Source organism: Nylanderia fulva, unplaced genomic scaffold, assembly GCF_048542155.1.
Source record: "Nylanderia fulva isolate GAGA-0341 unplaced genomic scaffold, ASM4854215v1 Scaffold11, whole genome shotgun sequence".
In the NCBI taxonomy this organism is placed as follows: domain Eukaryota; kingdom Metazoa; phylum Arthropoda; class Insecta; order Hymenoptera; family Formicidae; genus Nylanderia; species Nylanderia fulva.
In genome coordinates, this window is record NW_028189302.1 from 4089947 (window position 1) to 4162035 (window position 72089).

The 72089-nt window shown below is 40.1% G+C and overlaps 2 protein-coding genes across 2 annotated transcripts in view; one reads left to right on the forward strand and one right to left on the reverse strand.

Moving 5' to 3' along the window:
* Window positions 1-1506: 1506 nt before the first annotated feature.
* LOC114936974 (uncharacterized) lies at window positions 1507-48479 on the reverse strand. Its single transcript, XM_085487932.1, has 17 exons — window positions 48303-48479; window positions 46254-46368; window positions 33762-33791; window positions 31982-32084; window positions 30940-31174; window positions 21875-21998; window positions 9468-9587; window positions 7581-7750; window positions 7158-7354; window positions 6816-6848; window positions 6007-6125; window positions 5195-5381; window positions 4914-5111; window positions 2683-4719; window positions 2494-2597; window positions 2205-2407; window positions 1507-1524 (listed from the first exon to the last, which is right to left on the reverse strand). Exons 2-17 carry the CDS (start codon window positions 46273-46275, stop codon window positions 1507-1509), a joined length of 3900 nt encoding a protein of 1299 aa, XP_085344058.1. The 5' UTR covers window positions 46276-46368; window positions 48303-48479.
* A 7477-nt stretch (window positions 48480-55956) lies between these two features.
* The window catches only part of LOC114936823 (unconventional myosin-IXb), a 19449-nt gene continuing 3316 nt past the window's right edge, over window positions 55957-72089 (forward strand). The window contains 16 exon segments of the mRNA XM_029310141.2: window positions 55957-56834; window positions 57922-58879; window positions 58953-59254; window positions 59358-59975; window positions 60059-60357; window positions 60429-60688; window positions 60765-61072; window positions 61146-61483; window positions 61571-61631; window positions 62649-62987; window positions 63870-64787; window positions 64859-64942; window positions 65034-66432; window positions 66434-67280; window positions 67375-68385; window positions 68637-72089. The exon segment at window positions 68637-72089 is cut by the window's right edge and continues 3316 nt beyond it. Of these exon segments, the coding sequence (XP_029165974.2) occupies window positions 58962-59254; window positions 59358-59975; window positions 60059-60357; window positions 60429-60688; window positions 60765-61072; window positions 61146-61483; window positions 61571-61631; window positions 62649-62987; window positions 63870-64787; window positions 64859-64942; window positions 65034-66432; window positions 66434-67280; window positions 67375-68385; window positions 68637-68734 (6873 nt within the window). The 5' untranslated portion in view covers window positions 55957-56834; window positions 57922-58879; window positions 58953-58961 and the 3' untranslated portion in view covers window positions 68735-72089.

A 72089-nucleotide genomic window follows, 5' to 3' on the forward strand; every position in this document is an offset into this window, starting at 1 on the left:
GAGACGCGGTGGAATCCGAATATATAAAATGCAAAGTGAGCGCGGCCAGGGCTTAGAAACGTACATCTTTACGTAAATAATAAAAGACGCAGCAACCGGAGAAATCCGGCGGCTAGCCGACGATCACCACGATCAAGTATAAGAACGTGTCTACACGTAAAAGCCATTTTATCAGGAAGAACAAGAAGGGAGGAAAAATACCGGGGCGCAGGAAATCGACGTTCGAGCTCTTGTAAACCGCAAAAGCGGTTCCAAACAATAGAAAAATTTCTTCGTCGTCGAAATACCGTCCAAAACTCTAATGCGATCCGATCATTTTTCTTCTCGCGAGGAAAAAAGTAAGAGAGAGGATAGGAAAAAAGGAGCCACGTCGGGAATTATATCTTCGCGCAAAGTTCCCCATCGACAGGTTTTTGTCGCGAGACGATTTCTAAAAAGACGAAATGATTCGCGAATTATCTCGTGCAAATCGCACACTCGGGACAGACTCGCACTCGGTTTAGCACACTCCGGCAAATCGATCCTAATTGTTTCCCGGAGGACAATTATTCCGCCGAGGATAGTTCTTCCGGCGTGCAATCGGCAACGAGAAGAATAACGAGAGTGCGATGTGTATACGGGAACAAATGCGCGAGAACACGCAAGGGCGATAATTGATCCCCGCAAGAATAGTCCGGCGAATTCGGCTATTATTTCCTCGCGCGAGCGCGACAAAAATTCGCGAAACGAAATGCAGGTACCTCGATTCTTTTATCGCGCCTTTCTATTCTTTCCACGGAAAAGGCCGTATTTTTTTACGCGATATCGCGCAATGTAAATCTTTTTGAAAATCAACAGCCATTTGAACAGCTGTTGATTCCGAAAAATTACGGCAGAAAGCGATTTCCAAGCCGCGCGGAAGAGGAAAACAAACAATCACTTTGGCAACTGCCTGTTTCGACTCCGCGTCGGAAATTTACATTTTCCACTCCTCTTCGGGCCAAAGTTTCTCGACCATATATATCGACTGTCGTCGCAGTTCTCTCTCTCTTTCCCAGGAGTGTATCAGGTGCGTACTCCCCGGCCCTCTCCCTTTAGTTTGGACCGACAAGACTGCGTTAATGGAAGTTTCGTGTAAGCCAGACGATAATCTGGTACCGGGTCTGATACCGAGACAACGAGCGAGCCATACTTTTAAAGTGGCGATAATGAGCGCCGATAATTCGAGACACTTTATGTCGTCGAGTCTCATTCGTCTCTCACCTAAATCAATAGCGGTGTATGACGGTAATAACGTTTAACGGTCATCGATTAGCGCGATACGAAATGCCGGCGCACGCCGGAACTCAAGGAGAAAAAGTGAGAAAAATTCCATAATGCCTCGTAATACGCGTATGTCGTGACTCTTATACTTATCACCGTGTTGTTTCGAGTGGGATGAAGCGAACGTTTCGGCGAAACGATGCTATCGATATGTCACGCGAACATCCGATCATTTTACAATTTCGTTCTTCTCGGAAAGTAACGTCACGCTTCCTTATCCGCCTGCAAAATATTTGCGCAATTGTTTCCCAGGTGATATATATGCATGTGCAATATATACTGATGCATACGCAGTGTTTTATTCCTTGAATGGTCGCATTTTTCTGTCAATCGATACAAGACGAAACTCCCGCGTCTGCATTAATGATAACGTCGCCAGGGTTCTATCAATCATCATGACACATTGCCGCATCAGCGTATGCAAGATACACGAGCACAACTAATTTATGCAAATAGGATATGCCTGTACGGAGATAGAGTCGACGAGTTCGCGCTTCGCTTAATTTCAACATCGTCTCATTGAATGTATTCATCGATAGGGGATCAACGCACTGCCAGCGACCCTTCGACCTTGAACAATTAACATACAAACAAAGACCCGTAGCTCGTCTGTATGCGCATCGGTATAAATCGATACTGCGCGAAGGTAATGATTAACAAGGCCACTGTAGCTTTCGGGAAGGACTCTACCGCGGATGCGGGCCGCCGGCATTTTTTCAAAGGTCGTCGCTGCAGTCGATGACCGTCGTTCGTGATCGATTTAATCGTCATTGTTGTTTTCTTCGACATGGTAACGTTGGCAAACGCGAGAAATGAAAAGTGAATTCGTTGGTCCCATTTCTCGCTAATCGACAAAATAAATTTAAAGGAGCTCTCAATTTTAAGAAGCGCAAATTACGTACGTTTAGCTGCATGATGATCTGATTGTACGCCCAGTGCCATCGTTGTCTCGCCGTCATTTCTTTACGTTCTTTCAGCTGCGTGGGTACGGGTGCGACTCCGACCATCTCCAGAAGTTCCTCGTCTGGCGGCGGTTCCGGTGGACTTCTCGGTGGAGTGTCCATCTGAACGCTCTCGTCCAATGACGCCTGCTTAGTTATGCTCCCTGAAATTGAGTCGGCCGATTGATCGATCAGTAAATTGTCAAATAATCTGGTATTCTTTTATTTGGTTAATAATTAATGTTCTTACCACGCGGACTTTCAATATGCGACAAAGACGGGGTTCCTTTATATTGATCGACCAAAGAGCCCTCTCGAGAGTTACGAAGCAAGGCTTCCTCGCCTCGTTCGTACCTTTGGCAATAATGTAAATTAATTGCATATAATATACATAAAAATTAAAATATCAAAGATTATGAATTGTAATTTAATTTTATACCTATCAAGAGTCTCGTCCCGCATCTGATAGTCCCCGTTTATCGCGTTACTCAGAACGATATCGCTCTGATCTACCGATTCTTGATCCTTGAAGTGACCGCGTTGATAACTTTCAGCTCTGGAGATGGTTTGAAGTGGAGTAAAGTTCTGTCCGTAATTGTTTCCTCTCTGTTGATACGAATCGGTTCTGGTGAGAGGCGGCTTGAATCCTTCGGTAGTCGACGAGAAAGAATCTTTCCTGGGCAGTTGTGAATACGAGTCTCTACGACTATAATTATCCTCGGGATAATTGTCCGAAGCATAAGAGTCTCCCCTAGTGAGCTTCGGCTTCTGCGTCGCCGACTGAGAGTGTTGACTGAGCTGACTCTGATGCGACAGCTGCGAGTCTTTTCTCTGTGACTCCTTGGGAATAATTTCCGGATATTCCTCGTCCTCGATGATGTCCTCCTGATAGGAATCCGTTCTGGCCAACGGTCGTTTGCCGTTTACGAGATTCGTGGTGGTGTGGACCATCGCGGTGGTGGTTACGTGATTGGGAGTCACGTGATTCACCATCGTAGTCGCCTGGGATTGAGCGACATTCGGCGAGGAATCCACCAAAGTGACGGCTGCAGAAATTGAATCACCGGCCGTCGAGTACTCGTTGTATCCCTTCAATTGATTGCTGTTGACGGAACTCACAGCAGTTTCAAACGAATCCTTTAATTCGTCGTCCCTGGACTCGAGCGAATCCGTGTTCTGCTGAAGAAGCGGACTGGTTTCGCGCTTATTGCCGAGCTTCTTCCTCCTCGAGGCGTTCAATTCCTCATTCTCTTGATAAATGTATTCTGATTCGCTCGACGGATAACCATTTGCCCTTGTCTGACCGCGAGGCGTAGTCACGGAGAGCTCGGGTACTTCGCTCTGTCTTCTGTCCGTCGCCGTTGCCGGACTGTCTTTGTAACGCTGTTCCTCGAAGGATCCTTGATAAGAGTCCTGATACTCGTCGTAAACATCTTGATAATTTTCTTGATAAGGTTCCTGATAATTATTCTTGTACGTCGTAGGCACGTCTTCCTGTTTACTGTATGGCGTTTGATAATTTACAAAATTTTCCTGCGGCTGTTTTGTATAAGATTCTTGATAGTTCTCCTGCGATGTAACAGGCACTTGATTGTACGTCTCTTGATAAGTCTTTGGATAATCGGTCGACGTATTATTGATATTATATTGAAAATCATATTGCTGATCAGGCTGATACTGATTATATGTATTCGTGACGTTATTCTGATCGTAAACGCTCGACGGTACAGTGCTGACGCCATAGTCGTCGTATTGCTCTTGATAAACGTCCTGCTGTTTATAGTCCTCCTGATACTGAATGTTATTCTGATTAAAGCCCATCTCCTGATAATTGTCCTCGATTATCATACCGTCAGGCTTGTCGTACTGATTCTTCGTCTGATTTGTATACTGGTGATCGTTTGCCTGGCTGGCGATCGGATATGTCGTGTCTAGGTAGGATTCCTGCTGATACGTTTCGGTGTTCTGTTGCGTGTAAGGTTGCTGATACTCGTCCTTGTATGAATTCTGCTGCGGGTATGTAGTCTGCTGCCCGTAGCTGTTTTGTGTCGTTTGCTGCTCCGGATACGATTGGTCATATTGGCCGTCAACCTGCGTCGCGTAGCCGTACTGATTATCCTGATTCACCTCAGGATAGTGAGTCTTGTTAACGGCGTGCACCTGATCGACCTGGCCGGTCTGCTGCTGACTGTAAATGTTCTCCGTATACGTGTCCTGCGGTAGATTATCCTGACTACGGTAAGCGTAATTATAATCCTCGTTGTAGTCAGATTTGTAATAGCTTTCCTCGGAGGGCGTTCGGGTCTTTGGCAGTTGTCTGCTCGGCGTGGCCGGCAGAGAGGCGAGCTTACGGTTGACCACCACGTTGCTCGGCTTGGTCGGGGTCGGAGGTAGTTTCTTACCGGTGCCGCCCTCCTGCCGCGACATCGGACGCTGCTGCGGCTGCAAGACCTTCCGGCGACGAGTATTGTATCCACTTTACAAAAGAATATTCACACACATTAATATATACGTGCTGCCTGTTTAAAATCTTTCATTTTAAATTACATGTTTTCCAATATTTTATGTAATTATGACTTTAAACGCGCTTTAACACTCTAGATTTAAATAATAAGAATTATTCACAGAGAAAAAAATTAATAATTAAATATAATTTCCGGTATGACGTACTTATAGTCGAGTTCTTCCGATTCGTAGCTACGTTGTCTGGTAACAGTGGGCCTGTACTCTGGCCGATGTATACCGATGCTCGAAGCTGGCCTCTGCGGAAGCGTCTTCCTGTTTCGTTTATTTTCATAGTGCGTACTTGTTCCCGAGTACCGTTTCCCTCCGCTGTCCCATTGTCTGTCTTCGTCGTCCTGACCATATCTACGAAGAGAAATAAGTTAGTTTTCTCAACGACGATTTTAACGTTTCTGTCTACGGTATTTATTATTGTTCTGCTTACTTACCTCTCATCCTGATAGACATATTCCGTTATATTATCGTAGTACTCGTTATACCTAATATCCGTCTCGGATTCCGGATATGTAGCACTCATTTTACCCACTCTACCATCGCTGCTATATCCATCAGCGTAAAACGAGTGATCGTCATATAGAGTCATTTGTCTTTCCAGAGACGGTCTTCTATATGGAACTGTTTGGAAAATATAGATAGAAGTGTCAAACATATTGCTTTCCATCTCTAACATTATCTTATAGCGAATATTCGATAAAAGCGAATAAACTTCATAAGTAAATATGTAGATTTATTTAAAACATAAAATATTATTACACATAGCAATTGAATATAGTGAGGATTTATAAACGCATAAGGATAAGAGAGGGAAAAAATTAAATATAGAATTTTTTATTTCCATTTTATAACAAATATTTGCGATAAAACTAAGCGCATATTGAATAAAAATTTATAGATTTATTTAATACAATATTTTTTCATTAATAACACATACAGCAAAAAAATAACATGTGGAATTTGTAAACGTATAAGGATAAAAAAAGAGGAAAGATTAAATAAAGAAATTTTTATTTCTGATACTTTATAGCATATATACGATCAAACTAAACGCTTAATAATCAAATATGTGGATTTATTATATATAATATTTTTTTTATTATTACACATATAACGAAAGAAATTTTATAAACGCATAAGGATAAGAAGAAAGAGGAAAGAAAATAAAATAATTAAATAAAAGACAAGAAAAACACGAGAATTTTATTTGATAATCTGCAATGCGTTAATAATTAGAATTTAGTACCTTTTCCTCGTCTTTTTGTGGCAAATGTGTTGTTTGAGTAGTATTCAGTATCGCTATAAATTCTGTCGTCGACCCTCGTTCCGTGATAATCATAACCCTCGCTGTACCAGCCGTCTTGGCTGAAAGTAGAGATAACGATCAAAAAACGCTGATTACATCAAGAATGAGGGATTGAACTATGGATGAGATGATAAGGGACTTTAATCAATCTTCTTGAATGATCAGCTGTGACTATTAATTGTATCATGCAAATGCCTGTGAATTGATTAATGAATCATTTGAGCTTGCTAATTAATGTCTTCAATATAATTAAATTTTACTAATATTTACACACAATCTTCTCTTGGAAATTCACCAACATATTCGCGTTTTAAAATTTTATACTTTTAAATAAAAAATAAAGTCACGTGTAACTAAATTAAAGCCGTGTACAACTATTAATTAATTATAAAGGTGATTTTTATTTTTTGTAACATTTTATATTATATTTTTTAAAATGCATTATATAAATGCTTGAAAATAAGTACATGGTAATAGTAACCTACATTATAACGAGCGGTTCGCTGTAATCACTTTAGCGATCGATGTGTTTGCAATTGCATATGGTTAATTAAGCGCAATGCAATCGCATAAGCTAACCCAGCGTTACGATAATGCGCGAGATGGTGCTATGCGAGATCGTGATATGCTTAATAAGAACGAAACGTGATGAATGAAGTTGATAATCACGTATGCGTGAGCGTGTGCTATAAAAATAGTGTAGTCACTAAAATTCTCACGAAACCTCGCGGTCGCGCTCGCATTCGTACCTGTCATCGTAATCCCAAGTGTGCTTCCGTCGTCTGAATCAGGCAAGAAAATAATAAACGGTTTTCTTCCGTCATATTAATCTCTATAAACTTGTAAAAACTACTATGCGCAATTGTCACATAGACAACAAACTATATATATATATATATATTTTTTTATTTTATAAAATAGCGTCGCGTCGTGAATTAACGCATATACAAGAATCGCCAATGTGTGTTTAGCGTTATTGATTGATTACCTCGTTATTTGAATAGATGGTATAAATAAATCTATTAAATTGATTATAATTGAGTTATAAGAGTTGTGTGAAATTCCGCGATAATTCGACTTGTCGGTAATACCTGTATTCCTTGTAGTGCTTCGGTCTACTGTTGTAAAAGAGTGGCTCGGAAGACTCTGAAGGGTGCTGCTGGGACTGCAAGTACCTCTGCGGTAGACCATCCTCTGGATACGGCTCATCGTATCTCGGACTGTGGCCTGAACCTCCGTAACTTCCGTAATTGCTTGGCGCCAGTCTTCCTCCGACGGTGACTGGAACCTGGCGACGTTAGACTCTTAATTTATTCGTCCCGTAATTAGCGATAAGAGATTATAAGTGGATAGGAACAATTGATTATTCAAACGACAGATGGTCCAATCGTTTCGGACCTCTACCGTTCCGACGAAATAATAATCAAATGAATAAAATAGGTAATAATGTCAATTAATAGTATATTGTTTTTCCACGTATTAAGCTTTTCTGCGATTCCATCGTCGATCAATACCTGATGATCGTCTCTCTCGTAACTATTTTCTCTCGACGTCTCGAGGGACCTTTGAGGTGTAGCCAATTGGTTAGCCGCTGTACGAAATTGCGAGGCCGAGCTGTTCGCGCCCTGTCCACCTACTGGATAATTCAAGTCCGACGTGTAGTCGGAGTCCTCCGAGTATCCCGCTGAAAGATGGATTACAACGTATAGTCTGTATACTGTGGAAAATATTATCCAATATTATCCAGAAAAATTTAGGTAAGATTAGCAACGCTTAATAGTGCCCTGATAACTTCGCATTGAGGTACCGAAATGTCGCCTCGCTTCTGCAACATTGTACCGAAAATTATTAATTTTCCTACAGCTACATGATTAGGAAACAAAACGCATATAGGATAAATAAAAGAAGAAAATCATATTTTAAATAGAGAAAAAAGCAAATTATTTTACATATAATAATTCCCATAGCCTCATATAATTATATATATGTATATATCGAAATGCGAATCGACAATACACTTCGCAAAATTCAAGTTTACGTCGGTATCGTAACTTGACAGTCTCTTCTCTGAATAAAACGTGAAGCCAATTCCAACTTCGTCGTGATAGTTTCGCAACTTCCCGCAGACAGAATTGGTCGATATTGGTAGAATCCGGGAACTGAAGTGGTGCAATAGCAGGAAGCAAGATGAGTATAGTTAACAGCCATGCGACAAATTGATCTTTACGTAGGCATCGTCACGATTTCCTTCTAGGAGACTCGTGTGCGTTTTTTTTATTTTTTTTTTTTCAGAAAATTGGGACCGATAGGAATGCACATTACCGTACAAAAGGTATTGTGGAAACGTTTGCAAAAACATAGAACAAAAAAAATCGGCCAGACATCAACGAGCTACCGAGTACAGAGAAAGAGAGAGAAAGAAAGAGAAACAGAGAAAGAGATAAAGAAAAAGGAAGAGAGCTAATCTGTTTACATGCCTTCTCATAGCTGTTACTTGGGCTTGCTAGAAAGGGGTTGCTAGAGAGGGTGTAACAAGGGTGGTAAGTTACCGACGATATAACGTCGATGGCCGATAACACGTGTATGAAATGGCGTCCCTTATGCCTGTTTCTCTCCAGAGTACATCTCTCGCTACATATTCTCCGTGGATAAGAATGGCGTGTAGTCGCCGATCGTAGATAGGGACTAGCACGAAACCAAATTGATTTCTCGCATGAAAAAACAGGGGCGTAAAAGTTTTATGACTTACTCGGAAGTAGCGTTCGAGCGAACGACCTAGAAAGCCACGGTTTCTAAAAATACTGCAAGTATGTCAGACGTGTAGATGAAAGCGTTGTGTGACGTAGGCTGCAGTAAATTAACGCTCGCGATATAAATTTTACAGCGGTATCCGAGCACGACAATTCAATCTCTCTTCGCGAATACATCGCGTCTTCCCGGAGTTGAAATGAAATGCAAGTAGTAACGATCCGCGAACGGTTCGAATAAGTAGTAAGAGCGCATGATAGATCAGCCGCGGCGAGCCGGTATAAGAAGCGAAGAGAGATACGAGCTCGTGCGCGGATCTCCTTTTGAATAAAACTGAAATTGAAATAATCCAATATATATGCGCTTTTATTTTATAAAACTGAACTCTTGCGAAAGAGCGGGTCGATAAAATATCAAGATTTCTTCTGACTTTCTCGGGAGGGACGCGTACGTTCCATTTATTCGGACTCGTCGCGAACGAAATTTTCCCTCGGAGAGAAGAAAGACCAGATTCTCCGATATATCGCGAGCGAATGTGCCGGATAAGAGATGAAATCGATCGGGGGAGAGGAGGACGCGCGTTTCTCTCTCGCCGCAAAGAGCATTCGAATGAAATATCAGCCATCTAAACTGTAACTTGTGACGGTACTTACAGTGGCCTATATTGTACAATATCTGCCTTCGTGCCTGTTCGGCCCGCGCCTCCTGGTCCATCATGTTGTTCAGCATTTCCAGCTTCCTCTGCAGATCGGCCGCCTCCGTGTTCTCGGGGTCTTTCGAAAAGATAGATATCGATGGGGAAACAGTTAATCGCGAGTCTCGATAATCTGACGTCATTTTCAGTCGATCTGTCATCCTAAGTTTACTTAAATACGTACGTATTGTATTTTCTCGTGAAAAGAAAGATAAGTCAATTATTGAAAAAAAAAAATATATATAGATATATATATACACACACTGTCTACGATAATATCGTATCTACAATAATGTTCCACTAGTATATCTAACGAGCTCGCGACAAAGAGCATTTTAAGGATTTTACGTTACTTGGATGAAATATTGTTTAATCCTAATGTATAATATTGTACATTTCTCATCAACTGATGGAAGACAAAATATGTAAAACGCGTCTGTTTACCGTATACACGAATGTATATACATTGCTCGAAAATTACGCAAATCTCGATAAGTGGTCCAGAAAGGGCAACTACGCTAGATTACTCTGTCTAAATAATACAACTCTCAGTATTATTCCGTCTCTCTTTCTCTCTCTCTCTCTCTCTCTCTCTCTCTCTCCCCATCATAATTATATATTGAACTAATAAACTCCAAGGAGAGTTTGTAAACTTTATCAACCTACGACAACGCGACTCGCCGCTTCCAGAGAGTTTCAGGCCGATTTATTACGGGACTACCTATCTCATCCCAGTCAACAATTCTACTACTCTGACAATATTAGAAGATATTTCCCAGTGCAAGAGAAAGAGAAAGATAGAGATAGAGAGAGAGAGAGAAAAAGACGACCGTCTCGGCGTTTACTCCACGCGCAAAGTGGTGTGCATTAATTTCCCGTCATCCTCGCGCTTCTCATTCCGTCCTCAAGGAGAATCTGCCATTTAATTAACACTTTGATCGGCTACTTAGAAATGTGATATATACGTACGCAACGTCATCGGGAAAGTAACGTTATTATTCCACCCAGTTGGCGTCATTCCAAAATAGATCGCACTTATTATTTCATCCTCGTCTCCTATGCTTTTCTTTGTAATATTTAATTCTTGCAATTTCACTTGCAAATGTATATCTCTTAATTAGTACGGACAATTGTTTCGGGATTGCGAAATAATCGGTCGTCGCAAAATATACGCGACCTTGGCACGCGTATTTTGCATTTCGTTTCCGCGGTTATCACGAGACGTATATTGCATGTGTTTCGTGATGCATCTTCCGTGTCGTGCAATTTCCGTGGAATCTTGGGTAATTGTCAGCGAAACTTGTGGATCGTAAAGAACGTGTTCTCTCCGGTACCGGTTTCTCGTCGGTTACCTTTCCGGATGCAATTAAAAAAAGGGTCAAGCCCTGGAGGAGAGAGAGAGAGAGAGAGTCGTCTCGGGAGAGTACTACTTTTCTTTGAAAGCCGCTGCCGCGTTTCGGTCCTATCTCAATCTCGGCGGCGTATCTCTCCACTTTTCCTCCTCTCTGGTGACCCTCGTTACTCGTCCTCTGCGGTTCTTTCGTCCGTTCTGCCGCGCCGACTCTCTGTCGTCTCTCTTCGGTGAATACAACGAAAAAAAATGTGCGCATCCAGCTGTATGCGGAGTACCATAACGTGGCGAAAAAAAGCGCTCCCGCACTTTCGACTCGCCTTCCCGTTGTTGTTTCGTATTCCCGGCTGGACCGGACTGAAATAATAATGCAGTGTTGCAACTGCAGGCGCCGGTAATGGCGCGATAGTAACAGCTGGTCGTCCACATATTAACAAACTTTGACAACGCGCGGTGAAAACCAGAGAAAGTCTCATCTTCTCTATCTCTCGTATCTATCTTCTTTTTCTACTTCTGCTTCGATACTTTATCGGACATCGCTCACCTTCGATCGGCTAAATTAGGGATATTGACGTCGATACGATATCGCGATCGAGAATATAATTGGCGGGCAGTTTACGTCTCGATATAGTTCGACAATAACAGGAAGTTTCTATCTCTCCTACGTTTCCTTTTATTTCTGCACATTTTTCAACAATGCTATTTACGTTATCTGTAAAATATTCAATGTATGTACGTTATTATTTCGTTCATTTCAATTGCAAGAAATTTTGTCGAATTTCCTCAGGCGTTCTTAAGACTCTGTGTGGCACAATTATGGTAGGGCGACCTTCCAGAATCGAAGAGGAGACCGTATTTCTCGCGAGATTCTCAAAGAAACGAAATAAATTTCACACAATAGAGCGCCGAAACCGTAGTTCCCACCCTCTTCATGTACCTTCGCTGCTTGAAGAAATTATACCACGTTACCGCTGCTTCTCAAGCAGACTCTATTGATTCTTCCACGACTTAAGAGAATCGCTTCAGCTGACTTTAAATGGGCATCCGACGTCTCTCCTCGATGTAAACGATTGACAAGATTTTCTGCGTTTTGAGAAACACTCGAAATCTTTTTCTTTCACATTTTCATTATCATTTTGTCAAGACAAAATTTGCGTAATAGTACAGCGAATTTAATTTTAAACTTCAAAACAATTCGAAACAATTTTGGTAATTTTTTTCTTAGATATTATCACGCGTTAAACAATTAATAATTAATAGCTATCATTATATTATTTGCATTTTAATCCGTTTAATTGCATCGCGATCAATTAATTATCTTTATAAAAATGATCTATACAAATAAAAAAAAATGTAATATTATTTTTAGATTATTTTTATAAAAGCTGCAAATCGCTTAAAGCAGCACTAAAAGTGAATTTAAGTTTCAAACGGGTCACCTTATATACCGGCAAGCAATACAGGTAAAGATTTATTGGCAAGTTAAATCCCCGGAAGGTCGTCTCAGTTCTATTCATCACTCCTCGACGCTCTTATCTTTAACTCCGTATATCCGGTTTGCCTCTTCGTGCTCGGCCGCACACGTGGCTGAGCAAAAGCGTGCAATTAGTCCATTTTAAATAACAGGAGGCATATAAATAGAACATTTGTCGCGATTATTAGACAGATCGTCGACGTAACTATTAATGAACTAAAGTCGGAAAAGCATCAACGATATATATTGAATCGCATCGATCGTTACTCGGTTTTACACCGACAGTTCTGATCTTGAAACTTTAAGACGATATTTTTCAATAGTAAAAACTATTCGAGATACATAATTGTAGACAATAATGAAATTAATTGTTAATATCAATTTCAATGCATGAGAAAATATTTTGATGATATGTATATATAATAGGGGAAAGCCGAGTTTCGAATTCACGTATCAATATCAAGTCAATGATTCTCCATTTGACTGAGAAATGACCTATTTAATTACTCCCTTGCGCACACATACATATATAGAGTTGTATCCATTTCTCTCGTACATGTCGATCTTTATTTGCTTCCATTTCCCGAACGCGTAAACTTTTTCATAGGCAAGAAAGTCGAATATATATCGCGAACGAGATACGTGTTCCGCACATCGAACGTTAACAAGTGTTTTATGCCGTGTTATGCGCATCTCGAGCGATAAAAAAGATCCTTCTTCTCCCTGCAATACGTAATACTTTCGAGCAATGCATACACATCTCTTGTTTTATTTTTTCTTCAAAAATTAACGAGTATTTTAAAATTAAATTATTTCTAGTCATAGTAATTCCGCCGTAATTTAAATTGAAAACAAAATTGCAATAGCAATCTCGAGGAATCTATAAATTATTATCTTAGCACGTACACAATGAAAAAAAATTGAAAGAAAAATTGAACGATTCATCTCGACGCTCTATCGAGGTGTCGCTTTCGAAAAATACCGTCTTGATTGTGTGCGAGAGAATGATCGCGGAGGAAAAGAATAGGTACATACTTCACAATGCTTGCTCATGCTCGAGTAAGATTAAACTATAAGGGTTCTCTCCCGTCATCGTATTCGAATGAATTCGTACTTAACGATGGACAGTGTACTAACCACTAATATTGATATTGCTCCCCCATCGTGGTTTGTTTGTGATTCTGACGTTAACTTTGCTAATAATGCGACAGCACAATTCTCGTGTAACTAATTACAAAATACAGATATATATATATATATATATATATAGTTGTACGTAAAACAGAGATATAGGTAGAGAGACGGAAATAGCGGAAAAAGGGGAACAAGTGTCTACGGACAGTCGTTAATTACAGTGTCGCAGCCATAGCTTAATGTATCTGCAGGTACCCTCTCTTTCATGTATCGTTACTTGAAAGAACAACACACCGAACACAATAGAATATCTCTGCTCTCTTTTTCTTCATTTTTTCTTGATTTTTCATATCGAAATCCGCCCCCCAATTGTGCTATCGCCGCGCCACTGCGTGCACGTGCGATGGTGCTCCGGGGAGTAAATGTGTGCGCTCACAAAATAAAAGATGTACCTGAAGAGAGAAAGTCTCCTTTGTCTTCAGTCGATTCAAGTTAATATCGACCAATTGAACGAGTGCAATGCGCAAAAATGCAGCGCCCGTGAGAGTACAAGGCGCTCGAGTGCTTTTGAGGAATCGCTATATTATTTCATCGCGACGCAAAGCTTACTTTTCTCCGACAAGAATTGTTCAAAAAAAAAAAAATTAAGATACATAAACTAAATAATATAATTTGCATTTTATAGAATGGCCACCGATCTGTGTGTATGTAAAATTTTGTCTGGGGTGCAATAAATATCTCAAGTTCATGCCCTTTCCAATGAAATAATTACACAATTACGTAACTTTCTTCAGGTTCTCCACATTATAAACGAGTTACGTACTCGTATGCTGGAATAATATAGTTGGCCGTCATAATATTCATCAGTGCATATAATAAAGCTAATTAAAATGATATTAAACTGACGCAAAACAAGGAAACAGAAACCGGCAAATAACTGATTATATAATAAAAAGGGAATGACATTTCAATGAGCAAATATTTGAGGACATAATAATTCGTACAAATCGTTTTTCGAATTAAAACAGATATGAATGTTTATCAAATAAACGATAGCGATTAAAATGGTGAATAAAAATTCGTTATTGTTTGTGCGTGCGTACATACTCTGCGCGAGGGATTGCTTTCCGTATTTTTTACTCGTTCCTCTTTGTTAATGCTAGTAATTTTTTTCACTACGTGCGTCACTCAAAAAAAAAAAAAAAGAAACATGGTGCTCGTTTCAAAGGCACGCAATGTTCGGCGAACTGCTTCACCAACATCGGTCCAGATAATAATAACAACTCATTGGAAACTATGAAGCATATTTCGCATGGGAAATATTTTATTATCTCTCATTTGCAACAATATTGCTGCATCTAGTGCCGTGTACTTTTGTTCTCCGATAAAATAGAATAACAATAGCGCGCCGGACGAGGGCAATCAAAGAGAATACGTGAAAGCAGAAACATCGAACATCCTATCTCTTTTCGCTAAAATCACACATGACAGAATCACACGCAGTGATCTGGTGGTGAAGGTGGCAAAGGAGAGAGGGAGATCACATTCGGGGCGGTGATGCTGTGCTTGTTTTACGGTGTCGCGTTTGCGAGACGACGACGTTCGAGACGAGTGATATATATCGAGCGATAAACCCACGTATTCGCGCGACGCGAAAAAGTAGTAATCGACGTACGGCCAAAAAAAAAAAAAGGAAAAAGAATATAACGAAATTACACGTCGCATTGACCGATGAAAAGCTCCACGTCATCGGCGACTTTCGCGAATGAAAAGTTTCAATAGGTTCCCCGTAATACGGCCGCGATGTCGTAATTACAGTCAGCTAATCGGGTATGAAATCGTATCAAAGTCCACCGTTAACGACTGGAACAACTTCTCTGTGGTCGCGTGACTACCATCCACTCTCTCACGCACGTAGTAACATACATAAAGCTCAAAAGCAATTGCGCACACTTAAGTTAATGAAACGAGATGAGGGGGAGCGTTTGTTGGCTGCGATGGGAGACAAAAGATATCCGGCGACGATGTACACGGATAAAACTGAATGGCCCTCGTAAAGTCATCTTTCGGCGCGCGACGACAAAGTTCTATTTCCCGAGCTTCCGTAATTATTACAAACGCACCTCGTTATCCGGCGAGAACGGTCAATTGGCGCGCGTTAAAAGCGACGCGTGAAGAGAGATAAGCCGAGAGACTCGAGGGATGAGAAGGGAGCTTTCTGGTGCAGTGACTGACGAGCAACAAGGAGTTTGTTAACGCTAATTGCGTACAGATAAAGTAGATATTCTCTGTCGCGGATCGTGGACGCGCGTATTGACACTTCGAGGTTCAAAATAATTATTCAATTAATCTCGGAAAATAACGAATAAAAAGCACGGTCGATAGTGATATATGACAATTCGGATCTTTATATTCTCGTGATTTTAAAAAAGATTATCTTTAGAAAGGCATAATAAATCTCGATTATGGAAAATCCTTTGAGATAGTACAGATATTAATCATGACTTTAATAAAGAGTAAAATTTGATAGCGCGAAAAAAATGTACAAGACGCACATGCACGATCGGCGAGAATATCACACAAAAATTCACATGGCACTCGGATGCAGATCGGTCGGTGGAGTCGAGACGATAAAGCGAAAATAGAGATCTCGCGATCAACGACGATCCCATGATCAGGATCTCTTAACGAGGGTACCTGAGCCACACATGGGCCGGGCTGCTCGCAACTGCATTGCTGTTTTGCTCGTTAGCAGGGCTTTCCATCCAGTTCGTTGTACGCGCTTTCCTGATTGGTTAGACACTGATCAGATGGAAGGTTGTGGATGTGCATGATACGAGTGGCGATCATGTCCATCGTTTTGCGCTCTTCAGCACGTGTCATCTCGCGCGATTGCGATTTCCAAAAGTGATACACAAACCTCTTCACTATGCAATTATAATCTTTGCCATTTGAAGAGCAAAATAACACGGTATATAATTGTGTGTGAAATGTCTTTCCTCTCGTTTTAAAAGCTAAAATGTTTGACCTTTGTTATATAAAATAACCTGTTAAATAATCTTGTTAATGTGTAATTATTATAAAAAGATATCTTTTTTAAGCTTTCTTTTATCTGTAGCTTCTTCATTAATCTAGTCTTTTTTTAGTGAAAATTTAATCGAGCACGTTTTTCATATTTAAACAAGATAATAAATTATATATTTTTAAAATCCATTTAAAATTAAGAAGGAAATGAATATAATCTTTCTCTGTTTTTTTAATGAAATATCAGAAGCTGATCAAAGAATCCGTATAGATGAAAGAAAGTGCAGAAATCTTAGAACATCGTATGTATTCGAAAGAAATGTTATAAAGTAATCAGAGAGGAGGAAAAGTCACATCACAAAAAGATACAAAAGATTTCGATAGCGCGCAAGACTAATATTTTCCTTTCGTACCTTTTTCTTCTAGAAAATTATAGCAATAGATATGACAATTTTCTTCCAGTCGGCGAAAGCTCGTAAATAAGTATGTTCGAAAATTAGGAGAATTTATCTAACGGCACTACTTGCTACTTTTTCGCCAATTTTTCATAAGACGAAGTAGAGGAAGGTTGAGAGAAATTATACTGCGAAAAAGTCGCACACGCGCCATTACGTAAGTACGACACATTAATTTCGCGCGGACGTCGTTAGCAACTATCTGCAAATTTCCAAGAAATCATATTATCAACTTTCGACATTTTAAGTTCCTCGGAATTGTAGTTTACAAGAAAGTTCGCGGGAATTATATTATCGGCTAATATAAACACTTGGACACTTGAAACAGCAGCCTATTTCTCGAATAAACTTTAATTATCCTCTTCCGTTTCGCGTCTCTTTACGAGAGTCTTCTCGATTCTTTCTTAAACGCAGCCTCTCTTCCTTCACGTCGCATTCTTCCGTTTTACATAAGGTAGAAGCACGTCTCTTTCTCTCTTTCTCTCGGAGAAAAAGTCAATAACAAAAGGTATTACCTGGCGGGCGGGAAATGTACATTGTGCGAGGCAAAAATCCATTAAACGGTGCGGAGAGGGTGAATCGAAAAACCGGAAGCAGCGGCGGCGGGAAAACGCGGACGGGAAAGGAAATAGCGTGAGAGAAAGAAAGAAAAGGAGCTAGAGAAAGAGAGAGAGCTTAGCGGATCCACACGATGTTAGCCGCACGTATACATATACTACAATAAGGGTTTATTAAAAGCGGCCTCGTTTTTCCTCATTTCGCAACACGGTCAAGCATCGCGTGGTGAAAAATAATTTGCACCTTTAGTGGAACGCAGAATATTCGTATGTCGTCGGTCGGTATTAAAAAAAAAAAAAAGAAAAAATATTCGCGCACCCTCGATCTCTGCTCGCGATAATATTACGCGACGCAATAATCTTTCAAGCGCTCGAAATAAATTACTGAAAATTTGCATACGAATTAAGACGCGCGCGATCTTATATACCTTTGTTCACGGAATTTATTCGCGGACCGTACAAGAACGTCGAGTGCTTTCGTGTGTTCGTAAATCCATTTGCGGATTCGGGAAGGCAATCGAGGGGAATTGCACCGTACGATTAGCCCCTTTTCGAAGTCCTTCTCGTTGCGAAAGGTCGATAGCGTATCGATCCCACGAGCGTGTCGACGACCGGGCACTAGGTGAAAGCACGTCAATCCTGGTTAAAGGGCCGGATTACATGGACCCTCGCGGTCCCTCGTAAACAGCGCGGAAAATGGAATGTTCCACGTGTATTCCATATGTATGAATGCGGATAAAGTTGTATTTGTTGTCGTTTACGTATTTATCAAAAACTCCATCAATTGCGCGTCGATATATCCGGCGATTGTCAAGGGACCTCGGCCTAAGCTCGAAACGAGCAACGAATCGTCCACGAGATCGCGAGAAATCAACAAGCGCGAATGTAAACAACTCGACACGTGTACTTATATGTGATATTAAAATTTTAGCTACTCGTTCCCCTGTTTTCCTCTCGCGTGCGTCCCCCGAGAGATCTTAAGGGAATATCATATTGAGAAATACGATCGCGATGGTTTTAAATTCAGCTGGCTGGGAAAACGGCGGAGAAAAGCACTCGTAACTTTGCAAGAGACTTCGTAGTTCCTTTCATTTGTTCGAAAATCCCTCGGTATCTTCTCAAGAGTGCCATATGCCGCGTTTCCTCGTTACCTTTTATTGCGCAAAATTTCAGACATCGAAATAATTCGAGAGGGCACGTGGCTGCGTAAAGAAACATGACGAAGTCGAAAATGTACGGGCGCCGAGCCAGCAACCGGTATTCGACAAATTCACAGACGTATTCAATTAAAAGTTCTTCCCTCTCGTCGCTCTCGCTCAAACGAGGCAAAGCCGTGAACAGCTCTGGCCGATGATAACTTCGCGCCATTCTTTTTCTCGTTTCTACTCATTGCGATCTCTTCGAACGATATGAAGAAAATCACCTGGCAATTTTCACTATTTTATTATCGTCCTCTTATTAACCTGGCACTCTCATTATCTATATACGAGAAATCAAATTGAATGTATTATGTGAAATAAATTATATTACCGCGAGGAAGACAAGCGAGAAATTAATTTAGCAATAATAAAAAAAAATTAATAAAATTGCCTCATGGGCTTACTTTGACGTTGCCTCCTTCTTCTCTCTTGTGGATCGTTTTGTTACACCTTTATAGCACTCGCGTAATTCACGCACTCGTAAAAATACAATTTTAATCGCGATTGCGCGCAGTAATCAGCAAAGTACGACCACGACATTGTGCGACATTTTGCGCATCATTTTGGACTTTCGACGTTAATCGCGTGCTTTATTATATCGCGACAGGATATTACGCTATTACGGATATTAAGGATTAGTTACGACGCGATGGACCATCCGTGTGATACATTTCGAGTCATATATCTTTCAAATAACTTTCGCAAAATCAATGTATTATTCTTACTTTAAATGAGTATATAAATCACGCGAAATTAATGTCTGCTTTTCAATAAATAGCAATAGCTTATACGAATTACATTAAGTGTCAATTGTAAGAGAGAATAATCGCGTTGGATACCTTTTAATACCTTTCGCAATCTCCTCTAGAGAACATAGAGACGAATGCTTTGTGTAAATTATATAATAGTAGTTTTAGAAGGATATAGAAATTCATTACTCATTCGGCGATTAATGTAGCTATAATTCTGGCCATGTGCTTCAACAAATATCATTTCGACAAATAGTAATTGCTACATCATTATTCGCTAATTGCAGGGAATTTTAAGATAATAAATATCTTCCTTAACGCTTATTGAATTCCAATGTATCACACATTACACTTCACATTTTATGTCCATTTATTAATGTAAATTGCCCATTATTTATCATGGCATGCGATTAACGTTGATAATATGGTGCTTAAAATATCGCGCAATTGTCATATTTTATTGCTGATTAATGATATCCGCGTGATCATAATTAATTGTATTTTCACAAGTGAGTGCATGAATTATGTAAATGTCATAGAGCAGTGAAAAAATAAACGAGAAAGGAGATCCGGAAATATCTAACAACGACGGAGCACCTGTGTGATAAGCAATTTCTAAATTGTTTAATTTCTTGTTTTATTATTTATAAAAGATTACCGTTTTCTTTTTTCATATCCGCAATAAAAAAATCTATATTACATACATAATATTTACACACCATATATTCCAGATTTTATTTTAAAATACAATACAATAAAGTTTGATTTAACACGATCTTTTTTAAAGAGGATTTTTTTATATTTTTAAACACATTTTTTCATTTTTTAAAGGAATTTTAATTATTAGCGGCGATAATTAATTTTTTTTCATAATTTTGTGGTCGCCGTTTAAGGAGTATAATACGTTTTTTCCAATTATATTTTTTATTATACATATAGGGGACATACAGGGGACGATTATTATTATTTGCTTACATTTCTAAGTATAGTCTTTCAATAAAATGTATGCGTAATGTGATACTTTAAACTTTAAAGTATTAATGTAACATTTAAACAACTGAAAGTGATGAAAAAAGTGTCGGCAGGAGTCGACTTGTCTATAAGATCTAATAGTCTATTAGATTTAATCGTTCGATGATTCCGCGTGAACTCCACGTGGTCTCCACGTGATTTTTAAATCAGAAAAGTCAATATGCCATACGGATCACAATACATGACTTTTATTGAACTATGAGAATAAAACAATTATAATTATTTGCGAGCGATAACTTCACGCGGATTAATTAATATGTTAAGAAATCTCCTGCCTACTCCTTGTCATCTCTATTTTTTTTCTTAAAAAATAGCAATATATATATATCAATAAATCTTAAACGCAAAGTTGAATTATTTTATCCTTTCCAAAAGAGGCTATGTCAAATCGAATTTATTGTGCTGCTGCCTTTTTTATAAAAAAATATTAATAAAATAGTCCTCCGTTCAATAATATATGTATATTATGTGTATGTATTTTATGTTTTATATTATATTATATATGTAATATATAATGTGAAATATGTATTACAAAATAAAATAGTTTATATTTTTCTCGCAAATTATGTGACATTTTATTTGCAATTTGACAACAAATTAGCAATAAATTAAAAACTTGGATATACATTAAATTTGATTTCTCGTAATAAATATGCTAGATTAACTGAGATTTCATTTATTGATTACAAGTGAATCAATCGGGCAATTTCGCGCACAATACTCCAAGTTTCGTTTCACGCATTCAATTTCTTTGGTAACGTTACTTATCTCTTAGCGTTGGCCCACATTCTTTTCGAATCAACCTCCGTCTACTTCTTTCGCGAAACGCTCACGTCCATTTTCGATTACGTCGTTCGGAATTCGTCGATCTCGCAATTGGAAGATCTAAAAGCGAGTCGAGCTTTCCTGCTTTTGTTCTCCGCAAGTATATACTTTTGGCAAATCGCATCGCGTTTAATGAATATCACGCGGTAAAGAGCGAACCGCCGCTATTTGCGACAGTATTTCACTTAATCATGGCGCAATCAGAACGCAGTCATGCTGGCGTTCGAGGGACGATTAGGAGCGAATGAGCGAATAACAGATCAGAGATGCGATCGCGCGAATCGATGTCAAAATTGATAAATTACGGCGTCAATAAACTGCGCGTGAATATTTTCACGCAGGAAGTCAGAAACCGTCGCAACCCGGATCTTCTATTCGCTTAACAGAGTAACACCGATAAACTGTATACGCCAAACGTATTCCCATATATCGTATATACACATATATATATATATTTACATACATATACTAGTGTGTATGAATATATATATACATACGATCACATACGTCAGACATGCGATTTCATCATCTACTATATAATCTACCGGAATTGTGTCGTCACTTACCGTACGGCAGCTCTAGTCGGCAGTCGATTAGAAGCGAATGGCCCGTCGGTTTTTTCGTGCCGATGATATCATTCCCTCTCTGCTCCAGCTCCAAACCCAAACTGACCCACTGTCCCGTGGTCTCCTGAAATGGGAAAAATCGGCTTGAAAAAAAACAACAAAGATGTACTCTTGGGAAATGTCTAAATATTCCCTACCCAGATAGTCACAGTAATTATTATGACATCATTTTGACATCAAAATGATGTCATAATAATTACTGTGGCTATCTGGGTAGATTTAGCTCGGCGGTTACCGCGTTGTAATTCCTCGTTACCGCCGTCGACTATTAAAATCGTTACGGACGACACTCACGTATCTACCCGCTCGCAAAAACTGCCACCGGTATTCCTCAACGTTCGTGCATAAAATAATGAATTAATTAATACCGGCCATTATTCACTCTACCTTCAACAGTACGTTGCCGACGGCGCGGGAAATAATTCACTCGAGACAATCTCCCTCTCGTATTCCGGTCCCGTCCGAGCGCAACCCCTGAGAGCAGGTGCAATTATTAGATGTGAGAGAGCCGTTGTGTAATTTATGTAACCGGAATAACTTCGTTCGATGCCATATTCTTTGCGCGACGCGTGGAATTAATCTGTACGCGGATGCGGTATTACGCCATTGCGGATATGATGTACTTTATGGACGTGCACATGCAGTTTATATGCACCGCCAGCATCTGGCACGGGTCGTCGTTAGAAGAGGGAAAGGGCGAGGAATATTCGGCCCTTCGATTTTTCCATTTCGCCCCGCTTTTCAAAGTGCGGAGAAAATCGAGCGTAAATTGGACCGAACGCGGTGAATCTGGAAAAATTTTGACAAAGCGCAAAGACCAATAAACGACGAACGGAACCGCGACTATGTACCAAGTTCGTCGATATGTACCGCATTATTTCGCATAGCACGTAAAAATAAAAACGTGAACGTAAAACAAAACGTAACTTCGAGCTTCGATGGTTTAGCGGCTTAAAAGCTTTATAATCCTTGAGCTCAAACAAATCACGTCCGATCGGAGCCTTTGTTCGTATCAATTTGAGATTTTCCATGATTCGTTCTCCTAAAAATACAAACTTTTCCACCGAACGTGAGAAATAATAACAATATTCAAATATCATTTTCGCTATCAGAGATAAAAAAAAGATTAACTTGCGGTTGTAAAATATCTTTAACAAATCGATTACAGAGAGATTATACATAATCTAAACTGGGAAAAAAAACGGAACAATCGGCTTATCTCTCTCTCTCTCTCTCTCGCTCTCTGCATTTTCTCAGCGATAATTTAAAATCCGGGAAACTTTAACTTTGCAAATACATCCACGTGCCGCGTTTCGACATCGACAAAGACGAGGAAAACACCGAGATTTTGTAGTATGTCTGCCGGCGAAAAAGTATTTCTCGAAAACAAGATACAAATCCCGCGGCGGCGCTCTGTCTCGAATGGATCTGTTTGTCTCGAAAAACTCACTCGACTCGAGAATTATAGCCGAGAAGAAATTGTGGCCAAATTTTCGATGCGTGAAGAAAACATTTAAAATAACGATATTGTACTCTCGGGATTGCCAAATTACGTCAGCCGTATATTATATCCATCAATTGCCATGTTAAGTTTATTTTCTCTCGAAAGAACGTCATATTATTCGATACAGCATCAATTTTGTAATAGATGTCGACGGGGCAATGTCATTGGGGGCAACAATAGAAATGATTAACGAGGTATCCTCGTGTAACGAGTTGTAATTGTGATCATTTCTATCTTTTCTCGTGGCATGGAAAAAACCGGCAATACGATATTTTTACAATCGATACGTAAATGAGGGTAAGGGATGGAAATTGCGAAAGATTATTCCGATACCGACACGTGATCTCGACAAAACGCGATACTAAGATATAATTCGGTTATTATTAGGGTTAACTTGCATTTTGCTACTGGAAATCGATAGGCCATTTAAAGATCAAAGCGGGCCATGCATTGTCCGATGTATGTACATCTGAAATTCGCCTGTATTCGTTACATATAAAGAGAAAATATGAGAGATCAGGGTATAAATTTATATTTACCTGACACGAATCTCTCTTTTTCGAGAAATCGTTCCCGTTTCACGTAAATGTCACGAGCGTATTGTACATTTTTCGCATACATTTCTTCACGCGAGTTCAGAAATTTTAATGGAAAGAGCAGAGAGAGAAAGAGAGCTGGCAGAAAAAAGAGATACATTTTTTATTATCTCGGGAAAAGTTATAATTTCCTAGGTCGGGTGCAAAAGAGAGTATCGCAACCGACTTGGCTGCTAAAATAAGAAGGATCCACCCGTTCTCAGGTACTGTGCGGTCGTTCGTTCCAGTTAATTTCACCCTATTACGGTGCTACTGGGGGAAGAGTCGAATTAGGTTAGCAGTGACGGGAAGTGGTGTGACGCACCAGTATCGCTCCTACCTTTTCGATTTCAATCTGTTTCCTCGCAACCTGGCCCAATTAGCATTGCCTATCACATGAGAAGGGATAAAAAAGCGAATGCGAGAGGAAGATATGCGCTCGTCTTTCTATAGCGAGGGAATAGACGCGTCATCGATTGGTCTCGATCACTTACGAGAAGCCAATATGCACTTTCAGCGAGCACCGATATGATTTTCCAATGATGTTATTTCGGGAGAAAACGAGTTTTCACGCAATTTACCGACTTTCACAAGCGCTTGTCATCCTTGCCGACAAAAGAAGCCGCCCTTTTCGCTCGCGTACCAATAGGATGAGCAAGATTTCTTTTTCATTTTTTTCCCACACACGAGGGGAAAATATGTCAGAGTAACGAGGGATGATTGTAAAACCGCGTATGTGGTCGCCTGGTTTCACTCCATATTCCAGAGACCGTCGTCATATATTTCACCGTCCCACGCCAAAATTATTATTTTGCCAGGAAATTGTCACGCGGCACCATTTATTTTCCCCACGTGATAAATAGTTGGAGGGACGCGTCGTTAGGCCGACTTTCTGTACGGATATAAGCGACACCGATGTAGCTACCTAATGTGGCCGACACGATTGCTAATAGTCCCGTGTGTCCACTTCTTCTTCCGTTTCTCACCTCCTCGTTTCTTTAATCTAACGGCAATAAAAAGAGAATCGCCGACGCGACGACAATGTCATCGGGAAAGACGATGATCGTAGCGATTGCGGGATGACGTCCGTGTAATTAAGCGTCCGACGACACAATGGCTCTCTACCGTAGTCGGCAGAAATATTCACTGCCCGTAGAAAATGTCACACCTGCGGAAGGCAGCGCGGAATTCAGCGGCTTCCGATTTGGCCGGAGATGACGGATGCCAAAGAATGGATTAATCACGACGTTTGGAGAAGGAGAATTACCGCGCGAGAATAACCTGGTTTTCGAGTCCTTTCGTTGCTTGTAATCTGGAAAATGCGATTACACTCGCCTTGGAAAATTTCGAAATTTTAAAAACTCGAAAACCGAACGATTTTATTTGAAGAAAATTTAGATATTAATAAATAAATTAGCAAGAGAGAAGAAAAGTTGAGATTGTGTAGGTCGTTCGATCAAATGGAATACAAAATGTATAATTGCGAATCTGACAGATCGACCGATTGAACAAGACATATATGTTCATTACACGAACATATCCCAGTAACCGTCTGATGTTTGCTTTTGCTTAGAGATGCATTTGCTATGCACGGTCGATGAATCTGTCTTAATGTTTACCGTGACGGCTATATTTACTGATAAGTATTATTTCATTCGCATTGATACGAGATTAAATCGTTGACGGACGAATGCTAATGCTTAAATGAATTGAAACAGCTTATTATTGGATAATATTAATCGGCTGTTTCGCTAAGCGAATTTAAAAGACTTTAAGAAATTGTCAAAAAGATTTAGGTGTACATAAAAGTAATAATCGACGGTATATTGTCTCGCGAGTAATAAAATAATAATTTCTGAACAATTGGCTTGCGACGATAAATCCACTTGATGTCGCGCCGTCGATGCGAAATTATTCCGCGCAACAGGAGGGATAAATTCGAGCAATTTATTTCTGTCGCTTTATATAACGTCACAATATTTACATGACCAGGGGCGATTCGACAATTATATCGATGAACGTTCATTCGATAATTCCCGGCCCACATAGCGTGTCCCACGCAACGACGAAGTCGATATTGTATCATATTTCAATTCTCTTTTTCACGCTCGAGAGCAGACAAGGGACATTCATGCGTGCATGCGTTTCGATAAAAGTTCAGCTCGACCTGACGGCTTAATTTCTCCGTCCTCGACACATAGAATCGCCGCTCGTCAATTCCTCGAGTCAACAAAGGTCGGCTGCAGTCAGAGCCACCGTTCCCTCCTTGGTCGAAAGCAAACAGGTAATTCGACCCCATTCACTCGGACGACGATCCCCACCGAAATGCCCTCTAACTCGTGAGATATCCGCCGATTCTGGTCTGTAACACGCGCGCCGGGGATGCTCGACCACGTGTCTACGATCGCGACGTGATGGGCTTGGGGTGAGACGATATTCCGGCAGAGAAGAAGGAGAGGGTAAAAGCCTAGAGAGACGGTTCTCGCGCGCGATCGATCGACAATCCCTTCCCGCATCCACGACGTTCCTTTCCCCTCCTTCAAGCTGCTTCCTAAAGGTACGGATCGTCCATCAGTCTGAAATTCTCCGTGGATCACCAAGATGATCCCGGAATCCGTTTTCCATCAACTGGTTTTCGGGGCGCCATATCGTAGTGATATCCACCGCACCGCTGTTACTTTTCTCACGTTACGCGACAGAGTTGGTCGCGCAGGTCACTTTGCTCCCGCCTCTTTCCCGCCGCTATTAAGTAAATTGACGGTGGTCTCTCGTTCTTATTTTTCCGGGTTATAGCGGAAAATGTCAGGGAGCCACTTAAACGGGCCGTCGATTGATTTTTCCGGCGACCGTTAAAGCTGAGGTAGAAAAGATTCTAGGTTGCGTTGCGAGTCGTTAATGAAAATGCAAATCACGAAAAATAAATCGTCCGTGACGAAAGGCCCGGTTGAATGAGGGAATCCATCTCTCTTCAGAGATAAAATCGAATAAAAGCAAAAGGTTTCGCGAGCGACGCGCTATTAATCAACGTCTCGCGGATTAAAGCCGAGCCGCGGAGACGAGACGAGAGCTCGCGAGTGCTAAATCAGGTACCAAAATTCAGCTACGTCGTTACGGGGTAACACGCCGACGTGATACCTTCCGGACGCGAGTATCTCCGTGAAAGGCGAAATTTCACCCTCTACGCCGTAATAAGGGATGACTCCGACAACGACGAGATACGAAGAGGTACACGAAAGCGCGCGTTGATGGACTCGCTGTCAAGTGGCTGTGTCAGTGACACGCACACTTGACACTGTCAACTTGACCTGTCAACGGACAATAAGACATCATCGGATTCTAACGGATTCTAATTATACATATCTGTGTGTGTTTCAATAATATAGCGCAGGCTGTAATTATTAAATACGACCGGCGGTTGCCATTTCTATACTACTTATCAAATCGTATATAGAGCCTCGCGTGCCGTTTTATGAATATTTGAAGCCGCAGCTATGACCCAAATTGTCCTTCTCGCTACATGGAAAAGCAATCTATGACTTCTCGCGTCGGTACTCCGAGGCTCGTTTATCTCATTCCGCTGTCCATTTTCTCGCATTCCTATATCATCTCTCTGATTAGCCATCCCTCATCCGTTCTCGACCGAGTCTGTATCGCTTTTCGCAGCCGTGTTGACTCTCCGTCGCGCGTGCTTTCTTCGTCCCGTTTACACACGTGTGCGCATCATGCACTTATACCTACCTATCTCTTTTTCTCCCTTCCGCATCGGCGCTTTATCTTTGCTGAATGTCAGCGCTGCTGGAGCGCGAGGTTCGTCGATCGCCCGTCCAGAAACGTGGAAGGAGGATTTATAGCGTGATTTGTAGCTTCTCTCCCATTGTTGCCACAATCGTGCCGTTTAAAACGGAAAACCGAGTGAAAGAACTTTGTGAGAACGTCTTGACGTCGCCTCTTTCTCTCTCCCTCGTAGCTGAATAAAAGACGTCGCTTTTGTATTCGCGCACTCGCGGATCATAGATCACACGGTCATCAGCTTCTGATCTTGCACCGAGGAGGTAATGTAATATTTCACAGACTCACACGAGGAAGCAAGAAACGTAATGGATACGAGGTGTTATAAGGTGTATAAAATTGCCGTGCAAATACCAGTGCTTCACGGATGTGAATGGGGGATCGTTAGCGCGAGTCGAGAGGTCTCTTTTCCTCGGAGGATACGGAGGACGTCGTCGTGTCAGATTTCTTTCGAGCGAGGGAAAAAGAAATTCAGCGAGAATCAGCTCAAGTTTTCATCAGGGTCGTTGCCTCTTCCAAAAGCTCGCTTACATGTGTGCACGCAGCATAATGTCGTCGTAAACCTACGGCCGACTATTCGCGCCCACTCGGCGATTCGGTTTCCCCGGACGTTTCATTGAGCGCCGCGATTTGGCCGCCCGCCAAGTGACGTCACGAGCGAAAGAGGACCCGGGTATTGCCGATAGTGATGGCGATGTCGTGACTTGAAAACGACGGGGGGATGATAGGGGACGATGCCGCGGCTGTAATTTCGAGCTCTCGCGCGAACGAGAAAGGATTCGTACGAATGCAATTTTAAATCTTTAAATAAGAGAGAGACTATAAGAGTCGATCTCTCTTTGAACGATAATCTAAAGCTATCTTTTGGAGATAAAATTTTCTTATCTCTCTCTCTCTCTCTCTCTCTCTCTGTCTGCATTTTTTCCTACTAAATTCTTGATTTGTTAAAGAGAAAAGCACTTGAACATTGCGCCACCATAATTTGCCCGACCAGTTCGGAGAAAAAGTTTACAACCGTTTTCGCGAAAGAGACGCACTTGAAAAGTGACGCTAGTAGTAGTCGAGTGTACGTAAAAGCAGACTTCTCATACGCGACCGAATTGTGCCGTCCAAGATAATGCTACTCTCTAATTTAATTTGTCCGACTCTTCGTCGAAAGATGCTGCAGGTGCATTTCGTGCAGAAAAAGCAAACAAGTCTCTCTCTGACTTTAATTTTTTTTTCGATTCACGTGCACCCTTATTTTTTGACATACATATATCCTTCCACAAATTATCCCTATCGATAAATTAAAAATATAATTACGTTGAGAATACTCTGATTTTGTAAAAACAATGTACAGAAAACGCATATTTTATTTGAAAAGTTTACCATACAAGAAAGTTTTTATCCGATTTATGATAATGAGATCGATAATGAGATCGTACTGCCACAAGAAGAAGAATAACGAGAAATTGACTTGAAAGCAGTCGGGCGGTTGTCCGGGAATTTGAATAACAACCAAGAAGAAGGAACAAAAGAAACGGAGAATTGCTTCTTCGTTTCCGGGTCGCGCATGAATGACTTCTATCTAGTCGTTTAAAAGAATGACTGTGAACGCTCCAAAGAGTTATTATTCTCGCCAGGGAAAGGGTGATTTCATCGAACGAGTAAGAATATCTCTCGTTTCTTTATTCCGGCCTTAAAAGTCGGCAAAGCATTCGCACGATTTAATTAACGAAAATTCACTTTTATCGCCATACATATAAGTTCAGTCGAGCGCGTAAATTTCACAAACGAATAAGGCAACGGGATAACGGGAGGAAGATCGCAGGAAAAAATCTCGGTTCGAGAACCTCAAAAGACATATTGTATAGGGGTGAAAAGGGGATGGACCTTAATCTCATTCGAGTCCCTCTCGCGCAAACATTCATCCTAGCGAAGAGGATCCATCCAAGCGCATCAATTTGCTGGTAAAAGTAAAATGTAATTTGTGTTAGACGAACTAGCATTTCAAAGTTCTCATGGATCGCGTTTCGAGATCCCGAGAGCGTGCGCCCGATGAAAGCGGCGATAAGAGAAATTAGGTCCTTCGTGGCTGCTATTAATACATAATTATGCACGCTAATTATGAACGCATCATAAATGTACCTCCGAAAGAGAGAGAGAGAGAGAGAGAGAGAGAGAGAGAGAGAGAGAGAGATATGGGGATGAGAGACAGAGAGAAAAGGAGACACGGAGAGAGAGAATAAAGTAAAATCGCCATCTCTGCTCTCGCAACCGCTCGCTCACGTCAGCAACGTAAATTACAGGCTATTGTTAATCACCATATTGGTGGAACACGGTGTTTACTCCAAATTCGCGCGTGATTGCGTCCGGCGAAAACACGCGACGAATTAAACGATGTCAGTATCGATGGAAAATGGTCAACGTTGCGTCACTTTCGCAAATTCAATTTGTACGCGCGCGACATAATACAGGGTTGAATTGCCCTCGCGATCGGTCACGCATCGAACGTGACGTCGATTGATTGCGTTCTCTTCGTTTTGCGGTCCTCTTTTTCCTCTCGTTCGCTTTTAGATTTATAGCGCGTCGCAAGAAAGACGAGAGGGATAAAAAATCGCCCGAGATTTAGCAACGATAATAGAGGGCCATGATGACGGACATTAGCCGAAGAATGATGTGTGACGGAGGATCGACGGTTATTCCATCGAGAATCGACGGATAATCCTTAAACGCGCTAGATAGTAATTGATTTCGGTCCGCCATTCGACTCGGACAAACACTCGTCGAATTTCATTTCACGTGCGAAGCCAAAAAGAGGACCGCTGACGAGAGAGCACCCGAAGAAAGAGTGAGTGGATTTCTGCGAAAGACCGTTACGTGCGAAGAGTACTTGAAAATTGTTCGTTATTTGGCGCATGTGACGACGTTCTTTTAAAAATGTTTTTATATCTACGACGAACGAATCGAGATGAGTCTCATCCCGTATATCGAGTTTTATTACGAATCGTAAAAGGAATACTTGTTGCTGCCGCTTATGACGCGCAGAGTAACACAGCAATTATTATAGCATTTTAATTTCAATTATACATATGGTATTGTGTGTACTATATATTTTAGTAGTGTATAAAACGTATGTATGAGGGTTGGTGTACCGTGTCAGTGATGATGTCTGGCTGTGTGTTGCTGTTGGTGTCAGGCATATCGGACGGTGTGTTTCGTTCAAATTGTTGTACTTCTGTGTGACTTAAGTTGCACTGATTTCTCGTTACCTCGTTCATGTAGGACACCTCTGACAGTGGGATATAGTAGTAGCCCAGAAAACGGTCCCACAAGAATCCCTTACACCATACTTCCACGACGAGCCCAGCATTCATGTCATTCGTTTCGCTGCGTAACAAACAAGTTCCATTAATTTCGACGAGGTCACAAAGAGAATTATTACGCTGTAAAATAAACAGCTATGCTTTTTGTATAGCCTTTATATAGTGTAGATTAAATTCCGTTCGAAATTTAACAACCGAGAATTTGCTGGCGTCAAATGCCGAAAATCGTTCGAGCGAGCCAAGATCAAGAACAATATATCTTTACGTAAAATGGTAAAACGGTCGGCATTGAACAGGCGAGACAATCTCTTTTAACCCGCGAGTCAATTTTACGTCACTTTAAAAATCTTTTTTTCTTCCTTCTCTTCTAACCATTTAATAACTCCGTTCGAAAAGAAAAATCAAGAACCATAATGGACCGAAGATCTCATCTCAAACAAGGAAAGACTTTGTCAAACTGAAGGTTAATAATGCCGTATTACGAAAAGGAAGCACGTTTCTTCCTACGTAATTTTCATCGGAAATTTTTATCCGACTATCGGGCTTTGCTCGAAAAACTCGCGACCGGTCGGCGAGATTGATTTCGTCCGCGTCGAGTTAGAGTTCCTATTAAATAAGACCGTAATTAGTCTCAGATTCCGTTAGATGCGCACAAATTACCGGCTGTCCTAGATATTTTAGTACCGGCGCGCACGCGATAGTTTGCGATGTTTCCGAAGAATGCAACGTCATATAGTAACCGTATGAGAATTTTTAAATTGAAACACACATTTAACTTGATAAAGTGTGTTTCACGAGTTCCCTTCTCTCGTGCTTTACATTTTTGGTGTTTAAACGAACATTCAGATGTGATTAATAATCGGTAACTTACAAAAGGAAATCTTGTTCCCAGCATGGATTGGCCCCTTTCACAGTGACTGTCGTTGACTTTACATTTTGTAGCTTCAAAGTTACGTAGGAGTTGAACTGCTCCGCTGGAATTTGGAATCAATAATATATGTTTCGGCCAACTAGTTTAAAATACAACGCAAATTTTGCTACTCACACAACATACGAGCGAAATATATGATTATATTCATTCATTATGCGAGAACAATTAAAATGTCATAAAAATGTCACAGTTAAGTTGCATTTTTTATCACTTATATAACGGAATTACGTTTTAATCAAATTTTTATTGCAATTTTAATCCTTTCGAGATCGTTTTGTTCGTGATTTAAGAGCAATGTTTGCGTCTTCACGGGGTTTATGTGTCCGAGAACGAAGGGACGGGGAAGAACTGTACTATTAAGTTGAAATAAGTTCCGCCCACTGCATCTACTGTGCATGCTCTCAGCTGCACGCCTTCGATAAGTCGCGCAAAAAGAAGCGAGGAGCGAGAGGTTTTACGATCCGCGACACAATGTTTCGAGCACGGTAGTGCGTCACCCTCGACATTTTACTTTACGAGCCACGAAATTGTGTCCGAACGACCGGCGAAATATGTTCAAGGGTCGCGTTCCACGCCTGCCTTCGGGGTGGCATTCTATCTCCACACGCTCCGAGCTCAACCCGGAGAACTCGACTATTAATAAAAAATTAGACGCGACGTAAATAGAGCTCAGCGAGCCGTGAAAATAACAGGGCAGCCTCTCTTGACCTGAGAAATTACCAGATATGGAACAAATCGAATCGTCGCACATGCATGACTAAAATAAGAGTTTTTCGGCGATATATATCCGTTCTATCGTTTATAGAAACAGAGAGACGCTAAGGACTGCTAATGCAAAAAAAATCCTACGATCAGCTTCGATGAAGCCAAGTTTGTCCGCGATAAGGAGAGTTGTTGTTCGTAATATGAATGCACGATCGGCGCATTGAATAAATAAATTTATAAAACTACACGCTTTTAAAACGTTCGCGATGCAAGTGTGGACGTTATCGTTGCCTCAATCTTGCAACATTGCGTGGAATAATGGTCTTTATGTGTCCATCCCGTACAATGGCATACACGTGACGCGCGTGGTTGGATATTAAAAAGTACAATGTAAACGCAAAAGCGCGGAGGCTGTCAAGGTTACGCGCTCGTCATCGTAGACAATATTAAATAATATTGCGGCATTAATCGACTACGCGTATAAAGTAAATTAAATAGATTTATGATACAATTTAAAATCACCCTTTATAGTCGACTATTATATAATATCGTTAATTTATTTTTTTCTCTACTGAAATAATTTATAAAAATAGTAAGAAAGAGGGAGACACGTACAAAGTTTTTATTATCTTAGATTTATATATAGGAGATAAATTTTTCGAAAAAGAGATCTTTTATATCTTGGTGCGGAAAAATTATTTCGGTATAAGCAAAATGTCACGACATTCTGCTTGAGGTATCACATAATTTGAAACTTGGAACTATTCCAATCGCACGGGGCGCAATAAATTGTTCGCGGATTTTAGAAGCGAAGCGTGAGTAAGAGCTTTGATTTCGCGGCTCGTCTCAGTTCCAATTTGGAATACGCGATTACGCGCGCGATAAAATATTTCGCTCGTACGTATGAGTGTGAGAGTAAGAGTCGGGAAAACAAATCGACTGAACAGATGAGTCCTGAAGTTTTCCACCTTCGTAAGACGTAATATTCCTCATTTTTTGGTCACATAATGCGAACCATCCTCGCAGATGAACCGCGCCTTCTTCACTGCAACAGAGAGAACAAAGGAGGGATTACAGATTATAAGTTTTGAAACAAAAATTACGGACAACAATATATAAGTACATTTGCAATCGCTTTCAAGCAACCTGAGCTTAATCTTAAAATCATGAAACACTTAATAAGAAATCTGTAAAACACTTGATGGTAAAATGCTGTAATCAGCAAAGGTTTATTGCTAATTAGCTCGTTCCCGCGAGCTGTTTACAACACTTGTGTATCGACGACAACATTATACCTATTTATCGGCACTTTAGCGCGAATTATCAGGCTATGTAATTACACTTGGGTCGTACTCTCCCGATTACGTTTAATAAAATTCAAATGTACATATAAAGATCGAAATGTGAAATCATTCGCAGGAATAATTATATCTTTGATGCACATCGCGCGCGTATCAAACTTTCGAATTGAAGTTTCACAGGGAAGACAATTTAACTCGCGAATGGTGAAGGTATATACAATGTACCTTCGTCTCGCGTGTAGTATATGTATTATCCGCTCCGTGCATTCTCTATCGACTTTTTTGTCAATTATTTATAAACGTCACATCCTGCAAACACATTACGGATTTACATAACGCGAATACGTAAAACGAGTTCGAGTATCACGGTCGGAAAGAGTTTGACAGTTCCCGGTTTTTAATAAAAAACCGTTTAACGGATAGGTCAACGGAGGAACCTTGTCTATAAGAACGTACGTACGCGAATGCGCTATAGGTGCAAGTGGAGCGCAGCTCCGTCGTTATATCAACGATTTGAAGCAATGACCTGTGCTAATAAATGCCAGGTAGTCTGTACCAGAGAGCCTGCGCGAGTAACTGCCCTTAGGATTAATCCTGGCGCTGCCAGGAGAGACGGCAGCTTCCACAGTTCAATGCAATGATGTTAAAACGGGTCAGCCGTGTATCCGCAGGTCACAGTTCATAGAAAGCTTTTTCTCCGCTCCGAACGAGCGAGATATTTTCCCCGCTCGACACAGACGCGCCTTTCTATTTTGTGCGCGCTTACATCGCGCGCGATTAATTAAGAGAGAAAGAGAGAGAGAGAGAGTCTGCGGCTGCAGGAATATTCTCGTCGCCGAGATATAAAATTGTCAGCCGCAGGAATGAATTAACGCTGATGTCACGCAAACAGGAGGGAACCCTACGGTCGACCTATAACGCCGAGAGTAGTGAATCGACTATTACATCCGCTTCTGTTAACCGAGAGGTCGAGTGCGGTTGCCTTACACGTTGGCAATCTCTCTCTTTCTCCGCTGCTTTCTAAATAAACTCCTTGACGAATTAATTGCTCTTTCTCACTTACTTAAAAATATTAATTGGACTCGTACACGACCCGCTTATTTACTTGCGTTCACACCTTGGCAGCCGGCCAGTCGATTGAAATCCGATATGCGGTGTGAAAACTCCCCGTGGGGTGGGAAAACGCCGATATTAAATCGACTTTAAGGACGTTTCAATAAAGCGCGAATGGCGGCGTACACGCGTACACTATATATCGAGCACACCATATCGATACTTGATAATTGCATTAATTTCGACGATACGCAAGCGTGTTTCCAACACTCGGATGTCTACGACATTCCTACAAACTGTCACGCTATTAACGATGCAAGAGCCGGCGGCGTACATATAGAGAAAATGTGCATCGGTTTAAAGTAAGACAAAGCGTCGTATCAAAGTTATATTGCGCGAAATTGATACCTCGGGGCGCCGATGATATATACGTATAGCGGTAGATATACGAGGATCCTGTGTGTGTGTGTGTGTGTGTGTGTGTGTATGTATGCAAGCGCGCGTAGGCAGATGCACGGCGAAAGAAAAGTGAAACACAATGACGTCAGCTTTAACGCTTCAGTTGCGATCTTTTACCTTCGAACAACTCGAGACAATGGACGTCCGGCATATGAATACCGTGCCAAGACCGTGGTATCGTTGTGTCACACACGTACTCTCATGAAACTCACCCTCTTCTGGCTCTCTACTCTCCCTACGTGTATATATACGTACACAAACGCGTCTTTGTGTGGCGCGTACACGTGCGGAGGACAGGCGCGCGTATATAAGTGTGACACGACGCTTACTTTTCATCCTACGGCAGTTTCCTTCGGTGACGACGACGTCGCTGCGCCGTGAAAACGGATGCAGAACGATCGGCGACAGACTTCACAGGGGCAGGGAGGATAAACGGGGTGGAAAAACCGGGTACCCGCGCTTACGTTATATGTGTTGCGCTCTGTTATTTATAGGGAGGTATTAAAGACAATATTTACGCGGCACACGCGTAAATGCGATATGTTATCGCGCCTTATCAAGGTGTATATCGCGTAGATATATACTCTGAGAGATGATGACCAGTGTATATTTTTCTCTGCTAAAGCCAATCCCTTATATAAATGAGTCTGCCGACGACCCTTCGGTCAATTCTTATATATCACGACTCTCTCTTTATCCCCGTTTTATATGACATACTTAGCCGTGGCGTGTGTGGAAAAAAAATATATTCTTAAAATATTTTTCTTATCCGAAAATATTTTCAAGATATTTCTTAGGAAATATTCGCTCTTGAAACACGCTCTCTCTCTCTTTCTCTTCCTCGAAGCAATATTCTATCGCTTCGTGGGAAATTCTCGCTCCTTTGGGGAAGATTGGTTTTACTTCTTTATCGATTATTATTTCGTTATAAATTATTAGATTGATTTAAATGGATTTATAAGCGTTACGTAAGCAAATTGAAAGAATGCTATCAAAGTTTGATAGATTTTTTACCGTGTCTGTGCTCCTGTATTATGCTCGTACTCATCTAACTAGGTATCTCGCATCCTTCATGTGCGTTTGCGCAAAGTGCAATCGATGTAACGGGTATATAATGGGTCGCGATTGTGCCTCAAAATATATGCACCTACGCTTAGTTATGTCTTCAATTAATCATTTTCTTTTTGCGACACGTCGTAATGGGTTCGCTTCTGAATGTATAATTAAAGATCGCAGGAAGCGCAAAAAACTTTTAGATACGAACGGAGTAGAACGGTGCTGTAAAGTCGATTAAACCCTGCAAGTCTCCATCCAGATTGAAGGTAAGTGCGCAGCTGGCGCAAATGCAAGGGCTCTTAACGAAGCAAATAGAAAGGTGTTTTGAAATTCTACAAAATAGCTTAGCGCAGACAGGTAGTCTAATAAACTTCATCGGATTATTTGAAGTAGGATTTTGAAAAAAAAAATATATATATTTTTCACTATTTTGTACTCCCTTGTATATATAGTAAATCAAAACGTTCGTACATTTATGCATGAAATATCGTATGCGTCATCATATATCGTCAACATATGAATCACCGCGCCAATTCCGCGTCGCGGTCCACGAATTATCGATTATACATTTTCGATAAAAGTCAGAGGCGCGAGAGATACATATATAGGAATGAGACTTTATCGAGTATTTTAAGAGGAAGAAAGAATGATCATCACCATAAATCAGATTCGAAAGCGTTCCCGATGTTTCCGGACGTCATCCGAATACGCGAAAGTGATAAGATAAACCATGCACGTGATTATCACGCGACATACGGATTATTCTAGAATCTCCCACTGTCGCGAACATATGGCACACGTTTTTGCAAATGCGATGAATTGCGGAGAAGACTATCGCTAGCACGATTCAATCTCAACTATGTAAAGTCATTTAACCTTTAGTTCCGCAAACACATAAATGCCAGAACGAAATACTCCTTTTCTCTCTTCGTTGAAAAGATAAAAGTTTTAAATTAACTCGTAGAAGTTAATGCTGAACGTTTCGTCAGCACTTTTGGGGAACAAAGATAACGTAAAAGGATAGTTTCTAAATAAAATATCGTTGTTTCCGCAAACTGCAATATAATGCAAATCTGAAAAACGATTTTCGTTTCTAAAACTACGAAATACTATACGATTTCCTTCAAAGTCGATCAAACTCGTACTTAAAAATGCATTTGAATTCTTCAAATGCATTTTTAAAAGATCGAAAAGTAATCAAATGACACAATCGATAAAATTATAAATAAGTTTATGAATATAAAAGTCTACTTTCTAATATAGTAATGTGCAGGAAATTAAAACCAACATCGACTAAATACGTATTTATCTCATCTCATAAATATTTTATATTATCTTGCGCGCATGAATGTGAACTTCCTAGATGCTATAATATAATGAGTGAATTCAAAGTTGTTCAAGCATTAAATAAGCACTGCATTTTTAAAAACTTATTACGCGCCTTTATGGATTAATTAATGTAAGTTTATTCCACCGCGAATCTACAAAAAAGATAAGAATATAATAAATGCTCCAATATTTATGCTAAAGGAAATGTGTGCGATGTTATCGGGATGATGTAACATTTTTTTTCTCTATACCCTAGAGTCTTGAGAATTACGAGCGACGTAGCCGCTTGAGATGTAATTAACAGATTACTCGTTGGCGGACTTCAAACTAACGTAAATCTCCTACCGATAAATCTGAGGCTTCTGTCAGATTACTATTTCGCTAAGTCGGCGTGTACATAGAACACTACATCTCTCTCTCTCTCTCTCTCTCTCTCTCTCTCTCTCTCTCTCGGATTTAATATATTTACCGTGGAACTCTACACATCGGAATAATTTATAGATGGTTCGCGTAAAGAAGAGAATTCACTCAACAACTTTGCGCATCTTCATTACTTGTAACGAGAAATACCTATATCTAATTGCTCAGCGGCCGAAAAATTCCACTATTTCTATCTTCTATATACCAAGAATCCGAACAATTCAATAATTCGCGTTCGATAATTCGACTATATTCCCGCAGTTTATAATCTCCAAGAACAGATGATCCGCGTTAATGATTTATTCCGCGTGGCGCATTAACCCTGCGGAGCAGGGGCCGATGTACATCAGAGCTTTGGCGAAGTTTGGCCTCGCGTCCGATAATTCCTTCGATAATATTGTTTTCGCGCATAATTAACTCTGTGGGCAGCGCGCGTGGCGTATCGATATATGCGCTTCTCTCTGCGTTGAGGGTCCTCTCTGTCACGAAATTTTCGTCAGACGAAGAGCCATTCCCAGTAATATATCGATAGCCGACACGTTGACGGGAGATGCGACCGCATGCACGAAAATGCGCACCACACCAGGACGAAAGTTATTGCAGGAGATGAGACGAGGAGATGGGGATCTTCTCTGGCCTGGTCTGACGTCAGGGAACGAGAGACGGTGGCCTCGCCACACCATCCACCGGGACGAATTATTAATAATACCCGAGCTGTGTGAATTGCATTCGCGCGGAAGCGACAGGCGGAAAGTTTCTGTCGCTGACCGGATCGTGACATTTATACGACGCCGCGGTATTAAGGCAGCCTGTGTAGTATTATGTACCAAATACGCAACTATATCTACTACGATCTGTTTACTACCGCGATTCTCGTCGGTATCAATAAAATCGGCTTAGCGGCGGAGTTTCCTATCGACGGTCCGTCGATACGACGCATCGCGCCCGGATTTTCCGACGGTCTTTTATCGGAAAATAAAGGGAAAAAAAAAATAGAGGGGAGGCGAATCGGGAAAACTGCGTGTCCTGCAACTCGAACTCTGCTCGATAGTCCGGGCTATTGCATTTTTCCCCACCCTCGCGAGGTTCAAGGACCCCTATTTATTATGACGAAGCCAGTATCCCTTAGATAGCTTCGCGAACTCCCGATGGAAACTCCGGGGTATTGGATTCCGATCTCCTCTACACGTAAAATGTACTAGTTATACGACGACGAACGATAGAAAATGGAGATGGATTGCGTCGAGTAAAATCGAGTGAATTCACATGTGATGATTAATGAGCTGTGTATAAGAATTTGATCAGAGTTACTGGATCATTTTCAAAAGACGAGATTTTTCAATTAATATGAAAGCTCTTACATAATTATATTTTAAACAATAATATGATAATAATTGATAATTTTCTTTCAAAAATTATTTGCAAAAATTGCAATGTGATTATTTTGCCTTGCATAAAAATGCATTCGCAGTAATGATATTTTCTCGTATAATAATGATATATATACCTATAATAATACTTTGAGTGTTTTGAAAATAGTATATGCAATATATAACGTTAATGTAACACGAATTCAGTTAGTAACTCGTAAATACCATCGACACCATTATCCCGTAGCGTAAATTCTTCGGTTAAGTCCTGCATCATCGAGTTTCGAAGTTTTCCGTACTAGCCATCGCTCTTACTCGTAGCAATAAACGTTCGTTTGAAACATCTACTCTTGCGATCAATTCTGGTATATCGGCGTCGTATACAAAGTGCCCGGCAGCTATCTGCAGGGAGCCGATCAAAGCGTTCCAAAAGTTCATTCCGGCCGAGTCCACACCGTCCTTCGAACGAAAAGCATATCGGAATATTCGTCGTCGAAAATATGGAAAGTCGTCGCAAGCTCGTTATTGCAACCTTTGTAATGCCCCCTTAAAAGTTTATCGCACCTTCTTTCGCCCTTCGCTCAACACGAAGAACAAGTTGCAGCGAGTGCGAACTTAAAAGCTCGAAGGGCTCAGTTATTACATGGAGGAAAGGGATCTTCGAGAGCATCGTCCGAGAATGTTGGTCATCGGAGCGAGGAGTGGCAAAGAGTACATACAAGCCGGTCCGATAACCCTTTAGCACATCGCAAAATTTTTCGTTCGATAAACGAAAGCCTCCATCGGCTCGGAAAAGTGGCTCTCGTTCATCGAGGTACGAGAAACGGGAGCAAAAAGTAGCTCGTCATTTTTCATCGCCTATAGTCGATGTGGTTTCACACAGAATGTGGCATTTATACGACAAAAATTTCCACTTGATCAGAAATTTACAAAAAATTTACAACGAGCTCGTTACTTCTCCTCCGTCTGGAAAAATAGCTATACTAAAGGAAAAAAAATGAAACAAATGTTCTGTTTGATCGAAAAGCGACTAACTCTTAGAAAGAGAAATTAATGGCTTATTCGTGTAAATATAAATTCGGTTAATTGCTCCAAGTTTCGATAGATCGTTAACGTTACAGCGTGCAAAGTGACTTTGCTTTCGGTGTTCGCAGTCTTCTGAGCGATGGCCAAGTTTCAACGGTTACTGTACTTCGTTCTACTTAAAATACCGACACAATAAAGGGAAACTTTTGCCCCAAGCAAGTTACATTTCTTACGCCGTGTATCCTATTTTCCTCGTATAAGAATGCTTAGAAACTGAATTCCCAACACCGCCTTCTTACAGTCTATATTTATAGAATCACATTACATATATAATTCATAAAAGCTCCTTGATGCTTGAATGATGGTCGTTCTTTTCTTTACTTTAAAAGTATCTATCTATACAGAAAAAGATGTATGGCTGTTGTTGCTATATATGCAAACATTCGTCTTACATGGTGTATGAACGGAAATAAGTAAAATATTTTAGGAGATGCTGATCTCTCCGAGGAAAAGCTCGGAGAATCTCGTTTCCGAATGTGGATAAGATCAACCCTTCGTTTACGAATGGCGACGGGGATGGTTTCCGTGTCTGATGGCGTTTCCTCCTTCTCTTCTTCTCGGGAAAACTACACGGACACCTATATACGAGGAACAGATGCGCACGTGTGTGCGGCTTAAAGTGTGTTAGACTACCGCAAAATCATCCCCCGAAAATTCTCATTCAAGTAGATCGAAGAGGCGAGGCGATGCAACGTAACGCGGATAGTTTTTTCTTTTTCACCATTTTCGAAATCAGTATTCCACGGAAATTTTTCTCCGATAAAAATTTTCACCCTGCGCGAACACACAACTGTCTGCTATACAAATATACAAGGTATATTTATTATTATTATCACGTATATATGTTTTTCAATTTCCTACTTAAATATATAATTTATATAAGACTCAGAAAAGAGCTATTTATGGAACTAGAATGCGATAAAAATAGATAATCTTGGGTAAAAAAAAATTCCTACGTCATTCTTGGAGGATATTAAGGAAACGTTATTCTAAGGAAAATCATGCTCCGTTCTCAATTGTCACATAATGATAAAATGGATTTTCCATTATTGTCGTATTTCGTAAATCGAAATAATCGCAGTTGTGGAAATATCAATGTTATACGAAATATTGTCGAGGAAAAAAACTTTGTGCGCGAGAAGCGATACGTGCCGAAGCGTGATTTCTTTCGGATCTTCTATATTTCTGTAGGAAGAAATTCCCGTTTCTTCAAACAGCAGCGCGATTTTGCAACAGAGACAACGCGCGAAAATAAATGTCCGCACGGTCGTTAACGCGGACGGAACGGATTGCCATCGTTATTGCGAGCGTTTCATCTCCATTAACGATGACACATTTCCGGCGTCATGACGATGAAAGCGCGAATATATGTATGTAGCCCTACCCGAGCGGAGCGAGAGAATGAGCGAACGACAAGAGAACGATAGAAAGAAAGTAGGTCTCTGTCAGAAACGTCCGCCATTGAAAGTGTTATATTTTCGCTGACGGGGAGAATATTAGGAAGAAATTTACAATGACAATGCCATGCGCACGTGTGAGAGAATCATCTCACTAAAGAAAATCCTCTCAAATTTCGAATAAATTTTTTACAATGCACGCGCGCGACATCTCGAATTATTCTTGTTATCGCAGACAAATGCGTCCGAGCTTTTCTTCTTTTTGTTTCTCTTCTTCTCTTCAGACCACGAGGGACGCAGAAGCGAGCCGTAATATTTCGAGCGGCAAGCTTTTTAAAAAAATCAAGAAGATACATGCGAAAAAATGGGAACTGATTGCTGGCGGTAGTGCAAAGATAATCATAAGTATAAAGAGAGTCTGAGTGGATTGAGCTTGAGGAGTGAAAGAGTTTCCTTTTCATGTAATGGCACTCCTCAATCACTTCTTACTCCTTACAGACTTCTACTTGCTTTTACGCTATCGCTTCTTGCCTCATGCTATATCATTGTAGTTTTTACGAGGACGCTTCTTCTCTTACGTGTATTATAAAAGTGTTTCCGGAATTTTTCTTTTCCAAAAGAGAATTTACATTCCTATCAATCAACATATTTACATGGTTGAAGTGCGCACATATATATATATATATAGTATGTACGTCTCTTTTAAATTATTATGCAAATATTTGAGAAATGTCTACACACGTGTATCTCAGACGTTTACATTTATCCTCGAGGTAATTTCGGGAGGCGAAAAGAATCGTTTTAATCAAACTACCGTACATGTAAGGATCTAAATCTAAAATTAAGGAGAGAGATCAATCTCAACCGTATATGCAAAAGCGTAAAGTTCGCTTTAATCAGAGCCACGGCTCGGCTCGAATCGCCGATTCGTGGCTTCCGCGTGCTAATTGCCGCCTTCTTCTTAACGATACGTCGCTCCGAGTACTTTGTAATTCTCTCTCTCTCTCTCTCTACGTCCCACGAATGTAGAAGCACGAAGAAACTAACGAATATCAACTCGCCGGAGTAACAACAGCTTTTCCCAGGCTTAACACAAGTTCCTCGACTCGCAGACAGGGGAAAATTCAAGTTGGCTCAACCGGATAGTATATAATGCGGAAGATTTACATAGGTCGTACCACCTGGTAGATACATCGCTGCTCGTCGTTTACCCGGCGAGCAGGGCGAGAGAGAGAGAGAGAGAGCGAGAGAGAAGGGTGAATCGCGCACGGTGGTTTTGCGATAGCGGCTCGCCGCGGAAGACGAAGACAGAGGACGAAAGAGGCGGTGGTGGAGAAGAGGACGGAACGGCAAAAAAGCCGCGCTAGGAGGGCGAATGGCGGGCGGCGAGTGGGGTCGAACCGAGCGGTGGCTGAAGGAGGGAATGACCCCGCGTGCACCGGGGTCAACCGTTGCACTGCGCTCTCCGTGTCTCATAGTCATGGACGATCCTCGCGTTTGCGGAGCTCGCTTTGATATACGGGGCCAGGCAACGCCGTGTATACATGTACACGAACGGCCTAGAAGGAATCCACCACCTGAATCTACCCAGAGTCGGATATTGCCTCTGTCTGTTACCCTCTACTCCATATAGTCGCGTGTACGCGCAAGTACGTATGCGCACGAGTCGACGACTTGCTGATGATATTTATGAACACACGCGGGATGAACTTGCTGATGGAGAGATAGCGAGATACGCCGGCGACCGACATTATTTCTCGTTATTGTCAGCTGATATATTTTTAGGTTGCTCCTTCCTCTCTCTCTCTCTCTAACTGGTTTTCTCGTCTAGACGATGTCGACTATTTCTCCCGTATATACTTTGTTTATGTACGAAGTGTGTGAGAAGAAGAAGGAACTCGAGAGTGTATCTTTTCATCGAGATTTCATGCGTGAACAAGTGTGTGAGAGCTTGCGGAATGTAATATCAGAAAAGATAGCTATCACGACGTCGTTTCGTATGTCATGTTTTAGATCTGCCGGAAATATATGTATATCGAGCGGGAGAGCATCTGAGAGCTTATCGCGCGACGTTATAATAAAGTATCGATTTACACGTATCGACATTCCTTAAAACCGACAACATATTACTATTATTAATATTTAGACAAGAAAATGCAACAAATATTTTGACATTTGTTAACGCTCTTAAACGTTAATATCTTTAGAAATTGCAAATCGTCAAGATATATACCGAAAAATTATAATTAAAAAAATAGATAAAAATAATTCTAACATTTAATTGTGTTTCTAAAGAACGCGAGAACGAGAGAAATAAAATGTGCGAAATTTCCACGTACATCTTCCGGTTCTTTCGCGTGCGCTGAATTACGTCACAATGTCAAGTCAGATCTCAGTATCGCGCGGGCGGCTACTCACGGAACAGTGAGCATTCGCATCCGAGAATCGCTTTATGCGCGATCATATTTCTTGGTCAGCCGCATCTTATATTTTTCGTTTAGAACAGCAGATATATCCAAAGAGATATTAAGTCATGACGGATATAACCGTCCTGCATCCATCACAAAATCAAGTTACAGTTACGAGAATATACTATCGCAACATTTCGATATCGATTCCAGGTACGTCCGCATTTAGCAGTTGTGTGTGTGTGTGTGTGTGTCCGCGAAACGCAAGACGCTGTATAAATCACGTTTCTAAGTCGATAATCGAGCGAGACGCACACGAGACAATGAGAACGAGAGATATGCGATAAGTATGTAAAAGCAGTCGATCGATTTGCAGTGTAGTCGCGTTGTCGTGTTGTTAGATTATAATCCAGCAGCAGCTGCTACTGCGATGCATTGTAATTTCTCTAAGGTATAGCTGAAAATTGAGTGCATCGCCGTCTCGTCCGGTGATGGTGCAGCAGCGGTGGGAAATGTAAATGAGAATTTTTTTTCTGATACTTAATGCCCGTCACACGGCGGCACGCCACCGCAGACCGCCTATCCAATTAACGCAATTAGCGATTTCATTAGCACTAATTACATCACGCGTCTAGTATCTCGTCTCCTCCCTTTCTAACGCGTCTATTCTCAGTGGGATGCAACAATGATTGATACCACGCGCGAAACTTGCCGGAGTTTCTATACCTTCCTCTTTTTTTTTTTTTGCTCGCGGCATGCAAATCCGGAATAGGCTTGGAAATCCTCTTTGAACTTTTCCAACACAAAAAGAAAGTTTTTATCTCTACGCCGAAAACCTCGTAAAGAAGTCGGAACGGTTTTGAGTCAGCCGCTGTGTTTTCTTTTTTGTACGAGAATTTAATAACCCTTATATCGCTCATTTTACTGCTTCAAAATATGAGATATTCTTAATTTTACAAATTTCACACGCTGTTACTCTTAATCGCAGTCTGCATTCTCAAGAGTCTTTGGCACTTATTTAATTTTTTTTAACAATTAAATATTACTCTTTTAATAGTCGTGTAAGAATGAAGAAAATTAATTTTCAAAAGAATAGAAGTATTTCCGAGTCGGAAATATCTTTGTATTTTCAATCTCAGTTTTCAATCTAATATCTATACTTTAATATTTTAAATTGTCGCTTTCTTTTGAAACTATGCACATTTAATTTAAGTTTTGTCGAAAGCTTCTTTTAAACTTCTAAATATAGGAAACGTTGTTTATATATATAGCTTATTTGAGATACAAAATAAAAATTTAATTCTTATATATGAATATAAAACCTATTCTCTTTAAAAGTCATTAAAAATTGAGAGTAAAAATAATAGATACAAATTCGACTTTGATTTGTACTAATAATTGATAAATCTAAAACTATAATAATAATCTTTAAAGGACCTAAATTTAAAAGGCTTAAAATAAGAAAAGATTAAAATGATTTAACGAGGCTCAGGTTGTTTCGTTTCAATTATAGATCGAGTGGTAAATATCTCATTCGCCAATTTCGATAATTATATATGTCGGATTGCTTCATGGAAAGTTTGCTAAATCGCACAATCAGAGAATAACAATACAAGAAAGGCACTCACCCGTTACGCTGAGCAGCGACATGGTCGGAGGATCCTCAGTTAGTCGGCTGAATTTCTCGAGTTGTCCTTAATCGGCCGAACGGTGCACTAGACGAAGAGATCCGTACGAGAGCTGCTGCACAATGAAAAAAACGCCGGTTCGTAGACTTGTACACTTTTTTTTTTTTTTCGTATACGATATGCAGGCTAATACGCGCCGCATATATTCCTAATATACTAATAATCCTCTTTTTTCTTTCCCCCTCTTGCTTTTTTCTCCCTTTTTTGATCTCCCATGTTTCTCTGCTTCCGCTCACTGTGCGCCTCTATCACGTACGATATACGAACGCGGGATACGTGTGTGCATGCATATACATATATATGTATAATGTATGTGTATGTATATATATATATATATATATATATATATATATATAATACGCGCGTGTCAAGTGGTCGCGATGTACGCGCTGGTTACACACGAATTGAAAGCTCGCGGTAAGCTCGACACGGCGTTTTTTCCGCTATTTTTCTTCTCTCCTCCTATTTCTGTGTAAACTTCTCGTTGTACACAAAACAATTGTAAAATTTTGTTTACAGTCTGTGACACTCACAGGTAGTTAACCGCTCGACGATCATGACGAAGTGTTCGTCCGCGTACCTTATCGCGCTTACACGGCTTATCTGGATCGACGGGCGACCTGGCTCCTTCTCCTCCGCGTTTCTCTCCTATAACCCCGGTTCACCCCCTTCCCGCCCACTCCCACTGTGTGTACACTGGCCGATGACCGTACGTGACACGAGTTCCTACGTGCTCGTTTGTAACACTGTTTTCTCTCTCTGTATACCGGCGCGATGACGATCGATCGGACGCGGAGATATAGAGAATGACTCGAATACACGTAATATATTAGCCCCGATTGACTTCGCTATCGGTTCGAGTCGCGAAAGGATTTCTCACAGATTATCGTTCGCCGCGTGAATCATCATAATTATCATCGTGCGTATCGTCGAGTACTCGGCGAGTAGTAGTAGCGAGGCACTTGGTCACGCGCAACAACGCAGTCCATCCTGGCGATTGAGAAGTAGGCGATCGTCACTGTTGTTCGCCGATGCCTCGCTATCGTTCGCTATGTTCAGCCGCGCTTTCGGAGTTCCCGCTCGTACCAGATTCTCGTCCTCGTCGTCGACGAGGTAATAATGGTAACAATAGTAGTAGTAGTACGGCAGCGCCAACGCGATTGCTCTGCAGCTGCTGCTGATCCGGTCGTCGGTGCTGTTGCTGTCGTTCCCGTGATGACGTACCGCGCGACGGCCGCGATCCCGAGACAACATCGCCGAGAGAGCGACCCAGGTCTCCGTCGATCGTCGCCGTTGTCCGTCAACCTTGTGGTAAATTCGGCCGAGGGTCGCCCACCGTGCCGCCGCCGCCGTCACCGAGCTTCTCGTTATTATCATAGTAGCGAGGGCTGCAGGGGATGTGCCGTCGCGCGTCTCTCGTGCTTGTCAGGGGAACGTGCACCACCAACGACGCCAGGCACGTCGTCGCCGTCGCTCCGAGGCGCGACCGGTCACGCGCATTTCACCACGGTACCGCGGAGGAACGCCAGGCCGAAAGACAGAGAGAGGACGAAGAGAGTGGAATGACAGAAGGGCGCGAGAACGAAGAGGAAAGAGAAAACGGGGGATGAAAGCGCGCTTCGGGACGAATTTCGAGCGAAAGATTATGGGTAAAGAGAGAAAGAGAGAGAGAGAGAGAGAAAGGAAAGGGAGGAGAAGGGGGATGAAAGGGGCGAAGATCTTGGAAGAAGCACGCGGCACCGCGTAAGAACTCTCGGAGTGATTATTACCCGTACCCCGAACTCACAGAATAGTATCCGTATACCGTTTCCTCTCTCCTTCTCTCCTTCCTTCCCTCTCTCTCTTTCTTTCTCTAGTTCCGGGCACCGCTCGCTCTTCACACCGCTTCCGCGTCGATCGCGGCCGCGTATATAACCCGCACTTCTTCTTCGTTATAGAGGGACAGTAACGTGCGACATAGCGTTACCGGAAGCAGGAACCGTGTCTCACCCGCGTAACGGAAGCGCGGTACCGCGGTCGCGTGCGATCCGCCGCTCGATCTGCCGTAGCCGCGGCGTTAATCTGCTGAAACGTTGTTGCGAACGTACGCGGACTGCTCGACATCGAGCACTGTGCGAACGGAGACGCCTCCGACACGCCGCCGCCATCTTGCTACGTCAAGGGGATGATATAGCGCCGGCGCCGGCAACGGGGATGATAAAAGCCGGCGAGACCCGAGCGAAGTCGGAACCGCCCGACTATTGTTCCGGCGAGACCGCCGGAGACGACCTACCCCCTTTACTTCGCGGCCGCGAGCCACGAATGCCGCGCCGCGCCGGTTGGATTCTCTCTTTGCCTTTGCTTTTGCCACCTATCTTTCTCGACGACCGGGAGTGCAACGTCTTCGAAAATCGTTGCAGACCGCATGCGGATCCCGCGAAAATTCGGATTGCTTTCGCGCGTCAAAAATATTCTATTTCGTTCGAGTGCTTTTTTTTATAACGTCGAACAATTACGCCTCTATGCAACTTGAATGATCCTAATTAAAGATATTATTCGAATTCTTCACTTGAGTTTCCGGAGCGAATGCATGTCGCGGGACTCGTTTTCACACGATTGCAAGCGAGAAAGAGAAAGAGGAGATTAATCTCATTGTAGATGCCTAAGCCTGATAACTGCCTACACCGCCATTCGTGATTACTTTACGAGGCGATGGCAATCTCCCTCTCTTTCTCTTTCTTTTTTTCTCTCCCTCTCTCTCTCTAGTTATTTCGAATAAATGCTATCATGAGTCGCTATCATGAAATAGCTATATAAAAAGCTAGTGAAATTGTAGCATGCCGCCGGCACGATTCAATTTATATGCTCGAATGAACGAAAAGTTGCTGTCGATTCCGCGTATAATACGTAATGCAAATACATGTGGAAAATAAAATTTTATTCTCCAAATAACACGCGAAATATAAATAGAATTTATCGCGCAAACGTCTGAGCTTTCCCGATATTGCCAATTCGAGGTACTCCGAGCATTGGCATTACGGTTGGAAAATCGGTTCTCATTAGGATGCATGTGCAAACTGTTTCCTCGTTAGCGTGATAAAGGGTAGTAAATGCGGGGTTGAACGAGCCGAGGGACACGCAACGTCTGGTATTCAGAGTCTCTGTAAACTTCGCAGTGGAATAATAAGGTTACACCAATCGGCCGAACGGTCGAGATAAGGAATTCTGCACGTTGTCAAATAAAGATATTTAATTTGTTCTTTAATTAATTTCGCCAACTTTATTCCCTTTTACGTCTGTGTGACAGATTCGTGAAACTTCTTCGGAGAACTTTGCTATGTAAGCTCGACAACTTTACGCGGATAATGCGCTGCGCGGCAAGTAGTTATGTCGCGCTTTACGCCGAGCCTTAACAAGTAGTAAATCCCGTTCGCGCGAGACGCATGAGCAGCGAGTCGCGTCGCTGACTCGTACTACTGAGAGAGCAATCGGAACTCGCGCCCTACACGATGTACGTAAATGTCACGTCACGTACAAAATAAGAAACATGTGTGCTTTGCATATACAGTCAGTTTATACATTTAAGAATTAAAAAAGTCCGATCAAGATTATTAAAAAAAAAATAAAAATCACGAAATTAATTAAACATCGAATTTAATATTGTTAAATTTTATTCATATTAAAAGAATAGTTAAAGAATAATACTATAAAAAATATATAAAAAATGAAAAATCTTCATATACAATATTAAAAAGGTGATTATGTAAATTTTTTTCATTTTTTAATTTTTTAAAGATGTTATTGAATTAGAAAAGAACATCTCATTTCTTCAAAAGTATTAAAAAAAATCTGATGTTATATAATTGCAATATAAACAAGTAGTACATCTCGTACGCGCGAGACGCATCGTTGACTCGTACTACTGAAACAGCGGTCGGAACTCTCGTTCTGCGATGTAACGAAAAAACATTTGATTTCTTCAAAGGTATTTAAAAAATCTGGTGTTATGTAATTGCAATGTAAACAAGTAGTAAATCTCGTACGCGCGAGACGCATCGTTGACTCGTACTACTGAAACAGCGGTCGGAACTCGCGTTCTGCGATGTAACGAAATAACATTTGATTTCTTCAAAGGTATTTAAAAAATCTGGTGTTATGTAATTGCAATGTAAACAAGTAGTAAATCTCGTACGCGCGAGACGCATCGTTGACTCGTACTACTGAAACAGCGGTCGAAACTCGCGCTCTGCGATGTGCGTAAATGTCGCATCATACAAAATAAGAAACACATGCTTTGCATCTAAAGTTTGTACATTTAAGAATTGAAAAAGTCTGACCGAGATAACGAGATTATTAAAAAAGAATAGAAATTAGGAAATATTAAGAAAAGAAGTATATAAAAAATATATATATATAATTGAAAATCTTCATAATATTAAAAAGACGGTTATGTATATTTTTAATTTTTTCATTTTTTAGAGATATTATTGAATTGGAAAGAACATTTGATTTCTTCAAAGGTATTTAAAAAATCTGGTGTTATATAATTGCAATGTAAACAAGTAGTAAATCTTGTACGCGCGAGACGCATCGTTGACTCGTACTACTGAAACAGCGGTCGGAACTCGCGCTTTGCGATGTGCGTAAATGTCGCATCATACAAAATAAGAAACACGTGCTTTGCATCTAAAGTTTGTACATTTAAGAATTGAAAAAATCCGACCGAGATAACGAGATTATTAAAAAAGAATAGAAATTACGAAATATTAAGAAAATAAATATATAAAAAATATATATATAAAATTGAAAATCTTCATAATATTAAAAAGGCGGTCATATATGTGTTTAATTTTTTCACTTTTTAGAGATTATTAAATTGGAAAAAACAATTGATTTCTTCAAAGGTATTTAAAAAATCTGGTGTTATATAATTGCAATGTAAACAAGTAGTAAATCTTGTACGCGCGAGACGCATCGTTGACTCGTACTACTGAAACAGCGGTCGGAACTCGCGCTTTGCGATGTGCGTAAATGTCGCATCATACAAAATAAGAAACACGTGCTTTGCATCTAAAGTTTGTACATTTAAGAATTGTAAAAGTCCAACCGAGATAACGAGATTATTAAAAAAGAATAGAAATTACGAAATATTAAGAAAAGAAATATATAAAAAGTATACATATAAAATGGAAAATCTTCATAATATTAAAAAGGCGGTCATATATGTGTTTAATTTTTTCACTTTTTAGAGATATTATTAAATTGGAAAAAACAATTGATTTCTTCAAAGGTATTTAAAAAATCTGATGTTATATAATTACAATATAAACATGTAGTAAATCCCGTTTACGGGGGACGCGTGAGCAGCGAGTCGCGTCGTTGACTCGTACTACTGAAATATCAAAACTCGCGTTCTGCGATGTTCGTATGTGCATAAATGTCGTATCACGTACAGAATAAGAAATACGTGCTTTGCATATAAAGTTCATATATTTAAGAATTGAAAAAGTCCGATCGAGATAATGAGATTATTAAAAAAAAATAGAAATTACAAAATTAATTAAAGATCGAAGTCAATGTCATTATATTTTATTTATATTAAAAGAATAATATTAAGAAAAAATATATATATAAATGTGTGATCATTTACATTTTATCTTTTAATTTTTCAGAGACGTTATTGAATTAGAAACAAATATCTGATTTTTACAAGAGTATTAAAAAAATATGATATACATATAAATATTTTGCACCATAATTCAAGTTATGCAAGCAATAAAAAGAAAAAAGAAGTAGATTGTTTCATTCAGAATTATTTTCTTTGCGTGTATGTGCAAAATTATTTCCGTGTAATTAGGTATAAAGTACGACTTCGACGCGTAAATTATGGAGCAATAAACTGGGACTTAATATCATCAGCAATCGATTATATATTCACATGTGTTGACAACAGATTCTAAATACGGAAAACTTCGTGTAGCACGATATCTACGTTGTTTATTTCGATCTAATCGCTCTGTCGAAACGACATTAGTTATGTAGAGCGATTTCATTGGACCAGATTATAAATAGTTTTTCATGTGCTCCATATTTATCAATAAGAGATGCATCCACGCACGATAGCGGAGCAATATTCTTTTCAGACATCAAGGTATGCGTTACTGTCATACATTGATAAAACTTTTTATTCCGCGAGAGAATACAAACAATAGTTGTTATGTCACAAATAACAAGAGCCGGAAAAAGCGTTTTAAAAATATCGTTGTCATTCGTTTCATTTTGTTTTCACAATGCATTTTACCGATTCCAATATCTTATACGACTATAATTACATGCAGACATGTAATAATATCAATAATGATTAACCACACGTGGACAGAGATTATAGTCTTCTCCGTATAATTCTGATATTATGTATTAAAATTGACATTGCGATTTTCTACTTCCTACTTTTCTTCATCGCGTAAGAGCTATTTTCGAGAAATACTATTGTTACTAAGATTATTCGCTTCTTTCATCGTCTGTGCTCGTTATCCTTTTCTTGGTATAATATTGTAATATTGTACACTTGATAATATTAGCCATAAACCGCAATTGCCGACGTACAACTCGAGATTGAATTGCGAGTCTGTTAAATAGCAGCAATTCTGCCTTCATTACGTTGATGATCAATACAATTGGTATAGTACAGGAAATCGCGAAAGGGAAGAACAGCGTTACACGTAAAGAAGGATAAAGCTGAACTATTCATAGTAAAAAAAAAGAAAGAAAGAGAAAAAGCACAGAGGATCCGCTTTGGAAGCATTTTAACTTGGGGATTACGGACTGGCGCGCTTCAAATATTGTCGACTCGCGATTCCGGTCGTGAAAGAGAATGACGGAAGAAGGAAAGGCATGGTGAATAAGAGAGAAGTCAGAGTAGAGACTCGAGACTGCGTACAATGCATAAAACTAAACGTGTAGAGCGTGAATGTGTGATATTCGCGATATGTATGCACCAGTAGTCACAACTCAGCACATATATATACGAAACATTTATCAGACGGTTGTATACGTGGCATTTACTAGCTCATGCGTTTTCCCAATATCGTAGAAGCTGACTATTTTGCGAAATCGATACAATTATTTTGCGATAATATGGGATCCGATTTACGTCACGAGTTATATGTCCGAGGTGGCATGCTGTTACTGAATTAATGGTTAATTGAAAGTCTTACGAAAGACTTACAAAAGAGCTTTCCAATTATCTTCCCAAAGATGTTTGAGATACGTCAAAGTGTGTTTCATGCAAAATCAAACTGTCTTTTATATATTAATGGATTGCATATATAAGCTCGTAACTCAAAATGAAATTTACGAGAGCATGTATAACCACTAGCAATTTATTTTTCGAGCATTTATATTCAAATTGATATAAATCTATATCGAAAATAAAAAATATAAGACAATTTAATTTATATTTATTATAGAAAAATAATGTTAGTCATTGAAGATTTGGAAAAAAACACATTTTATTCCTTTAAACGTTCTCTCAATATTTATAAAGAAAATACGATTTTATATTTTCCTCTCTCAATTTTCTATAAATATATCAGTTAACTTGGGACAAGAAATTCGTATCACATCTAAATGTGTTCTCTTGTCAGATTCAAAATCCATACAAAAAGTTTTAACGAAATATAACGAAAAATATTTCTAACGAGAGGGAGAGGAAAGAAAGAGGAAAAAAAGAGAGAGGAAAAGAGATGAGGAGAGAGAGACGTTTTTGTGATTGATATTGACATTTTCTACGGAAAACATTTAAATAATGTAACAATACACTTTTTATGCAAACGATTGATCGCTGCAAAATGTGTCAGTGGTTGTATTGATCAGCCACGCTGACGCTACTTCCGTTAATGCAGTCACCGAGAGAGAATATCGATACCCCGAAATTCTCCGTGCTACACATGGACCATTAATACTAGACGTATAGCATTCCATTACTATATTCCGAGATGCCTATCCCGTAGATGAAGGCAATCGTGACGTTATGACATCTATTCGTCATCGATCACTGGTAAATTACCTGTCACGCACTGTCGAATCAGATTTTATCTAATAAACAAGTCGAAAAAATTTGAAAAAAATTCTAGAAAGATTAGAGAAAACGACATCTCATATCATACGCGCGCGTATTCATAAAATAAATAAATAATTTACACGAGAAGAGAATATAATATTGATACGTCTGCCCTTGTATGAGTATTAATAAATATTAATGCGTTCATGTTATTGCAAATTTGAAACATTCATAAATTTTACACCGTTCTATTATATTTCATATAGTTTTGTCATAATAATTGACTATCAACGATATATATTTTATATAAATATATATATTCACTTAAAAAAATTTTATCTTGATTAAAACTTTCAACGAAATTATTATTTTGTTAATTGAACATATTAGTATTTAAGTCAAATATACGTTTTGTTAGATTTAATGTTATATTTAATTTAAATATTTTTATATTTTATATTTTATATTTTTATATTAAATATATTTATTCAATTAATAAAATAATATTTAGCTAAAAGGTTTATAATCAAGTTAACAAATTGTTTTTCAGTATACATGTATATATATTTTTTTTCAAAAAATCATTCCTCCTATTTCCTCTATTAAATCCCTTCGTTAAATTAGCGACTGCACTTAATTGCGACACATGTTAAAGATAACAGGACGCATTTATATTAACGAGATAAATTCAGCGGGTATTCGCGCTCAGGATTGCGCGTGATATAATATGTATATATATATATATATATATATATATTCTCTTTTGTCGATATTTCTCCTCACCTATAGTTGACCGGCTATCGTGGGCCGATTGCTTTTTAAAAAATGCACGAGCCCGCCCGAACGGTTCAATGCCGTAAACGGGCCAAATGGAAAATAACGCGGACGAACCGCCGCCATGATCATCGCGAATGCTCTCGACGAAGTTAATTTCTCAGATTGCGAAGGCGCTTGCCCGAGCATTATCGAATATCTATTTTCGTAAAAGCTATCCAACTACGCCAGTTAAAAAGCGTGCGAACGTCTTTTTCCAGGAAGCTGCGATATCTTAGAGACAGATCCCTTTTGATATATTTCGCGGATGGAGAAATGTAATAATGAAAAATCGATTCGACGAAGAGTGAAATTTAAAATTTGACCCGCTTATTTTCTCCTGCATTTCTCGTACACATTTCATATTCGATAATGCCCGATATATATGTATCGATGCAGCGTCATGTTTCTCGCGTCTGTCGCTCGCATTACTATTAAATATGATAATTATTCCACTCACATTTTGGTCCCGCTTCCCTCGCATCTTCGAGCCGTGACTTTCGCGCGTCGACTTATGAACACCATAGACTATAAGACAGATCGCGCCCTCTGTCAGAGTTCGCCCTCGAGCTCCGTCGGTAACTCCAATGCTGTCGCGCGCCTGCGCACAGAGGACGTTGGCGTCATGGATACTTTCGAGTCGATAACGACGTCATGACGTCGCGAGCGTCCGAGCGATTCGGTGCGCTACGTCAATTATGTCAGTATAGCGATCGCATGAATAATTTTGATGCTCGCGTATACATGTACATAAATTGTTGACGACGCGAGAAATAAAAAATCACGAGTACATCGGTACCAGTCCGTGGACAAAGGCTTCGTCGTGTCAGCGACAGACGGCTCCAAAAGCATTCGTCGTCCGAATGGCAGAGGCGCCGCGGCGACTGATCACGTCGTCGCGCTTCTCGCGACCAATCGGCGCGCGCCGGCGCGTACCACGTGACCGAAAAAATCGAAATGGCGGACGTATCGGGACGCAGGATCCCGTGCGGAGACGAAGGACGATAAACCTGGGCAAGGGCCCCGTCATCCGTGTCATCGGCTGACCGTGCCGTGAATTTCCGCGGCGGGCGAGCAGAGATTTCGCGCGAAGGAAGCCGGCGCTGAGGAAGGGACTGGTCGCGATCCCCGAGGGCGTTCTCGCGAGGGCCGGCGCGCGTCAAACCCCCGATCTCCGAGGCAGTGCCGATCGCGCGACGCGTGTTTACCCAAGTGTCAATCCCCGTCTGATATACATCATCGCCCGTGTCCCTCGGGCCGTTCCCGAGGTCGACGAAGACGGAGGCGCGCCGTTGAACCTGGTGCGACGCTATCGCGAGTGAAGAAGCATTCGTCGTCGGTGTATCTGTGTGTGTGTGTTGGTCTCTGGCGATATTCGAAGCGAAGAGAAAGAGGGAGCGAAGGAGAGAGAGAGAGCGAGAGGAAGGGATCCGCGAGCTGCGAAGCTCGGGGAAGCGGATGCGAGAGGGGAGAGAGAGTGAGAGAGAGAGAGAGAAAGAAAGAAAGAAAGAGAGAGAGAGAGAGAGAGAGATCGGGGCCTCGAGGACAAACGGCAGCGAACTCCTGGAGCCCATTGACAGCGTGATGTTTGTGCGCGCGCCAAGTGTCATCCCGCTGCTCCCGGAGGACGATGCATCGCGACGTGGATCCCGGGACCGACGAAGGAGGTAAACGGATCGCGAGGCGGCTCTCTTTGGTCCCTCGCACACGCAAGTGAACGAGGCACGCACGCACGCACGCATGCACGCCTGCCTGCCTGCCTGCTTGCTCGTGCCTCGCAATCTCATAGCGATATTACATTCTTTCGCGGTGATATCGCGCGCGCCGAGAGTGTCGCGTATCGCGATTAGCCTCGCTCGAGAAATTCCTGCGACTTTAAGCCCGGTTTATCATGTTTTGACGTTTGCCTGTCACGATATACAGCCGTCCCCGATTAATGGCATGGTCCGTGACCCGTCAATCTATCCCGTCCCTTTCCCGAATGTCAAACTCTCGCTAACAATCGCAGTTTCGCGGAAACTTAAATGCCGCTTTTTGCGTTCCTTTGTGTATACGTGTATATGCGTATGTGAATCACACAATCTGTTGCCAATCCGAGAGACGGGAGCCCCTGGACCGCGACCGATTTGCTTATATTCTTGGGACGATGATGTTTTTCTCGTCGCGACACAGAGTGTGTTTATTTGCGTGCGCGAATTCGCCGGAGAATTGTCCAGGGTAGAAAAAAGTTTATTTTTAAATTCGGCTGCATCACGAAACACGTGCATATGCGTCGCGTTTGATGTGCCAAAGTTGACATTCTTTACTGCTAATAGATTAGCGTCATCAGTGACAACTTGGATTAAAATGGTTCAAATTTACAATTATTCTCAATCAGTGCTTGTAATAGCCGTTCTAATAATTGTCTTTCTCCTATATATAATTCAATATGCCTTTTATCTTGACGTGTGCTCGTTTCAAATAGAAATCCAATGTACCACCTGTTCCATTCTTGTTACATCGCAGACTAAGATGGAATATATCGTATCTAAAATCAGAATTGATTTATTTGATGTATGTAACTTGATCTCTTTGGATTTATTTAAAATTTCAAGTATTCTTGTCTTTTAATTGCTTGAAATATGGGATGTCTATATACTTTAATATATATGAAATGATATTAGAAATACAACTTTTCTCAAAATGCTTATATATATGTGCAATTATACAAATTTTACTGTCTTTATTTTAATGCATTGCGTATATTTTTTTCAGATAGGATACTTTTCTGGCTTAGAAAAAACTTTGTGCAATAGATGGAAATGATACACAGCCATAACTGTAAACTATTGCAATAAATATACTGAAATACTCAGGAGGTACAAGAATATTTACAATAGAAGACCTAATTTGCTGAAGACCTTGGATTTTTGTCAGAACAAGGAAACTAAGTTACTGCCTACCAACAATAGCACACCCACGCTTGTCACCTGTTCAGTGAATGTTGTGATAATAATTTAATAGCTGTCAGAAAGGTTTCAATAGACAGTTTATGCTAAAAACTTGATATTCAAATGAGAAACAAACCACTCTACAACTAATAAAAATACTCTGACTCTTAATGAACAAATCAGGAACAAGGACCTATAAAGTTGACTGAATCTATAAATCTAAAAAGAAGAATAAAGTAATTCTCTAATGACTCTATTTTATTACTCTAATAATTATTAACTGCTACACAATTTGAATACTCTATTCTATTCTATGAGTCATGCTATTCTGTAATGGACTTAATTAAAAAAGACTTGGGAATAATTTAGAAGGGCTTTACAATTTCTTATTAATATGCTTCATGACCAGAAAAGATATCTGCAAATTTTTATTTTGTCACAGATTTATTTTTAAAACTATAAATGATACATATGTGTGTGTGTAATTAAAACATTTATTAACTCTCTTAAAATCTATCTTGTCAACTGACAAGTATATTTAACAAAAGTAAACTAAATCGAAATTATTGCAAGAGTATAATTAACGCGTGTAAATAATTATAAACACCGAGATCATATTCTATTGTAAATTTGTGGAAAAAAGAACAAAATGTATAATAATTATTTTAAATGTTTAAATCAGTGGTTGTATATAACAAGTAAACAAGAAGAAGGAGAACCAACAGATTTGAAATATTGTATAGATGACAGAGGACATACTTGTTAACCCTCTTAAATATAAGGTATATTTTATTCTATTAGAGTGATTGTATGTAAAATAAATTGCCTTGTATTTAGAATTTTATTATTTTACAGGGTTAAAAGATGGACAACAGTGGATCTGGAGTAGTGCAAGTATTTGTGGGTGAATGGAGCCCTGAATATGAGGCATTATCCATTAAAGCCACGAAACAGACTTCATCAGCAGAGATAGTGGAATGTATTATTGAAAGGCTGGGTCTTGTTGATGCTGCTGTTTCAAATAGCTATGAGTTAGCGGAAGTAGTAGGAAATTCTGTTGGGCAAGAATGTAAGGAAAGAAGACTTGGTCCTACTGAGTGTCCTGTGGCACTCATGTTACTATGGCCAAAAAACGATGCCCAGCAAGAATATTATAGGTATATTATATACAATATGCTTTGTGAAAATAATTATTAATTATTTAACTTAAAAACCAAGAAATTTCCTTTACTCACATAATTTTTATGTTTGAATTTTCAGATTTTATTTACGAAAAAAGCAACCGGATTATTTATGGTCTGATAGTAGATTTCCTATGGATCCTCAACTTCTAAAGGATTACTTCAATAGATTCCTTTATCAACCACGGGACAAGGAATATCCAGATCTGTGTCAGCTTCCAGATCTGAATGAGCAGACGCTGTTGGATAATCTGAGGGCTAGGTTTTTAGCTGGCAACATATATACCTATGTTGGCAGCATACTGATTGCCTTGAATCCATTCAAATTTTATCCCATCTATAATCCGAAATATGTAAAATTATATCAAAACAGAAGATTGGGCCCAGACATACCTCCGCATATATTTGCCATAGCAGATGCAGCTTATCATTGTATGCTTAAGGAAAAGAAGAATCAGTGTATTGTTATTAGTGGTGAAAGCGGTTCTGGTAAAACAGAATCGACAAATTTTCTCCTGCATCACTTGACAGCACTTAGTCAAAAGGGTTCACATGGTAGTGGAGTGGAACAAACAATACTGAGCGCTGGGCCTGTCCTGGAAGCGTTCGGTAATGCAAAAACGGCACACAATAACAATAGCAGTCGCTTTGGCAAGTTTATCCAAGTAAATTATAAGGAAAATGGAATGGTCCACGGGTACGTTCTGCAATAATAATTAATAATGCACACTCTAAACTGTAAGAGGAGAAAATAATCTTTTCTAAATGATGATTTTACAGTGCTGTGGTTCAGAAATATCTCCTGGAAAAATCCAGGATTGTCTCTCAAGGACGAAACGAAAGGAATTATCATGTATTTTATTATCTGTTGGCTGGCGCGAGCGAACAAGAGAAACAACTGTTACACTTGGAGAGCTGTGATCGGTATAATTACTTAAATAAGAGCGGTTGCTACGGATTGGAGAATATCGACGAACGTCACGAGTTTTCGAGATTAAAACAATCTATGGAAATGGTAGGCTTTACAGCAGAAAAGCAAAGACGGCTTTTCGCAGTTCTGTCGGCTGTCCTTTTGCTGGGTAATCATCGAATCACTTGTATCATTATAATACGTTTCTATGAATTGAGTGACTAAAAATCTCAATTTCAGGTAATGTTGAATTTCAACCGAGAAAGTCGTATCATCATCATGATGAGGCCGTAGGCGTTAAAAATCCGGAAGTGGTTGCACTGATATCGGAACTTCTTAGAGTGAAACAAGAAACTCTTTTGGCTGCACTTACCGCCAAACGTGCAAGAGCTTCCGGTGAGACTTTAGTTATTAACTACAGACTTCCCGAAGCGATCGCGGCACGCGATGCCATGGCAAAGTGTTTATATGGAGCATTATTCGATTGGATTGTGCTACAGGTATAATGAAGATGTCTCTGCAAAAACAGATATAATTGTTAGGAGGGTAACAAATAATCGATATCGTTTGTATCAGGTGAATCATGCACTGCTTTCTAAAAAGGACACTCTGAGAGACCATCAAGGCAATAGTATAGGTGTATTAGATATATTTGGCTTTGAGGATTTCAAGACGTGCAACAGTTTTGAACAACTATGTATCAATTATGCTAATGAACAATTACAACATTACTTTAATCAACATGTTTTCCAATACGAGCAACGAGAATATAGAAAGCAAGGGATTAGATGGACAGATATAGGATATAGCGACAACTCTGGATGTCTTAATCTCATCGAAGGAAAACCGAACGGTCTCTTGTGTCTTCTTGATGATCAATGCAAGTAAGTATTATTTCATTTCAGTTTCTAAAAACTTGTGTAGATGTGATTCAAACATTTGATTTTCGTTTGACAGCTTTCCTGGTGCAACGAACGAGACATTGCTACAGAAATTCAACACTGTGCATAAAGAGAATCAGTTCTACGAGGCGCCGCAGCGACGAGAAGCGGCATTCGTGGTACGCCATTATGCTGGTGCGGTCAAGTACCAAGCTTCCAATATGAGAGAAAAGAATCTAGATCTAATGCGACCCGATGGCGTAGTCGGAGTACTGAAAAATTCCTCCCTCGCTTTTGTGCGGGAATTAGTCGGCGCTGATCCAGTTGCCGTATTCAGATGGGCCATACTACGGGCTTTCTTTCGCGCTCACTTTGCGTTTCAAGAAGCCGGTCGAGCACACAGGCACGGTAGAGGTATGTATTGAACTATAATGTGTTATATTTAAACGTCATTATGCATCGAAATTGTGAGGAATTAAATAAATATTTATTTTATTTTAGTTGATGGAAACAAAACATCTGTACAAAACAGATATAGGACACCTAACGAGAACTTGATAAGGTAACGTTCAAACTTTTTATAACATCTTTAATGAAATAGAATATTTTTTTATATGAACGGTAATGAAAGAAAGTATTAAACGCTTCCACTTGTAATTTATAATAGAGCAAGATATATTAGTATTTACATTGACAATTGTAAGAAGAAAGTGCTGATGTTGTTGCGCTTGTTTCTTAAATATGTTTGATCTGTATATTGTCTCATCTACGTATGAACGGCGTATGAATCTACGTTGTGTATTAATAATATATGCATCACGCTGACAGAGTTTTGATATTTATATATATATATATATATATATATATAATATATATATATATATATATAAATTATGATAAATATTTATATTTATATTGGCCATGTGTCTTTTGTCCTTTTGTAGCCATCTTGTGACGTTATCGGCCGTCAATCTAACTATTAACCGAATTGCGTAAGTGGTCTTTTGATCCACTGTATATGTAATTTTTGGCAAATATTTTGTTAATACGTCCTATGGATTTACAACGCAAATTATATTATATATTAATGACAGTCAAACTTAGTAAAATAATTTAACGAATATAAAATATCTATGTAAATTGAGTAAATTTGTAAATCCATATTTTTGCTCCAATTCTTGTTTTATGTCTACAGATTTTATTTAAATTTATGTTTGCACCTCTTATTATTATTAGCTGCAACTAGAATGTAATCTTCATGACATTCGTACATACGATTACATTCTGCCATTTTATAATGTTCTTCTTGCTACTGTACTTGGGCATGATTCATGGCGCAAAACTGAGTTTTCTTTTATACAGTCTCATGTCATCTTCTCTCACTTTTTCTTTTTTTTTTCTTGTACTTAAATCGTTCATCAATTGATGAGATATTCCTTGAAGACATCTAAAGTTCGGTAGAGAAGCAGCTGGAAAGAGAAATATTAAAAATATATAAATAACTATTTAATGAATTAATCGTAAGAAAATATCGTCGGTTTCTCGACGAAGTAACTAAGGACTAGAGAATATTTTTCAGTTCACACAAACATACTCGCCCACCAAGTTATCAGAAGCAACGCAGTGTATGTTTACCGCCGGCCGGGGCTCCCACCACTCCTGCCACATTATCTTCTATACAAATTGAAAACAACGACAATATAAACAACAATCGCCTATCGTGGCCGCAAATTCGAAACATTAATCAGACGCAATACCCATCAAACATTACATCGGCCAAAGGTGGTTACACAATACGGGGCAGGGAAGACCAGCCTCTTAGTAATAATAAATTCAGACGAGATACTCACACACCACTAGAGAGGGTGCTTCCGAAAGACGAAGCAAATGTCATGGAACGCGCTAATCAGATCGTCATGTATGTAAAACGTATCTATTTGATACTCAATTATAATAATAATGTAATTTAAGCTATGAAAAATTACTGCTCTACACAAGCCAAGATTAGTATACGCTCTATAGCAATTCTCGGGTTGGTGATGGGTTTCCTTTCGTAGGTAATAGCTCATTCGTAGATTATTTGATATGTTAAAGTTGCACCAATGTGGCTTTATCAATTTATCTTGATTATTCTTCAACGATTATAAATTAAACGCGCGCGCTGCATCTCTTTCTCAATGATTAAAGAATATCGTGCATCATCATAAAATCATTTGTCATCTGATTCATCAATCTTGATATATTATTTAATGCTGAGTGTTGCATGCTGAGTGTTTTGCAATATTTTCTTTAAGAAATAACAATCTTTAGAAAAAACTTATTTAGAATACTTGTAACTATAATCATGGGTAATGTATAGCATTGATTATAAATGTAACGTAGAACATTGAAGTAATTTCGTAATTATAATCATGAATTAGATATATAATATAATCCTGTATATTAAAATATTTTATTTATATTATCATAACAGACATTTCCTAAAATCTATAGCTTTATATTTAAGCTTATTTTATTTCTTATAGAACTTTTACCTTCTACATTAGTTTTTAAATTTTTATTCTACATTAGATAGATATATATTTTTGATACATAAGGCGCTATTATAATAGAATATGAAGTGTAATTCCTTCTCCTGTATACAAATCGATTATTAAACATATTATACAGTCATATATCATGTAATTTAAAAATTATGATGATGAAATAACAGGAGGAGGAATGTACATTGTATGAAAATGTATCTTAGCTTAGTATTTATTCTTTATGTAAATCTTAGCATGGAAACCTGGGTTTACAGGAAAAATAAATCATTTCGACCGAGGGAACGTGGCAAAAAAGGTCTGAAAAATTTGCAAACTGTAAAAACACTCGCCGGAAGAACTCAGAGTTATGGTACTGGACCGGGAAAGGCCAGAAAGCAGCCCATGACAGTTTCCGCCCAATTTCAGCAGAGCTTGCACAGTCTGATGGACACTCTGAATCAAGCTAATCCTTTCTTTATCAGATGTATCAAGAGCAACGCTAATAAAGTACCGAATGAATTCGATGAGGAAACAGTGCAACGGCAACTGCGATATACAGGAATGTTGGAAACAGTCAGAATAAGGCAAGCTGGTTTCAATGTGCGATTAACGTACGAGGAATTTATACAACTCTATCGAATGCTGCTTCCCAAGGGTCTCTTGAGCTCGCAGTCAGACGTGAGAGACTTTCTATTTACTCTCAATCTCAACAGAGATAATTATCAGCTGGGTACCACCAAAGTCTTTCTCAGAGAATCTGAAAAGATTAAACTGGACATCGAACTACATCAACAGATTATAACGAGCATTACCACTATACAGAAATGGTTCCGTGCTTGTCTGGAAAGGAGAAAATTCCTCAGATTGAAAAATGCCATTGTACAAATACAATCTTTTTGGCGAATGGTTACTGCACAGCGACTAGCTCAGGTCCTTCGTGCAAGAACCGAAGCTGCGTTACACATACAAACCGCCTGGAGGGTATACAAACAACATAGCTGGTTTAAAAAGCTGAAATCGTGTGTAATTACTTTCCAGGCGTATGTCAGAGGCAATAACGCCAGAAAGAAATTTACTGAATTGAAGAAGCGAAAAAGACAACTACTAGATAAAGTTCAGGAAGTCAGGGAAATTCAAGAATACAAGGAGTTTCTATATGACAAAATATGCGCCAAAGATCGAGATAGCGAAGAGTAAGTAAATGCTTTTATACATATTTGAAAAGTGATATAGATAACTTTTCGCTTATTTTAAACATTTACAGGTTATTCACGGAAGATCGGAGTCTGACGGAGTATGGCGAATCGCCTCGGAAAATAGAATCTCAGAATCGGCTCACGATAACAAGGTAAGTGTTAAAATCTAATTCTACAATAAATATATAAATATATGTATATTAGAGATTAGAGCTTCTGCAAAATTCATGGATCTTTTTCTAGGTGCGATAACACGCATCGGGAGAGTGCCGTGGATACAAGCATCTCATATTCTAAACGCAAACTCACGCCGAACAAACGAATTTTGCACGACGCAGCGTTGAGAAACGCGGAAACGTATCATTTCGACGAGATTGCGGAGCGCAAGAGTAGCCTCGAGAGTTTGACAAGTCTGAGGAGTTACGAATCTCAAGCCAGTGTTAACAGTTCCGAGTCGCAAGACAATTCCGGCTCGACGAAACCCGTGCCGAGTACGAGGACGAAACGCGGTGATCATTCGCCGATAGTCACGTCAAATGCTAGCCTGACGAACGCGTCCAGTCGGCTGTCCTCGGTGAGCAGAAGAACTGACAGTTCCTCGACGGGATACAGCGATGGTGAGACCGAGAGCGAGACCCCGAGCGCCGTGCAAAGTGCCCCGCCTGTTTTCAACACGAGTCCACCGTTTTGCAGCTCGCGCGACACGAAGTATCATTCTGCTAATGTTAATCTGACGCACAATCCGAATCCGGACGTTTGGCATCGTAGAGCGGACTTTCCCGCGTACAGCGATTACTTTATGTCGGTACCGCAAAAAGCGACTGTTACGCGTTCCCCGAACGTTTCTCGTTACAAGAATGTGGCCGACAACGTCTTCGAACAGGTCCGACAAGATAAGCCTAACGAAGCGGCGAACTATAACGTCAAACTCGACGCGAGCGATCGCTTCGTTCAGATGGAAAGCTTGGCGACTGGTAAACAACAGCGAAGACTCAGCGACAACAACGTACCTGATGAACGAATAGAGAATATTCCGATATCTCCGGCGAAACGAGATCAAACGCATTTACCTGCTAAAAATATCAAGGATCTTGCGTACCTGCGACGACAAAACTCGGAAGGAGACACTGCGACGAAAATCGTGGGCGTTGTCAACGATGACAGCACTTTAAAGAGCGCTTTATTGAGAAGATCGCCCCCGAAGGACAAGAATTCGCGATCGAAGGAGAAATATGAACCAGACGTACCGGTGAGAAGCGCCAGACGAAACAGAGCCCCGAGAGAAGTCCAGTGTCGATCTATGGGCGAGAGTGTAGTTGAAACGAATGCGGAGACGCGAAATCTGCTCCTCGGAACGATCAAGGAGGGCGATTTAAATAAAACTACGAACGTATGGTCTCGAAAAGATTACCCGCACGAAACTACTTCACGATCCGTCACAGATTGGCCTGTAAACAAAAACGAAACCACGTACAAGGGACAACAACCTGGTAAGCGCATGAGATCGAACGCGATCACGTCTTTCGAGCTACGAAGAAGAAATTCGGATCCAGCTACGAAGATCTCGGGCCTAAGCGAGGATAAGATTGGAACGGATACCAGCCCGAATGATCTGAAACTCGCTCCTGGCATGAATCTTCTTCGAATGGAAAGGTAACAATCTATTTACTTTGGCTGGCCATCGTTTCCGAAAAGTAGCGAGATTCGCAAAAGACGACGTTTGCGTGTGTTGTCACGAGAAGATGGACGCGTTCGTGACACAAGGCTACAAATGCGTCGACTGCAAACAGCTGTATCACGTCAAGTGTATCCAAAACGGCGGAGTACTGAGAATGCCCTGCATATTGGCCAACACGCCAAATAGACGGAAAAACAGGAAACCACCGCGTACACCATACGACACCACGAAACAGACAGTCGCGTCCAAGTTCAGTTTAACCGGCACTTCGGCCTTCTCTGATAGCACGGACAAGATCATTTCCGACGCCAAGGAGTTAGCTCTGATGCAAGACTTCATCACCAAGAAGATTTATATAATGGAGGGTCAAGGGGAGGGACGGAAACCGAGTGAAGTGGATCGCGTTTTCAAGCAGGCTCTCAGGAAATTTAAAGACGACCTGGTTATCACGTATAGCGTTGCCATACAACAAGGCGTAGAGGGCAATATCAAGTACACCGATTTAATTGCCAACTTTCTTCACGTTATGGAGACTGTCTGCAAACAGGAGAACACGAGGGAAGATTTTCCTGTAACGATGGGCGTGAACGCGTTCAGAGGCTTCATGAATGAATTCATGACGATCGTTAAAACTGAAGCTCCCGAAAAGCAGAGTAAGAGCAAACGGAAAAAAGAGAAGAAACGGAAGCAAGAAGAGCCCATCCGGCACGGCAATCACATGTTCCAATTGACTATCATTAACATACCCACCGCTTGCGAAGTCTGCACGTCTTTCTTCATGTGGCCCATCGAGCGAGGACTTGTTTGTCAGAGTAAGCAATTCATACATACAATAAATTTGTAATATTTTTTCATTGTATTAATAATCCTGATTAATTGTAATAAATAAATATTTTTTGTTTTTAGATTGCAAATTGACGTGTCACAAGAAGTGCTATACGAAAGCGACCTCGGAATGCGGCAAGGACGGTTCGTTGCTTGAAACGAACTCTCGCAAGGTATTTGGTGTGCCGTTGTACAAATTGGACTGTGGTGACGGCAAGGTACCACTCGTAGTGGATCGACTTATCACGACTATCGAGATGCATGGTCTGTATACCGAGGGCATATACAGGAAGAGCGGTGTCAGTTCCAAAGTGAGAGAGCTCAAGGTGAAGATGGACGAGGGCGATTTGGAGAAGGTGGATTTCGAGAACTATCAAGTGCATGTTCTAGCTGCGGTGCTGAAGAGCTTTTTCAGAGACATGCCGGAACCGCTATTGACCTACGAGTATTATGAGGACTTCTTGCACGCAGCAAGCTTGACGGATCCGCACGATCGAATCAGCACGCTCTTCGCTATACTGAAGAAATTGCCCAAACCCAATTACGATCTAATGGAACGCTTAATCGTTCATTTGGCGCGAGTGGCGCGACACGAGGTGGACAACAGGATGTCACCGTCGGCTCTGGCTATCGTTTTCGCGCCGTGCATCCTCAGAACGAACAGAATGTTACCCGCGCAAGACTCTCTTCAAGACGTGGGCAGACAGACGCGTTGCGTTGAGACGATCGTGCATGAAAAGTTGAGGGTCGTTAGAGCGACGTTAGCGGACATAAACACTCTCGAGTCCGCCTGTCACACGGCGACTCATCGACTCTCCAGTCTACGATCGTCCAAAATCTTCAGCCCGGAAGAGTTGAACGCGGTCGCTCCGAGCGCTGCGGGACGGGCATGTGCGATGGATCGCGACAGAGATCGAGGCGATGAAGAAGAGGCACTACTCGTCGATCATATACAGGAGATTCAGAAGGAAAAGGCTCTCTTGACGTCCACTCTACCCAGTCTAACGAGAGCCTCTTCGGACGATGATCTTCTCTTGTCAGCCACGGATCTGGACGATGGATCTCTCGACGATCTTCTCCCGCCTTCTGCTGGTAAGTCTACTTTTCAATCATTTTGATTAATTTCGATAATAATTAATAATGCAATTAAATGCTTTGGACAGCCGGCATCTCGCTAATAAAGCTATTTATTTTAATAAAGATTTATAAGAGATTATTTGGTTAGTTTCATTGAATGTGGACTTTATACAAGATTTTTTCCATTAAAAATGAAGGCAGAAGCATGTGAATATATAAATAGCTTTATAGGTTTAAGTAAGACCTTTAACTTTTATCAATCACAGACGGACTCGTAAGGAAGAAGCCCGTTCAAAGGCAAAGTTCAGGCGACAATTCGTTTCCGACAATTATCAATATGGACGACGACATGGTAATGGTATGAATAGCGAATAACATCCGCGAATAATGTTAATGTGCATTTTAAACGGCTATAGTAATCCGACAGATGATGCGAGATGTTGTGTTAGTCAACGACTTTATATAATTGCTGGTTCCATCAGCGAATTATTAATGTTTTGAGACTCGTTAGTAAATTGCAATTATAGCTAGTTCTCGTAATTTGACTCCGTAAAAAAAGAAAAAAGTTTAACTGTACGACTGAAATAACTCCATTCTCTTGTCGAAACGTCAGTAGAGATGTCTAAAAACTTCATACAATATGTGATAGGAGCACTGCACAAATTTTAATTTTGCCACGTAATTTTATTATTCGCAATGCATTCCTGTCTTTGAAGACTGTCAAAGTATTTAAGCGCAACGTTTCGTTCGTCTATAGATCTATATTTCTAAAAGAAGTGTTATTCAACGCGCCGCTTTACACATTTTAAATATAAGAAATGAAAACACAAAACTTAGAAAGTATTAAGAAAAAAAGCGTATCGCTCTAATATATATTTTAAGAAATTTCCGCTTGTCAAAAAGTGATGAGGGAGTCATACATGAATTAATTAATATCGTTTTACAAATTTACGTTCATAAAAATGTAATTTATTGTTGCACCATGTTGCAAATTCTCGGTAAAAAAAAATCTTTTTACGGAGAATTTTTCTAACGTATTGTATGTAGATGCGCGCTGTTCCTTTAGAACTATATATTCGTTTAGCATATAGTAGATCTGCAACTTCAAAAAAACCATCTCTTCCCAAAGGATCTACTTGTCATATTCGAGTAGAATCGATAATCGACTGCCTTAAATTCCTGCGTGAATGTTTTTATTGTATGTAATTTCGTTGTATGATGTTCCCTCGACGACGATTGTCTTTATAAGCGTTTAGGTTTAGACGCAGGAATTTGAGGGATGACCAAGAGAGAGAAAAGAGGAAACCAAAACATAGTTTGTACATATTATTGCAATTGTAACAATTTCGTAATAATCTGTTATTATTGTTAAATTTACGAGAGACGTTTAACAAGCAAGATTATATTTTTACTGTCGATATTTGTTGTGGGGGTACACACACGTTTTCCTCTTTTTTTTTTTTTTTTTTTTTTATATATATCGGGTCTCTACCAGTTTTTTAGTGTTCTCTGAATCGATTTTTACTTAACGTGCTTTTTTCCTCACTCTTAAACGCATTATTGAGACGCCTGAAAGTACGTGCGCATAAAAATATACATACATACAAACGCATACACAAATACACACACACACACATACAACGTACTTATGTATATAGACAAATTCACGCGCGAGGCTAATCAAACTTTTCTGTCCGAGATTTATTGCATTTCTCTTCTTTTTAATTACTTTTTAATCCATATATAATATTCAGTGCGTTTTAAATTTGAACGATTTCTTTTCGCGATTTTCGCTTCACTTTACCCTTCGTATGTAGCCTGACGATCCGGGAAAAGTCGACGATGCGAAAGGAAAGGGGTGAAAAGAGATTTCGATCTCTCGCGTAATAGAAGTCTCTGTCCAATAAGGATAATCAGATCAGGTCCCCACTTACGTACCGCGGACTTAATTGAATTCCCCTGCGAATTAATAGTTACGCTTGATGATGATGCCGGATGGAAGGGAGGGGCAATCAGTGAATCGAATTTTTTCTTTTATTATTTTTTTTTTCTCCGGCTGCAGAGCTCTCTGGCAAACGGATATAACGATATTTTCAACTACGATGGGATATGGTGAATTTATCATTATAGAAGGTGACCTATATAGATTTTTTATTCGCTATTTCTGATGTTTCAACATTACTGGCCTCATACATATATATATATATATATTCTATTGCATCCAATCATCGAAGACTCGTAATATTTTTTCATTCTTATATTTACGTCAGTTCAATATTTTTTTACTTCGCATATATTATCTGTATTATTTTTTTAATACTGTGAGAAGCGCCCTATATTTTTAATTGCCTTTACATATACTTTATGTATATATATGTATACAATATGTTTATACATGTATATATAAATATATGTAAAAGAATGGAATTTATATTTCCATCCTCTCTCGAGTAAATCAATAGGTACGTTTGCGCAGCAGGTGAATATTTTAAGTTTCGTGTATCGGCAATCGATGACGAGATAAAAATTTTCTTTTTCCATTCAATTAAATCCCGTCTCTGGACCACGCGCGACTTTTATCCGGATAACTTTTAGGATTAAATCGAATAATTAGAAAAACAGAAGAGAAAATCTCGTTTGTTCTTCTAGAATTTTTCTCTCTCTCAACTCACAAAGAGACCCGCCTCCCGCGTTTACAATCGTTTTAAGAATAATCGACTCGGCGATGATGAATTGTCCAAGCGATTATCGTCACGTCAAATCTTGATCTTTGATCGTTTTAGAGAGGACGGCCTCGAGAAACGGGACGGACTTTAAATTACCTTTTTTACAATCGATAAGTTTTACGAGGGGGGTAACTTAAAGGTGGAAAATCGTTATGAAATCGTCTTCATTTTACGTCTGTGGATATATAAGCTGTAGTGTTATATATAAATGTAACGTTACCTTTCTCTCATCTAAAGCCATGACATCGCGGTGCACAAACGTGCACGATATGACTTCAGGCGAAGCGGAATGATCTTTAACAGAAGAAATTTCACATATATATATATATATGTACACACATACATAGTAGAAAATATATATTTTCGTTACGTCTTACCGAAATGAGAGTTCCAGTGTGTGTCGTCCTCCTTTCGTATATTATAGGAGATTTTATCTGATAAATATATATACGGTATGTTAAGAGAATCTTTTTTATGCATCCGTTTGTTATTTCGTTGAAAATGTTCTGGCAAATGCCGACAAATACGGTTGACTTAAAGATTAATTTTCACTCTATTTTTGGCTAGTCCGTTGTTACGACAGTGAGATATTTCGTATATATATATATATTATTGATTTATCTCTCATCTGTCATATATGTGGGGTAATAATCGAATAATCTATATTCTTCGAGAATTTTAATGGGGTGGGGAGAGGGGGTGGGAAGGGTAGAAGAAGTCGCACAACGGTTATAATAATAGATATTATAAATCGAATTATACTCTCTCTTCGGCGACAGAACTGGGTTAGACGTAAGATAAAAAAAATGAACTAATTATCGTTGTACGTGTAAAGTATCATCTACACAAACGCATACGCTTCTCTTACCGTGGAAGATGCTCTTCGACGGCTCGCTTCTGACACGAAAGAAACGCGTGCGAGAATCGAGCCAGAGAGATCGCGAACCTGAAATCGCGCAAATGAAGATTTTCCTCTCGAGACGTCCCTTATTA

Excerpts from the sequence above, each read along its gene's own strand:
- LOC114936974 (XM_085487932.1), bottom strand. The coding sequence starts at position 46,275 with ATGTCGCTGCTCAGCGTAACGG. Across the intron at positions 21,999-30,939 it reads CAGACATCATCACTGACACG|GAGACCACGGGACAGTGGGT; the intron begins GTACACCAACCC and ends TTCCCATTTCAG. Across the intron at positions 7,355-7,580 it reads ACGAGAGAGACGATCATCAG|GTTCCAGTCACCGTCGGAGG; the intron begins GTATTGATCGAC and ends TAACGTCGCCAG.